Here is a 72089-nt window from a genome sequence, read left to right as displayed (position 1 = left end):
ATTTGGTTCATATATTGGCAGTTAGACATAAAGACAGCTCAGTTCTAGTGTGAGCACGCACATAGCACAGCAGTAGTGTGAGTATAAACACCGCCATAGCCATGGCACCAGTATAGTATTAGTATAAATACTGCACGGGGCTAATGTGAGCATAACCACTGCACTGTGCTAGAGTGCATGTAAAAAAGCACAGGGCTAGTGTGAGCATAAACATACCAAAAGCACTTCACGAGATGTTGTAACAGTCATTCTAGTGATTGTAGATTATGATGTGCAACTAGAAACATAGAAACATAGAAAATAAGAGCAGGAGTAGGCCATTCGGCCCTTCAAGTCTGCTCCACCATTCAATATGATCATGTCTGATCCTTTATCTCAATACCATATTCCCGCTCTCTCCCCATATCCCTTGATGCCTTTTGTGTCTAGAAATCTATCTATCTCCTTCTTAAATATATTCAGTGACTTGGCCTCCACAGCCTTCTGTGGTAGAGAATTCCACAAGTTCACCACCCTCTGAGTGAAGAAATTTCTCCTCATCTCAGTCCTAAATGTCCTACCCCATATCCTGAGACTGTGACCCCTTGTTCTGGACCCCCCCCCCCCCCCCCAGCCAGGGGAAACATCGTCCCTGCATCCAGTCTGTCCAGCCCTGTCAGAATTTTATATGTTTCAATGAGATCCCCTCTCATTCTTCTAAACTCGAGTGAATACAGGCCGAGTCGACCCAATCTCTCCTCATAAGACAGTCCTGCCATCCCAGGAATCAGTCTGATGAACCTTCGCTGCATTCCCTCTATGGCAAGTATATCCTTTCTTAGGTAAGGAGACCAAAACTGCACACAATACTCCAGGTGTGGTCTCACCAAGGCCCTGTATAACTGCAGTAAGACATCCTTGCTCCTGTATTCAAATCCTCTTGTAATGAAGGCCGACATTCCATTTGCCTTCCTTGTGTTACTGTGCATTGCACTCAGCTCAGCATTGAAGGAGTTCTGTGCATGCCCATAAGTGCGCATGAACAGATCAAAGCTTACTGGCTAGTTATATTTTAATGTTAGGAGTGCTAAAATTGGATAGCCATGTAGTGAAGGAAAGAATACTAGAGCCTGGTCTTTAGTTGCTTCCAAGCCTTTATTCACAGAGTTTCCTCTTGCACACCCCACACCCTAGCTAAGCTCGCCTATAAAAAGGATCGAAGAGAGTCCCCAATTGATACCCACCACCTGAATACAATTAACTCCAATTGATACAAATCATACAATTAACAATTATTTTTATGGTGTCAGCCTTGGCTCAGTGGTAGCATCCTTGCCTCTGAGTTAGAAGGTCATTGGATCAAGCCCCACACTAGAGGCTTGAGCACATAATTAATTTAGGCTAACACTTCTCGTAGAGGTGCCGTCTTGTGGATGAAATGTTAAACCAAGGCCCTGTCTTCCCTCTCAGGTGGATGTAAAAGATCCAAAGAGCAGGGGAGTTGTCCTGGATAACATTTATCCCTTAACCAACATCAAAAAAAAACTTTTATCTAATTGCTGTTTGAGGGACCGTACTGGGTGCAAATCGGCTCCGGCATTTTCTAACAGTGACTGCACTTCAAAATTGCTCCATTGGCTATGAGGCATTTGGGACATTTTGAAAGATGCTATATCATAGTAGGTACAGCACAGGAGGAGGCCTTCGGCCCATCGTATCTGCGCCGGCACTTTGAAAGAGCTACCCAATTAGTCCCATTCCCCTGCTCCATACCCTGTTAAATTTTTTCCCTTCAAGTATTTATCCATTTCCTTTTGAAAGCTTCCACCAGGCAGTGCTTTCTAGATCATTACAACTCGCAGCGTTAAAAAAATGTTTCCTCATGTTACCTCTGGCTCTTTTGCCAATCACATAAATCTGTGTCCTCTGGTTACCAACCCTTCTGCCGCTGGAAACAGTTTCTCCTTATTTACTCTATCAAAACCGTTCGTGATTTTGAACACCTCTATCAAATCTCCCCTAACCTTCTTTGTTGTAAGGAGAACAATCCCAGCTTCTCCAGTCTCTCCACATAACTGAAGTCCCTCCTCCCTGATACCATTCTAGTAAATCTCTTCTGCACCCTCTCTAAGGCCTTGACATCCTTCCTAAAGTATGTTGCCCTTAATTGAACACAATATTCCAGCTGAGGCCTAACCAATGTTTAATAAAGGTTTAGCATAACTTCCTTGCTTTTATACTCTATGCCTCTATAATTAAAGCCCAGGATCTGGTGTGCTTTTTTTAAAACAGTCTTCTCAACTTGTCCTGCCACCTTCAAAGATTTGTGTATGTGTACCCTCTGGTCTCTCTGTTCCTGCACCTTCTTTAAAATTGTACCATTTGGTTTATATTGCCTCTCCTCATTCTTCCTACCAAAATGTGTCATTTCACAATTCTCTGCGTTAAATTTCATCTGCCACGTGTCTGCCCATTTCAGTTTGTCTATGTCCCCTGAAGTCTGTTACTATCCTCAACATTGTTTACTACATTTCCGAGTTTCATGACATCTATGAATTTTGAAATGATACCCTCTATACCCAAGTCCAGGTCATTAATATATATCAAAAAGAGTGGTAGTCCTAATACTGACCCCTGGGGAACACCACTGTATACTTCCCTCCAGTCTAAAAAACAACTGTTCACCACTACTCTCTGCTTTCTTAGCCAATTTTGTTTCGACACTACCATTGTCCCTTTAATCCCATGGGCTTTAATTTTGTTAACAAGTCTATTATATGGTATTTTATCAAATGCCTTTTGAAAATCCATGTAAACATCAACCGCACTACCCTCATCAATTCTTTCCGTTACTTCATCAAAGAATTCAATCAAGTTAGTCAAACGCAATTTTCCTTTAACAAATCCATGCTGACTTTCATTTAATAGCCCATACTTTTTCAAGTGCCAATTAATTTTGTCCTGGATTATTGTCTTTAAAAGTTTCCCCACCACCGACGTTAGGTTTATCCCTTTCCCTTTTTTTTGAACATGGGTGTGACATTTACAATCGTCCAGTCCTCTGGCACCATCCCCATATCTAAGGAGGATTGGAAGATTGTGGCCAGAATCTCTGCAAATTCCACCCTTACTTCCCTCAGTAATCTAGGATGCATCCCATCTGGACCGTGTGACTTTTCTACTTTGAGTACTGCCAATCTTTTAAGTACCTCCTCTTTATTTTTATCCTATCCAATATCGCTACTACCTCCTCCTTTACTGCTACAATGGCAGCATCCTCTTCTCTAGTGAAGTCAGACGCAAAATATTCATTTAGTACCTCAGCCATGCCCTCTGCCTCCACAAGAAGATCTCCTTTTTTGTCCCTAATCGGTTTTACCCTTCCTTTGACTACTCTTTTACTATTTATGTATTTATAAAAGACTTTTGGGTTCCCTTTTATGTTAGGCACTAATCTATTCTCATATTCTCTCTTTGTCCCTCTTATTCCTTTTTTTAGATCTCCTCTGTACTTTCCATATTCAGCCTGGTTCTCTACTGTATTATGAACCTTACAATCGACATAAGCCTCCTTTTTCTGTTTCATTTTAATCTCTATCTCTTTAGCCACTCAAGGAGCTCTAACTTTGGATGCCATTCCTTTCCCCCTTGTAGGAATGTGTCTACTCTGTACCCAAATCAACTCTTCCTTGAAGGCCTCCCCATTGTTCAGTTACTGATTTGCTTGCCAATTTTTGATTCCAATCTACCTGGGCAAGATCCCTTTTTAACTCACTGAAATTAGCCCTCCTCCAGTTAAGTATTTTTACATTTGATTGTTCCTTGTCCTTTTCCATAACAATTCTAAACCTAATGATATTATGATCACTGTTCCCCAAATACTCCCCCACTGAAACATGCTCCACCTGCCCCAATTCATTCCCCAGATCCAGATCCTTCCTCGTTGGGCTGGAAACACACAGTTCCAGAAATTTCTCAGGAATTCCACCCCCTTTTTGCCCTTTATACTGTTATTGTCTCAGACTATATTGGTAAATTGAAGTCCCCCATTATCACTACTCTATAGTTCTTGCATCTTTCTGTAATTTGCATATAAATACAAGTTCATTCTGTCTTGTCTCTCGTAACATTAAAATCATTCAAAATTATGTTAAAAATGTTCCCAAACCATCCAATGGACTGCCTGGAAGTTTGTTAAATTTATTTTTGTACCAGGCTGTACATATACTGCTACTGATATGAACCCCAAGCAGTATAAGACTGGATGTGGTATCACACCTCTTGTTTTTATTATGGTGAGGAGTAAGATTGGTGACCTATCAATTTAGGTTACTGCTTTGGTGACGATGCGTGTTTGTTACCACTTTGTGTAATAGTTTGACAATTGGCCAAATAGATTCTTTTTGTTTTTGGGAAAATTGCATTAACATTATCTAATTTTAATTAAATGCTGAATTTTCTTAAGTATTAATGCCAAAGGTTAATTGACTTGATAAAAATACAAACTATTTAAGCAACTATCTCTAGAAGATATAAAATATATATATTTAATATAATTTTAAGTTTAATCTAGAACAGTCAAAAACAAGGCATATATGTGTGAGAGATACAGAAACACAGAGACAGAGAGAAAGGCACAGGGATACAGAGACAAAAAGATACAGAGATAAAAGGAGAGAAAAGCACAGAGACTTCAACAGAGACATTAAGACACAGACAGAGACAGAGATTTACTGTTAAGCTCCATCATGTGACTTAAAATCACCAACCTAAAATGAAAACAAAATATTGTTTGATTTCTCCATGATAATTGTCCAATCTGAAAGATCTGCCATATTACAAGCACATACATTATACCTAGGATTACATTACACTTATTAGATTTGTATATTTGCATTGTTATCTCTGACTTAAACTAATGAGATACACTTCGCATGAAATAGCGAGGGTGATTATAATCTTACCCACCAGGCGGAAATCGGGCGGGTGGGCATTTAAAATCACCCAAGTTACTTACGTGCCCTGGAGCCACTGGTTGCTGACAGGTTTTATTTTAACCTGCTCTCCTAAGCAGATGGCAAGGAGACCCTCCCAAAGATGGTGGGGTCCTGGTGGATCTTTGAGTATCCTCAACTGAGGTATTCTCAGGTATATGAGTAGGGTGAGGAAAATCCTCCGGTGGTCTGAGGGGTAGTTTTGGGTAAATCAATTAAATGAATATTTGGGTGGAATGAGGACTCTGTTCAGCAGACTGGAAGGAATTCTTGAACAGGTGTCCTTAGGTATCCTTGAAGGCTCCAGATACTGTGGAGTTGGGAGGGAGACCGAGGGTCTGGAATCGGGTGGCTCAGGAATCAAGGGGCATGGTAATCGCTGGGGGTGGGGGGGGGCTTGAGAGTAAGGTGGAGGAAGGGAGACTAGGGAATGGGGGTTTGGGGAGAGATGGAGACTGGGGAATGGGGACTCAAGGAGAGTGAAGATTGGGGAATGGGGGCTTAAGGGAGATATGGAGACTGGGGAATGGGGGCTCAGGGGAGAGAGGGAGACTGGAGAATGGGGGCTTGGAGAGTGAGAGAGACTGGGGATGGGGATCGGAGATGAGAGGTCAGGGGAGAGAATGGACTGAGAAATGGGAAACCTATATTTATAAGATAAATGCAATAACAGCTGTAGAAGTCACGTGATCAGGTATCACATAGTCAGATGTCATGTAGTCAGAATATCACGTGATCAAACCTCCAGGAATGCCTCCAACCAGAGTTGGCAACCCTACTAACTAGTAATTTGTTTTTAAAACTTAAGCCTTGATTCTAATACTATGTTTTAATTCAGAAGAAAAATATCTACAGCCTCTGCCTTATTTGATTTCCCTGATTTTGATTGGCTGAATAAACTCTGGAACTGCTTTGGTTGAACATCTTGATCCTGCAGGTATTGTGGGTTTCTGAGTTTAAATGTGATGTATGTTTGCAGCAAATTTCCTGGCAGGTTTACTGCATGTTTCTTAGTGCAGGTTTGCTTTATGTTCTGGAAGATTCTTACAAGTTTAGTGCACACATTTTCTGCAGGAGCACAGAGAGGGGCCTCACAGTCAAATTGAAGCCCTAAACCCTTGACAGAGGTTAGGCCTCAGGGGACAACATTGTATGCATTTCCAAAAGCAGTTGGGCAATTTTATGCGTAAATTGAATTTTTTTTGCAACTTATTTAAGTTTTTCGATATTTGTTATGTTATAAATTGTATTTGTTTGCATTTGTTATCAGTATGTAGCTAGCTAACTGGTGAAACAAGATGGCACCTAAAGGAACTTTCAGATATGTCAGTGATCTCCTTGGTTTACCTCTTCTTCATTGCTAGCTGTTTTATTAGTCATGATGTGGAGATGCCGGTGATGGACTGGGGTTGACAATTGTAAACAATTTTACAACACCAAGTTATAGTCCAGCAATTTTATTTTAAATTCACAAGCTTTCGGAGATTTTCTCCTTCCTCAGGCAAATGTTTCAAGATCTCCTTGAAGCCTACGCATTTATACGCATGTATAAATGCGTAGGCTTCAAGGAGATCTTGAAACATTTGCCTGAGGAAGGAGAAAATCTCCGAAAGCTTGTGAATTTAAAATAAAATTGCTGGACTATAACTTGGTGTTGTAAAATTGTTTACAATTGTTTTATTAGTAGCCATTGTTGATTGCTGATTCTTGATTGGTAGTATTTCTAAATTCTTAATGCTTCATGATTGGTAGTTTTACTTCCAATTTGTTACTTGTTCTTTGATAGGTTCCCTATATGTTCAATTGTGATTTGTTGCTATTTTATAAATATGATACTTGAGCCATTCAGGTTAAAATATGGCAAACACTTTCAAGTGTGACATTTTGAGGTGTGACAGACATACATTAAGCACAAGACTCTCATATATCAATAGAAAGGATTATTTTATTATGCATACTATTGAATGTAAATCAAACAATACATAGTTAACACTATGTGACTCACCTGACGAAGGAGGAAGCCTCCGAAAGCTTGTGATTTCAAATAAAGCTGGTGTTGTAAGACTCCTTACATTTGTCCACCCCAGTCCATCACCGGCATCTCCACATTATAACAAAATTGTACATAATCCCATATATAGAACTATAATTATTTAATATACACAATTATTACATATTATAATTTATTTTATATACGTAAAGTTAAACATACCAAGGAATTGTGAAACAGAATGTTTTCTGATTCTATTATATTTAGAAAAATTGTAACAATGGAGATTTTTTTTTGTAGAGGCGATTATCCCCTATGAAACTAGTCAATAAGAATGAGTTTTTCTGTGAAGTTAATTTTTTTTTCATATGACATTTTGTGCAATTTAACTGTGAAATTTCTCCAACTCCATCATATTTGAAACTGTGCCACTGGCACTTCTCCAAGATTCATTTGTAACTTTGGTGATGGAGTTGGTCAGGTCAGATTCTGAAATGCATCTGGGATCATTTTTGTTCAAATTCAGAATTCAAGTGGTTAACAAAGGCTCATTTGTGCTGAGGGTTTATTCTGAAAATAGCTTTTTAACTATCAGTTCCTCTCATAATAATTCATTCCGTGTTCATATTTATTAATAACAGTAGAGAAACAGAGCTTGAAGTGCAAAAACAAAAGGATAATCTCAAAATAATTCAGAATTAAGTGACTCAAATCTTTCTGGGGAAAAGTGATGCCAAATAAATATTTTATTTGTGATTCCTGGAGTATTTTTAAGACTCAAGTCATTGGTTAAGAACAAATTGGAACATCTTTTTCCATAAATGTACTGCCAAGTGTGGTACTCAGCCATAAGTTCCATCTCTGGCCAGTGCTGAGTTAGTTGACCTTATTTGAGGTGGCATTTAGGGATAGTGCAGTTGGTCTTAGTATCCTGAGTTAGCGAGAGGATAAAAAAAGCAGCAAAGGTGTCCACTTCTCATCGCTATCCAATGATCCCTGATGGAATTGCCCATGTATGAACTCTGGTGAGGATAAAATGAGGCTCGGCCATTATGTTCCTCATAATCAAACAGGTCGCCGACACTCAGGGCCCGATATTAGGAGGGAGGCGGGTTGCCAGCGGGGGGTTGACTGGGCCCGTGAGTAACCCGCCCAGTAAAATCATTGGGTTCCCCACGTGATCGTAAGTAAATTGAAGCCACTTACCTTGGCTTCCGGGTTTCGCACTGGAAAGCTGCGCAGCGGGCAGACAGCGCACCCGCATCATAGGCTGTCAGCTGGAGGACCCCTATTTAAAGGGGCAGTCCTCCACTGACTGATGCTGCAGAAAGGAGCCAAAATTACAGCATGGAGCAGCCCAGGGGGAAGGCTGCTCCCAGGTTTAATGACGCCTCACTCCAGGTCCTACTGGATGGGGTGAGGAGGAGGGGGAGGACAGAGATCTTCTCCCCGGCAGACGGGAGGAAGTGGCCTGCCCCTGCCACCATGAAGGTCTGGCTCAAGGTGGCAGAGGAGGTCACCAGCACCACCAACATATCGCGCACCCCTGCACACAGGTGCTTCAATGACCTAAGTAGGTCAGCCGAAGTGAGTACACTTACCCGTTCCCCTGTCCTCCGTCTGCCACATCACCGCCCCCACCCCACATCTCCTTCTGTACTGCCAACACTACTCTATCACATCACTCCTCACAGCCACTCAAAGCTCATCCTCATCTTACCTGCACTTACTCACCTCGCCAGTACTCATCCCACCACTACCACTCAACCAAATCCTCATACAATCTCATGGCTCTGTCTCATACTCACCCTCTCATGCATCTCTTTCGCGGTCAGCCTCACCCCACCTGCCACTACCAATGCTGCAGCCACAGGGCATGCATCATGTATGTGTAGTAGGAAGCGTAAGGCAAACGTGTCGTGAGCATGAAGGGGATGCACAAGGTGTTTGAGGTTTTGTCATGGTTTTTACTTATGTTTGATTTCTGATCAACTCACATTACATATTATATTGTCACCACTACTGCCACGTCTTGGCCACTCTTGACTGGCTTGTGCAATAATGCCCTTTCATGAGGTTCTCCATGAACATCCTTGATGCCACCCATTGGGTCACCCTACAGTGGGTGTATGTGTAGCTGCACGACTACTTTGTGCAGGTGCCTGTTGCGCAGCACTGTGTTGTGTAGCTCCACGTGGCGGAGGTGGACGGCGTGCCTGGCGAGGCTGGTGATGTTGCTTGTCCTCCAATGGAGTGATGAATGCAGCAATGAACTCCCATCCTGACGGTGTGAGTGTGAGGGAGTCCACAAAGTAGGTAAATGTGTTTGAACAGCAGAGTTTAGGGTATGATTTAATAATTTGGAGTGTGGAAACAACGGTGTGGCAGGCAAAACTTTGTCTGAGGTGACAGAGTGCCCTGCTGAAATGAATGAGGGTTTACCCCGCACCTGTTAAATGGATCTTTGCAGCTGCCACTGGCTGCTGGCTACAACATGTCCGTTTAAACAGGGAGTGTTTCCCCCAGCATGGGAAACACGCTGTGGGTAGTTCAAAATCCGAATCTTCCTAAAATCTCCAACTAATGAGGTCTGTAAACGACCTCAAGTACCCAGATAATGATCTTAAGTGGGATCCCGCCGGCTTTGATTGCCGATGGGAGTCCCGCATGCGGGGGCTGCGCACGCACCGATTCACCGGAGCCGGGCTCCGGACCCCCTCTGGGGATCCCCAATTTTAGGAGCCCCTCCCCCACGAATGCACCCACTCGGCCATCTGAAAATTGACCCCTCAGTGTCTTGACTCACACATGAAGAATGGCTGAGGTACAGAAGGTTCAGTATCTGTGGAACTGGAACCTGGCATGAATTTTTACCTTCAGGAAAGGAGGGCAGAAAATTCAGATTTTTAAAAAAAAGAGTGAAATACATTGACGTGAAAATATAGTGAGATAGTGAATAAGAAATCCCAGTCTCTGAATATTCAGTTATTTTGAGAAGGTGATCATTTCTCATTCCATTAGCTCTCCTTTAGCTGTAGTGTCCTTCACTGCATCTGATACTCTTGAAATAGCATAACATTTCTGTCCTGTCAGGTAAAAATGTGAGAATACTGGTATTTACACTGACTGAGGCCAAGCAATGTCAAGAATAAGGGGGATGCTGACAGGAATGGCATGAAAGATTCTATCTCCATTTTAAAAATAAAGTTCTTACCTCCTGAAGAAACAGAGATTGTTTGGCAGGGTGTTTTTACGGATATTTAAAATAAAAATTTTAAAGCCAAGGAAAGTAATGTTTTCGGATTTTGTTTTAACATATGACTTATGAGGTCCTGAGAAAGAATGAGTTAGAGTAGGAAACCGTGTGATGAGTCTTGATTTCAACACAATGAGGATTCAGCTGGGAGGTAGAACATGAAGGATTGCACGTTTGGAGCTTTAAAATGAACGAGAGGAAAATTCAACGGCAATGACTGTAATAGTACCAATAAATTGGAGGGAGACAAGAAACACTGTATCAGAGAGAGATTGATTGAAGGGCAGAGATGAGAAAGAGATTGTCAATCGAGCAACAAGCTTTTTCTTGTAACCTGGAGAGGAGTGAAAGAGAGATTTTAGAAGTGTCTCCCAAGATATGGAAGCAGGATTCAATTCTTGGATGGATTTGGATCTTATGGAACCTTAACTATTGTTGTAGAAAATAAGTGTTTGTCATAATAGAGGAAAGTAGGCTTCTTGGAGCCCGCTTTAACAATAAGAAAGAGAAATTTGCATTTATATAGCGCCTTTCACGACCTCAGGACGTCCCAAAGCGCTTTACAGCCAATTAAATACTTTTGAAGTGTCGTCACTGTTGTAATGTAGGAAATGCAGCAGCCAATTTTTGCACCGCAATGTCCCACAAACAGCAATGTGTTAATGACCAGATAATCTGATTTTTTTTATGTTGGTTGAGGGATAAATATTGGCCAGGACATTAGGGATAACTCCCCTGCTCCTCTTCGAAATAGTGGCTTAGGATCTTTTACATCCAGCTGAGAAGGCAGACAGGGCCTCAGTTTAAGGTCTCATCCAAAAGATAGCACCTCTGACAGTGCAGCAGTCCCTCAGTACTGCACTGGAGTGTCAGCCTAGATTTTGCACTCAAGTCTCTGGTGTGGGACTTGAACCCACAACCTTCTGATTTAAAAGTAATGTAAGAAGCCATTCTAATTTTAGGAAGTGCTAAAAGGAGTATGTGCCTGTCATCAAATGATACAGCAGTTTGGATACAGTTTTATTTTAGCCACTTCCATCCACATAACCAGCAGCATGTCACTAGGTTTTAAGGTTTTTTATCAGTTCAGTGCGTAACATCTGCTGCTTTACAAGTTTTTCTCTATTTAATGAAAACCTACTAGACAGCTTATTCCCTTTAATATAAAATGAAGTTAAATAGAATAGAATTAAATAGAATTAATGCTTAGTTGTTCAAGGATTGCAGCAATTGAATCATTTAGGAAAAATCTAGTAACTTTTAATGCCTTTTTTTCTGTCCATCCACAGTTGATGTGTACATGTGTATCTAAGTCTTGCAGTGTTGCCTCCTCAAGAGAATTCACTAGCCCCTGGATCAGGTACATTTTAACTCCCAGGCTGCCAGCAGCATTCTATACTTTCTGAACTGGATTTTTTTTAGATTTTAACTCAAGCACTGTCATATAAAAAGCCTCCATTATTATTGTAATTACGCTACTCAAATGCCAGGAGTAGCTTTATTGCTCAAATATTACCTCCTCACAACCTTCCTGTTTTCTATCATTTGTCTTATATTATATATTTTTTAAGTATCCTAGTTTTACTGAAGTTTCCCCATTTATCTCGTGCCTCTTCTGACATACAGTCCATTTTCAGAGCCTGGGCCACCTTCGGAGAAATCCATGTCTTATTGGCCAACAATGGCTTTCAAAGACCCTTTTCTCAATCAATGAGAAAAGTTGTTAGTAAAGTTTGACTTGAATGCATAATTAGAGTGACAGGTCAAACTTTTCATATGGTTTTCAGACCACTCTGGTCAGTGAATCTACAGGTGGATGAGAGAGTAGATGAGAGAACATTAAACTGACATCACATTGGTTGTTCACAGAGGAATAAATGCCAAGTGCTGTGAAGACAGTGAAGTTACTCAGCCTGGCTATAGAGCTAGCATCATAGAGATGCAGTCATTAATTACACTAATTATACTGCACCAACCAATGCACCATCGACATGCAATGTGACTAAGGAGTTATGTTTATACTCTCTGCTTGCATCACCATTGAGCAGCAGAATACACAACACCATGAATAGATATTAAAATACATACAAAAATCACTAATTGCCAGCCTCTGACTGCCAATGAGATTTCCAATAATCAAATCATTAGAAATTAAATGTTGGTACAGGTAGCCAGCTGAGGTTTTCTTTTTAACTTTAGTAAGTAACGTTTAAAAAGCAGGCCGCAAAACTCTGGTGGTGTGGGAGCATCTCTTCCAAATCAAACTTTCCATTTCGGCAAAATCATTGCATTATACAGCACATGTGGTACTGGCATGGTGCAAAACATGATGCTGTAATGACACCAAATGTGCAGTACAAATGGAGTATAACACAAGATACTGCTGAGGGACTGACAGCGTAAGGTAGCTAAATTAATATCAGTAGAGGTACAGTGATCAACACAGGTAGCCAGCTGGGAGGAGTTAAGGAACACTGACAGTGCAAGAGAACTGGATTAAAATCTAAGGAACCTTACAACACCAGGTTATAGTCCAACAGTTTTATTTTAAAATTACAAGCTTTAGGAGATTATCTCCTTCGTCAGGTGAGTGAGTGAAAGGTTCTCAAATCGCATAAGTAACCTTTCACTCACTCACCTGACGAAGGAGATAATCTCCAAAAGCTTGTGATTTTAAAATAAAACTGTTGGACTATAACCTGGTGTTGTAAGATTCCTTACATTTGTCCACCCCAGTCCATCACCGGCATCTCCACATCATGGATTAAAATCAGTAGAGTCAGCAACACAGGGGACTGGTGGAATGAGTTACTGAGTCTTACGGCATGAGGAAGCTAGATTAACTATAATTGAGATAGTCATTAACACAGGATGTTGGCTGGGAGGAGTTACTAAGGCATAAATCTTGGAGAGGCTTATTATCATTGTGAAGGAACTGAATTAACACAGGATGCTGGTTGGAGCGATTAATGAGCCCAACAGCGTAGACTAGGAGTATCATCAATTATATTACAATCATTGCCACTAGGTATTTCCACATTGAGGTAATTGGAATATTGTGTTACTTCACTTCAGCCCAAAAAGTAAGCATCAAGAAGCTAGTCCACTATAGAGGCATCGCAGCCAAGGCCAGTCTTTATGCCACCCGATGAACACATTCATGCAATAGGGGTTACTGGATAGTAATCAGGAGTGGAAATCCTGGCTGATTTTTCTTCTCCTACCTAAGGGCACTGAGGCTAACTTTACCACCTATATTGTCAACCCAACTGAGTCAAAGGAATACAGACCAAGGGTCCAACCAGGGACCTTCCTGATTAGTAGCAATATATTTACCCATTCAGCCTTGGGGCAGTTGATTTCTAAAAGTAGTATGAATGCGGGGATTCCCTCTTGAACATTACCATTTGTTCTGAATATGTCATGTAACATGTTTTAAAATTAAAATGAAAATAAAGCAGTGCTGCCAGAGTTACAGTTGATATTTTCTCAGACAGTGATTCCTTACTCTCTCCATTGAAGTCACTGAAACTAAGGGGATAAAGGTATAATTTTTACACCCGGTGTCTCTCTTAGTCATGTATTTGATTACTATTATTTGGTTAGGAAGCACACAAGGGTTTTATAGCACTTCTTTTCAAATATAATTTAACACCTCAGTTGAACAAAACATACTAGTTAGGTATAGGGAAAATATGTTGAATTTAAAGGGAAATAAAGGACCTCTTTAATCAATGGTCAACAGACAAGAATCTCAAGACCACTTTATTATTAATAGCAATTAAACAGATAAGAAAAAAAATTACAAACTGTTGCATTTTAAATGTGAACAGGATATTAGAGACAATTTTTAAAATATATCTGCAATAGGCAGTAGGATCTTGTTCCAGGAAAAAGGAAAGTCTAATTAGAAATGGATCTTCTAAACTGGAATGAAACTTGTCTTTTAATTTATGTTTTCAAAAGAGATTCCACAGAAAATGGTAGCAGCTGTTTAGTTATTTTTACTTGACTGCGAGAACAATGTTCCTGTGTTTTCTTTGTAAACTGTCTTAAAGTTTCTCTTGCGATAAAGCTGTCTGGAGCAGATTTACTCCTTGGCTCAGGAGCTACATGTGAATCTGAGGGTAAGTAATTTCTGAATGAAATAAGCTCTTCAGACAGACCTGTGTGTTGTGCAGCTTGTTTCTGAGAGGGACAGAGAGCTGTACTTTCATAAACAGAGTCAAAACATTTTGTAACTCTTGCCTGGGTGCAGTAATCTCTGTGACTGGAACACAGTTCCTTTGAGGTTAACTTTCCATATGCAAGAATTGTCCGTGTAGGATCCAAACATTCAGGTAAGCTACTATGATTTTGCGCACTATGTGGATAGAATGAATTGTTGACTGCAGTAGACTTTTGCCCCCATATTGAAGTATAGCTTGCTGCTTGTTCAGAAATGCAGCCTGCCATGTCTGCTGGACAGGAACCCCTGGTCTGTTCAATATTTCCTTGGTAACACTGAGATCCAAAGTCCCAGAGGGCAGGGTTGGTGTGCACAAGAGGAATGTAAAAATTTAGTAGCTCCCTAGATGCTGAAGGGTTAAAATGTGATGGGTCGCAGAACTGGTTGTAGCTGAGTCTAAGAAGGTTGTACTCGGGGACAGTTTCCACACTGGGTCTCATGAATGCTTGAACTGCAGTAAGTTCCTGTAACTCTCTCTCTCTGAACTCTCTCTCCAGCATCACACTCTCCAGCTCCTTGTCTGCAAACGCTCTCCTTTTCCTCATTCTGTCACTCAAAGGTGGTAGAAAGAAGCGGTTTGGACAGGAGAAACTGTCATCCTGCAGAGGCCGATAACCTGCAGAGAAAACACAACTCTATATACGGCGTGGAAATATTATCCAATAACAGCATAAACACTCCCCTTCTATACAGTATACAATAACCAGTGATAAATCCCAAAACTACATCCACAAAATAATATTTTAAATTATCTAACAGAAACAATATAAAAATATTGCCTCCATAAGTAATGTAAAGAAATCTAACCTAATGTCAAACATCTCAATGTATACTGAGAAACTCAAATAAAAGTAAAAGTTGAAATTAACTAATTCAGAAACTGTCATCAGCAAGAGTTTTAAAATAGTCCTGCTCATCTCTGAGGTGGTACGTAAATTACCACGCACACAACACATATTGTTGCACTCACACACAGATAGATTACACATACACACAGTCAAACACACATGCATTCAAGCACACACATACTTGGGTACGGTCACACTACTACTTTTGTGCCAATGGCAGCAGTTTTGGAGATGCATTGACACAAAAATGGCAGTATAACTCAGGTCAGGTTTCTCCCTGACTCGCCAACACACTGGGAGCTGGAGATGTAAAAACAGCTTGAGTAGTAATCTCATATACCTGGACTACACTCCAGCCCAGGAAAAGCCATATTATAGAAATGCTCAAGAAGCCAACATATTTATTTCACAAGATCAAAAGATCACAAGCTACTTGGATGATGAAAGACATTCAGTCCACCTTGATACACCTATCCAGAACAACCTGCTACTCCTGCCATTGTTGCATCTATTTGTTTCTTAAATGGTTCCAGGGTTTCCATCTCCATCATTCTGTCTGGAAGTCCATTCCAAGTGCTGAACTCTCCCTGCATGAACAAGATATCAGTCTAAAAGTTACCTTTTACTAGTTTGAAGCTGTGTACCCCTGTCCTACCCTCATTATTTAATTTAAAGTAGTATTCTGGATTAACCTTTTCCGTGCCATTTACTATCTTGTATCCCTCTATAAGATCACCTGTCAGAGACCTTCTTTCCAGGCTGAACAATCCAAGTTTCTCCAAACTTTCCTCATAACGCAGACCCATGACATTATGGATCAGCCTTGTGGCATTTCTTTGCACTGTCTCGTGTGCCTCAATGTCTCCCTTGTTTCTCAGCGATGAGAACTGGACACAGCACTCAAGGTGCAGTCCGACCAGAAGTTTGTACAGTTTGATCACAATTTCCCCTGACTTGTATTCTACTGTTACATCGAGTTACATCAAAACTACAGCACAGAAACCGGTCATTCGGCCCATCTGGTCTATGCCAGTGTTTATGCTCCACATGAGCCTCCTCCCTCCCTGCTTCATCTAACCCTATCAGGATACCCTTCTATTTCTTTCTCCCTCATGTGCTTATCTAGCTTCTCCTTAAATGCATCTATGCTATTTGCCTCAACTACTCCTTGTGGTAGCTCGTTCCACATTTTTACCACTCTTTGGAGTAAAGGTGTTTCTCCTGAATTCCCTATTGGATTTATTTGTGACTATGACCTCTAGTTTTGGACTCCCCCACAAGTGGAAACATTTTCTCTATGTCTACCCTATCAAACCCTATCATTATCTTAAAGACCTCTATCAGGTCACCCGTCAGCCTTCTCTTTTCTAGAGAAAAGAGCCTCAGCCTGTTTAGCCTTTCCTGATAAGGATATCCTCTCAGTTCCGGTATCATCCTTGTGAATCTTTTTTGCACCCTCTCCAATGCCTCTATATCCTTTCCATAATATGGAGACCAGAACTGTGCACAATACTCCAAGTGTGGTCTAACCAAGGTTCTATACAAGTTTAACATAACTTCTTTGCTTTTCAATTCTATCCCTCTAGAAATGAACCCTAGTGCTTGATTTGCCTTTTTTATGGCCTTATTAAGCTGCATCACTACTTTTAGTGATTTGTGTATCTGTACCCCTAGATCCCTTTGCTCCTCTATCCCATTTAGACTCTTATTATCTAAGCAGTATGTGGCCTCCTTATTCTTCCTACCAAACCTATGTTTTGGCTACGTAGTTCAACATTCTGTTGGCTTTGTTGATTGCTGCTCTGCATTGGCTGGACATGTTGAGCATTGAGTCCATTAAGACTTCTAGGTCTATTTCAACTTTTCCATAGCTATTACAACACCATTCATGAAGAATGCATGTTGCCCATTTTTCTTTCCTATATGCAATACTTTACAATTGCCTGCATTAAATTTCATCTACCATTGTTTGGCGCACTCACATATTTTGTTTAGCTCATTCTGTAGTTTCTGGGCTGCCTCTTTCAATTCCATTGTCCTTCCTAATTTGGGATAATCTTCAAATTTAACAAATTTGCATTAAGTTTCTGAATCTTAGTCATTGATAGAAATTTGAAACAGTGTTGATCCCAACACTGAGCCCTGGGGCACCCCACTCAGTACTTCCCCCTTCCATCCTGACATCACCCCTCTAACCAGTATCCATTGCTTACTTATTTTCAACCAGTTTCTTATCCATACCCAAGTTTTGCTCTGAATTCCTACTGCTTTGAGCTTAAAAAATAGTATTTTGTATTTTATGAAATGCTTTTTGGAAGTCTAAGTGCACGTTGTAGTAGAGAGTACCACAGCTGACTTGAGTTGTCACTTCATTAAAGAAATCAAGGAGGTTGGTCAGGCAAGAAATTCCATGTTTAAAGCTGTGTTGACTACTATTTACTATGTTGATGTTGTATAGATAAATCCTAATAATAAATGCCATTATTTTACATGGAAGTAAGACTAATGGGTCTTACCTTTTTTGAATATAGATACCACATTAACCTGATTCTAATCTACTGTCACCTCCCCAGTGTTCATTGATTGCCAGTGCCACATAAATCTCCTCTTTAGTCTCTCTCAATACTCTGGGATAAATACAATCTATCCCTGGGGTATATTTGCTTTAAGCCCTTTCAGGTTGTCTGGGACTTCAATCTCATTTATATCAAAGTTTTGAATTTTACCTTGGTACTTTAGTACATTGTTCATGTCTGTCCTTGGAGGATGTAATCATTAAGAATATTTACTATCATACTCATCATAAGTTGATTCATTTGAGCTAAGAGTATATAAGCTATTTCAGTGGAGATTATTAGTCCATTCTAGGCAAAGAGATTTCACCAAGGAATGCTTAACTTTTGAAGGACAGTGGTTAACTTAAAAAAACAAAAGGGAAAGGTTGAAGCAAAGTGAATTACTGTGTATAAGCATCCACAACTAGCTCAGATATAGTTTTGTGGAACAGCACTCTCTGTGTGCAAGCTGAGCAATTATAGCATTGCTATTGTGAAGGCCTGGGGTTGAAGAGAATGAGTTATTGTACATTTATTCTGGAGCTACCAGTCTGATGCCAGTAGTTGCAGGCAGGCAGTACCTTGCTTGGTTCAAACTGCAATCCTTGTGCCCAGGAGACAGCTCTGTGCATGCGTATAAGCACACATTCACAGAACTTCTCTAATGGTTGTTAAAATGTAATTGTTTAGAGAATGTGGGTGGGAGTGTTCACACTCTCTAAACATTTAAATTAACTCTAGGTAGGTTTGAAAAGCACCAGAAAGGTCCAGTTGACACCCCAGTGCTTTTTAAACCAGGTTTGGCACCAGAATTCAGTTCTACTCCATGCAGTGTCAAACCCAAGTGGTATGACACTATCTTCATCCAGGGTTCATACATTGCTTCCCATCAGAATCAAGTCAGTCCCAACTCTAGAGCTATTCTGAAACTTTTGCATTACTGCAAAATAGAAAATGCTTTGCATTAGCCCTAATAAAAGCACTCTTAGACCACAGTAATGTTGGAAATAAAGCAATCTAGTTTTGAATGTGTAGCCTGACTTTTCCATTTCAATGATGTAAAAAACCAGAGAAGCAAAACATGGATGTTTTTCCGCACATCCAGAGCTCTCTCCTTGCTTGGCAGTGCGCAAGATGCAGCAAGATGGAGCTGGCAGTGTAACTCAGGTCTACGGTCTGCATATCACCTTTTACAGATACCTATTTGAGACTGGTATCTGTAGTATAATGGCACCCTAACTCTAGCAACAACAACATGCACCTTTAGTGTAGAACAATGTCCCAAGGTGCTTCACAGAGAGGTGCTTCACTTGATTGAGTTCTTTGATGAAATAACGGAGAGAATTGATGAGAGTAGTCCGGTTGATGTGTAGATGGACTTTCAAAAGGCATTTGATAAAGTACCACATAATAGACTTGTAAGCAAAATTAATGCCCATGGGATTAAAGGGACAGTAGCAGCGTGGATACAAAATTGGCTAGGGGACAGAAAGTAGAAAGTAGTGGTGAACGGTTGTTTTTCAGAGTGGAGGGAAGTATACAGTGATGTTCCCCAGGGGTCAGTATTAGGACCACTGCTCTTTTTGATATATATTAATGACCTGGACTTGGGTATAGAGGGTATAATTTCAAAGTTTGTAGAAGACTCAAACTCGGAAATGTAGTAAAATAGGATAGTAACAGACTTCATGAGGACATAGACAGACTGATGAAATGGGCAGACACGGCAGATGAAATTTAACACAGAGAAGTGTGGAGTGATGCATTTTGGTAGGAAGAATGAGGAAAGGCAATATAAACTAAATGGTACAATTTTAAAGGGGGTGCAGGAACATGGAGACCTGGGAGTGCGCATGCACAAATCTTTGAAGGTGGCAGGACAAGTTAAAAAGGCTGTTAAAAAAAGCATTTGGGATCCTGGGCTTTATTAAAAGAGGGATAGAGTACAAAAGCAAGGAAGTTATGCTAAACCTTTATAAAACACTGGTTATGCTTCATCTGGAGTATTGTGTTCAATTCTGGGCTTTAGGAAGGATGTCAGAGAGGGTGCTGAAGAGATTTACTAGAGGGACTTAAGTTATGTGGAGAGATTGGAGAAGCTGGGATTGTTTTCCTGAGAACAGAAAAGATTAAGGGGAGATTTGATAGAGGTGCTCAAAATCATGAACAGATTTAATAGAGCAAATAAGGAGAAACTGTTTCCAGTGGCAGAAAGGTCGGTAACCAGAGGACACAGATTTAAGGTGATTGGCAAAAGAGTCAGAGGCGTCATGAGGAAACATTTTTTTATGCAGCGAGCTGTAATGATCTGGAATGCATTGCCTGAAAGGGTGGTGGAAGCAGATTCAACAGTAACTTACAAAAGGGAATTAGATAAATACTTGAAGGGAAAAATTTTACAGGGCTATGGGGATAGAGCAGGGAAATGGGATTAATTGGATAGCTTTCAAAGAGCCAGCACGGGCATGATGGGCTGAATGGCCTCCTCCTGTGCTCTACCTACTATGACACTATGACACTATGAAGGAAAAAAATAGGCTCCTGTACATATTAATACACATTCCAACAGACGCATAAATACACACAGGCACATAAATATATACTAGTATTTAAAGAGATTTAAGTTGCTGTTACACTGTTCTTTTGTTTCAGATTCCAGGTGTCAGTGAGCCAGTTCCTGCCATTTATGCTGTTAAATCCATTTTCCATAGCCTGGCAGAAGACTGGTACTACCCAGTAAAACTGAGACGACTAGCCTACGGAAAACAAATTCAACAGTATCACCACAGGGAGCTGGCTCACACACCTGGGGCTCCTGGAATCCCAACCTAATGAACAGTATAAAACTCACAGAAACAGACACACACAAAGGTACACTCGCACACAGAGAGACTAACATATACACACACTGATATCTAGATATACAAAGTACATAAAGACTTGCACACAAAAAAATGTCATTCAGATAAATACAAACGTTTGTCTTTTACAAACTGCTAAAATCTAGCATCAATGGCCGAAATGCCACGGGACTGACCTCTAAAGAGACAAGTTGTAACAGACTGTCACACCGCCAATCTGCAAAATCAGTGCATGTAATATGATTTTCACACAAAATAGCAACTATTAAAAGGCGGATGAAAAAGCACTAAAAACCTCGCCAAGTATGTGTGAGAAAGTGTTTGTATAATAAAGCTGTTAGAAAATCAGGATTCCGGAGAGCGATGTATGTTGGGTTAAATTGAGGGATAGCATAAAATTCATGGGCGTGGAATAATATCATTTTCGGCCGTGGAACACTATACAAATTCTATGTAATGTATATAAAGCATTCGTGTCCTGAAGCAAAGTGAAGTCAGTTCTGACCCGTTGGTTTTATATTTAGCCGAGATGTCAGTCAGTGCTGGAGTAGAAGGCGCGGCGACCTGGCAGCTCGCTGTATCACACAGATACATCTCACTTACTATAAACCACCTGAATGGAGAAAAAGAGAACTTTAACAAAGAAATGGGGAGAACTGAGAAAGAGATGGGCCAAATCGTTCTAATCATCTTAATTTATTCTTAAATTCTGATTATTGTATTGTAAATCTGTGATGTAACTGCTATTTAATATAATTTCATATCGTGTTTCTGATGCTTTGATCTGGACCACCTTTAACTTATTTCTGTATTTCACTTAAATTCGTAATTAGCCGAAATTATGCAGTTTTAATTGAAATGCGGAAAGACCTACAATTGTATATTGTTCTTGAAAGAAGACATTAATCCAGGCCAACACTCGTCGAAGGACCGAGCCCCGCAGCATAAGGGACCTACAAGTTTGAAAGAAGAATAGGGCAAAAGACAAATTGGTGCAGCGGTTTAAGAAGGCGGCTCACCACCACCTTCTGGGGAGCAATTAGGGATGGGCAATAAATGGCCAGCGACGCCCACATCCCATGAACGAATAAAACAAAATTAGGGTTGTGTATCGATTGTGCGGATGCCAATCGGTTTTTAGTGGGATAATTCCATCGCAATATATACGCTACATATAAATTAAACATTAAAAAATAAGATTAAAGGAGAGACAGAATTAATAGGGGCTGCCTCCGTGTAAATGTGCTTTAGTGATTTGCCAGTTGTACAGTCAACCCCTTGCTGTGAATAAGAGTCTAATAATGTTACCTTCCAGAATGCTTTTTGCCAGGAGGCTGGGAGTCCGAGGGTAACGTTGGTAAGATGCTCTGCGGAATGAGGCAGTGGATTCCTTGCCATTCACACCTTTCTTCACCTTTTGAGACCAGGAATGATATATTTAATCCCTCCTGTAAATCATCTCATAAAACTCTAATGTTATAGAAAACAGTCCAAGCACCACCGTCAAAAAATCAACATGCACTGGTTATCAATTTGGCCTCTCTGACTCAGACCTTGTACTGTGAAATAAACGAATAGCTTCCTATTAATTTGCTAAAAGCCTGGTTAATCATCTATAGTGGAATGTCTCCTGAATCCTTCGTGATTTGATGAAATTGGCTTTAAATTGCCACCACTGTAAAGGGGGCTGCCGGTTTAATGGTTTGTTTTCCACAATGCTTTGTACATATTCGAATTTGTCCGCGCTTTAAACTGAGGTCAGGGTGGATTTATAGAGTTTGTTTTTCAGAAATCGATACCTATACTGTTTCTGGAACTAAGTATAATTGGAAATATAAATGGATTTGTTCTGTGAGTGGAGTGAGGTAATTGCGCCAGAAGTTTACATTAGTTAAATGAAAGTGCATTTATTTAATCTATTATCACCAAAGTACAAAACATTTTAAAGGCATTAAGCCTTTCACTTCATCTTATTTCCTGAAGTAGTTAGTATTAATTATAAATACAATAACCATAGAAAATGTAATTGTGCGTAATAGGAAATGATTTATTATGTTGACACTACCTACATCACGCCACGTGTACAACAGGGTGAATAAAACACACAGGTGTAATTTGTAAGGTAACCCGTTTATTACAGAGCAGGCTTCGGAACCAAAGGTTATTAAATCGGCGCAGTAACGAGAGTTTTAAACCCTATCTCTGCCGATCACAGTATGCCAGTGTTTAAACCGTCCTTGTGCATTTTGACAAAATGTTTCCCATGATGAAATCAAAAATGTTCAGAAAAATTGAGTTTGTTCTCAGAGATCTGTTTTGCTCGACCTCCTCACAACTTGTCCCGACTCCATTAAACTCATTCCAAAGTTGCTAACATCACCTGTAAATTCATGTTAAGTTACTTTATTTAAAAAGCCAAATTATCAACTTGCTGACTTGAGTCTATGTTTCAATCTGTCTTTATAATTTACTTGACTCGGGCTATTTTATGATGCATTAAATTTAGAATTCGCATTTGAAAAAATCCTACATATATAATTATTCATGGGTCAACACAAATACATATTACTATTGCTGATGATTGACTACTCTTCGACTCCTGAATTAAAACGTGGAAGTACTTTTAGATGAAAAAGCGCGCTCTTCGGATTTTTAAAAAAGTCTCACCTCGGTGGCTTGCTGCCTCCTCAGAGCGACCTGGGCTGCCATCACCCTCTGCCTCTCCACCACTAGCAGACAGTTGGTGCACTGACAGTCTCTCCAGCGACAGAACCTCTTGTGCCCTTTCAGACAGGAGACAACGCCGTGGTTCCTGCAGCGAGCGCACTTGGGGCTCCTGGCCAGCCTCCGTTGCTCCGGGGCCGGTTTCTTTGCCTTCTTGTCCCCATTAATCACCCTCTCCTCTTCCTCCTCCCCTTCGTCCTCCTCCTGCAGACACCCCGGGCCATCGCCTTGGGAAAGGCAGTTCTCCAAACTTTCTACATCGATTTCCTCCTCGTACATCCCATCAGATTGTTCAAACAGTGAGTCCGCCTCAGAAGATTGAACAGACATTTGGAGCACGCCGGGTGCTGACTCTGGAAATAAGAATTGCCGACACTTTCGCGAGGTATGAGAACTGCCGGTTTCTGTGGCGATCAGTGCTGTGCTATACTTGGCCCCAGATGGTAGCTGGACGTTGAGTGGCAAGGAGAATCTACTTCTAAACTCAGACCTCGCTGGGAATTCCTCTCCTCCACCTCTTACTTCTGGGGTAAAGAGGCACAACACTAAATACTGAGCGACCTCCTTGCCCGCACGTATACCTGTCTCTCCAGACTTATCTTTTACGTCTATCGCTGCATTTAACGAACTTTCCTTGCATTTACCACCCTGAGCAACTTAACCACTCGCGACGTCACCAAGAACCTTGCCTGAAGCAGACTTAACCCCTAGGGTGCTGGAGTTCATTTTGCACCTTAAAACAATCCGATTGCCATACAAAGCTCACAGATTAGAAGCTACGATTTTCCCAAGTGAGCTCTTAGAATCATTTTGAGTTTAGTTCATTCGGGTCTGCTGCAGCCCAGATTGCCCTCAGAAAAAAATGAATAAAGTGCTGAAAAAATATAAAGATATTGGAGCATAAAACATTCCAAAACATTGTTACAGCACTTTCTGAAATTAAATTTACACAGCTTACGTTGTGTGGTTCCACAGTGGTTAACTAAGATGTATATTACATTTTAAATGAGATATGTAATTGTGTGATTGATTAAATCAGGCCCTGAAATTAGAACACTCAATGTATCCCCCGTAAGGTTGGGATTGGGAAGCCACGAAGAGATCCAAATCACAGGACAAGACATTCAACCACAACCAACACTCTCAGGCTCCACTTGGACTCAGGAAAGCTTCACTGAAATTGTTTAATCATTTCTGTCTCCTTTTTAAGTATTCAATTAGCTCGTGTCCCTTCACTTTGATCCTCGCGCGGCGTTAAATAAATCCTGCTCTTTGTTTGTGAATTCAATTTTAAATCGAGAAAGTTCTGAATAATTTAAGGACAAAATATTGCGGTCTGGGTCGCTGTAAATAAACTCTTCGCTAACCACTATAGCAGTTAGCAATAGTTTAAAAATAACAGCAGCACTGTCCGGGCTGAAAGGGTTCCTGAATATTACTGCAGTCAGTGCAAGCTCACTTCATCACAATTCTTCATCCTCTCTCTACACACAAATACTGAATTGGTAAATTTACCATTGTCATGATTTAATAAGCCGGTGTCCCGTTCATCTTTTTTAAAGGGTTTGATAAACAACACGCACTGAAATTGTGTTTCATTGTATTTTTGTCCATTTTAAATTTTGTCTCCATATTAATTACGAAAGAGAAACAATCTTTAATCAATATTCATGTATTGAAGGGACAGTGGCAGCGTGGATACAATATTGGCTAGGGGACAGAAAGTAGAGAGTATTGGTGAAGGGTTGTTTTTCGGGGGGGGGGGGGGGGGAGTGTACAGTGGTGTTCCCCAGGGGTCAGTATTAGGACCACTGCTCTTTTTGATATATATTAATAACCTGGACTTGGAAATAGAGGGTATAATTTTAAAGTTTGCAGATGACAGGAAACTCAGAAATGTAGTAAACAACATCGAGGATAGTAACAGACTTCAGCAGGACACAGACAGATTGCTGAAGTGGGCAGACACATGGCAGATGAAATTTAACGCAGAGAAGTGTGAAGTGATGCATATTGGTAGGAAGAATGAGGAAGGCAATATAAACTAAATGGTACAATTTTAAAGGGGGTGCTGGAACTGAGAGACCTGAGGATGCACATAGACAAATCTTTGAAGGTGGTAGGACAAGTTGAGAAGGCTGTTAAAAAAAGCAAATGGGATCCTGGGCTTTATTAATAGAGGCATAGAATACAAAAGCAAGGAAGTTATGCTAAACATTTATAAAACGCTGGTTAGGCCTCAACTGGAGTATTGTTTTCAATTCTTCAGTGCACCACACTTTAGGAAGTTTGTCAAGGCCTTAGAGAAGGTGCAGAAGAGATTTACTAGAATGGTGCCAGGGATGAGGGACTTCAGTTATGTGGAAAGACTGGAGAAGCTGGGGTTGATCTCCTTAGAACTTAGAAGGCTAAGGGGAGATTTTATGGAGGTGTTCAAAATCAGGAATGGTTTTGATAGAGTAAATAAGGAGAAACTGTTTCCAGTGGCAGAAGGGTCAGTGACCAGAGGACACAGATTTAAGGTGATTGGCAAAAGAGTCAGAGGCGATATGAGGAAACATTTTTTTACGCAGCGAGTTGTTATGATCTGGAATGCACTGCCTGAAAGGGTGGTGGAAGCAGATTCAATAGTAATTTTCAAACTGGATAAATACTTGAAGGAAAAATATTTACAGGGCTATGGGGAAAGAGCAGGGGAATGAGATTAATTGGTTAGTTCTTTCAAAGTGCCGGCACAGGCACGATGGCCCGAATAGCCTCCTCCTGTACTGTAACTACTATGATACTATGAATATAGTGGCAATTAAATTTTGCAGGTTATAATGTATTTAGAATGGATAAGAAAGGAAGGAGGGGTGAGGTGGGAAGCTGATTAGAGACACCATAATGGAATAGAAAAAAGGAACATAAGTAACATTAAGATAGATACAGAATCCACATGGTTTGCGACCCAGGATAAGAAGGAATTGATCACGTTAATAGGTACATAGACAATAAAGGAGAGGGTGGCAAAAGGGAATACGAAGCGGTTAGGAAAGTAGCCAAAAAAACAATTAGGAAAGCAAAGAGGAACTACGAGATGAAATTATCAAGGAATATAAAAAGAAATAGTAAAGAATTCTACATACACCATAAATAACAAAAGAAAATGAATAGGGATAGGGCCACTAAGGAATGCAAAGATAAACTCACAGGTAACAACAGCAAAATAGCAGAAATATTGGGCCTGATTTTAGCAGGCCTGCGGGTTTCCGGCGGGTTGGGTTTCGGGAGCGTGGCCTCCGCGCCGGTGAAATTAGTGGGTTGCCCGCGCGATCGTAGCAGGCAATGGACTAATTGGAATCACTTACCTGCTCCTCAGGGCTCCGCGCTGCTGGTCTGCGCATCGGGCGGGCTGCGCATGCGCAGTACGATCTGTCAGCTGGAGGCTCTCTACTTAAAGGGGCAATCCTCCACTGACAGATGCTGCAACCAATGGAACAAATTACAGCATGGAGCAGCTCAGGGGGAAGGCTGCTCCCAGTTTATTGATGCCTCACCCCAGGTATCATCAGATGGGGTGAGGAGGAGGGGGAGGACAGAGATCTTCCACCCGGCGGGCGGGAGGAAGCGGCCTGCCTCTGCCACCAAGAAGGCCTGGCTCGAGGTGGCAGAGGGGGTCACCCGCACCACCAACATATCGCCCACCTGCATACAGTGCAGGAGGCGCTCCAATGACCTCAGTAGGTCAGCCACAATGAGAACACGTAGTCTTTCCCCTACACTCCGTCTGCCACAACACTGCCCCCACCCCACATCTCCTTCAGCACCGCCAACACTACTCTGTCACATCACCCCTCATACCCACTCAAACCCCATCCTCATCTTACCTGCACCTACTCACCTCGCCAGTACTCACCCGCCACTAACACGCAACCCAATCCTCATACAATCTCATGGCTCTATCCCATACTCACCCTCTTGTGCATCTCTCTCACGGCCAGCCTCACTCAACCTGCCACCACCTGTGCTGCAGCCACAGGGCATGCATCACATATGTGCAGTAGGCAGCGTAAGGCAAACGTGTCGTGAGCATGAAGGGGATGCACAAGGGTGTCTGAGGGTTTGCCATGGGTGTTACCTATATTGAATTTCAGAGCAACAAACATCACACATTATATTGGCACCACCACTGCCATGTCTCCGCGAATCCTGTCTGTTGTGTCCAATAATGCCCGCTCATGGGTATCACTATGAGGACCCACCACTGATGCCACCCATTGTATTACTGCAGAGTAGGTGCAGGTGTATTTGCAGGGCTCTTCCGCGCAGACGACTGAGAGACATCGGCGGTGTACCCGGCTGCACCCTGGAAGGATGCGGAGGAGAAGTTGTGGAGGGCAGTGGTGACTTTGGCAGCGACAGGTAAGCAGATGGTGCTGGGGCCAGCCAGGAGCAGCTCGGCATGAAAGAGCCTGCAGATCTCCACGACTACATGTCGAGTGAATCTGCGCCTCCGTGTGCACTGCTGCTCAGAGAGGTCCGGGGAGCTGCGCCTCGGTCTGTGGACCCTGTGCGGAGGGTAGTGCCCTCTGCGACGTGTCTCTCTCTGCGGTAGCCCTCCCTCCTGCTGTACAGGTGGATGTGTCACAGCACTCTGTTGTGGAGCTCCACGTGTCAGAGGTGGACGGCGTGGACTGCGAGGCTGCTGGGGCTGGTCATGCTGTTCGTCCTCCAAGGATGTCAACGCACCACCCATCTGGCAGGTGTTGGTCTGAGGGGTTGTGCAAGGTAGGTAGGTGGTTCCTCGCACTGGGGCTGCGGCTTCGCGTCGGTCTGTCCTCTGGCTTGGCGGGGGGTGGTGGAGGGCAGGGGTTGCCCTACGTGACGCGGTGGCCTCCTGCGTGGGTGAGGGCTCTCCCACCCGCTGTGGAGTGCACCTTGGCAGCTGCCACAGGCTGCTGGCTGGAACACGACCGGTTGAAGGGAGACTGTTTCCCCCAGTGTGTGAAACTCACTGCGTTGAAGCTAAAATCCCACACTTCCTGTTTTGACAGCTGATTCAGCTCAGTTAATGACCTCAACAAGCAAGGAAAGTACACTCAAGTGGAACCTCGCTGGCTTTAATTGCCTGCGGGATTCCCACCAGCGGGGCCTGCGCACGCAGCCCCGCACGTCAGCGCGGCACCCGGAAGTGGCCGGGATCTCGGCACGATCCGGTCACGTGACTGGATATCGGGATTTTCGGGGCCCCCCCCGCTGGAAACCCGCAGGAAACCCGACGCTAAAATCGAGCCCATTGAATAGTTACTTTGCCTCCATATTTATCAGGGAGACTAATAAGGTGGGCAGGACATTAGAAGAAGAGGTCGAAAAAGATATTAAAATATTTACGATAGAAAGGGGGGAGATAATTGATGAACTAATCAAACTTAGGGAGGATAAGATCCCTGGTCTGGATGGATTGCATCTGCGAATATTGAAAGAAGTAAGGGAGGAGATAGCAGAGGCCCTATAACATATATGTAAAAATTCACTAGAAAAGGGAATGGTGCCAGAGGACTGGCAGACAGCTAATGTTATTTCTATATTTAAAAAGGGAGATAGAACAAGTTCAGGGAATTATAAACCAGTTAGCTTAATGTCGGTGATAAGAAATATAATAGACTCTTTACTCAAAGATGTAATAGGAAGACATCTAGAAAACAAAAATATAATAAAGAATAGTCAGGACGGATTTCAGACGGGAAAGTTATGCTTGACCAACCTTATTGAATTCTTTGAAGAAATAACAGAATGAATAGACAAGGGTAATCCAGTAGATGTAATATATTTGGACTTTCAAAAGACCTTCGATATGGTACTGCATTGTAGACTCATGGCTAAGGTAAGAGCATGTGGAGTCAGGGGACAGGTAGCAGAATGGATAGCAAGTTGGCTACAAAACAGAAAACAGAGAGTAAGGTTAGCTACTCAGACTGCCAAAAGGTGGGAAGTGTTGTTCCACAGGGATCAGTGCTGGGACCATTGTGGTTCAGAATTTACATTAACGATTTGGATTTGGGAATACAAAGGAAGAATGCGTCAAAATGCAAGAGGACATTAATAAACTTGCAGAATGGGTGTCTAATTCGCAAATGAATTTTGATATAGATAAATGTGAGGTGATGCATTTTGGTAGAAAGAATAAGGAGGCCACTTATTGTTTGGATAATAAGAATCTAAACGGGATAGAGGAACAAAGGGGTCTAGGGGTACAGATACACAAATCATTAAAAGTAGCAACGCAAGTTAATAAGGTCACAAAAAAAGCAAATCAAACACTAGGGTTTTTAGAGGGGTGGAATTGAAAAGCAAAGAAATTATGTTAAACGTGTATAGAACCTTGGTTCGACCACACTTGGAGTATTGCTCCCTATTATAAAAAGGATATAGAGGCATTGGAGAGGGTGCAAAAAAGATTCACAAGGATGATGCCAAAACTGAGAGGATATCCTTTATCAGGAAAGGCTGAACAGGCTGGGGCTCTTTTCTCTAGAAAAGAGAAGGCTGAGGGGTGACCTGACAGAGGTCTTTAAGATAATGATAGGGTTTGATAGGGTAGACGTAGAGAAAACGTTTCCACTTGTGGGGGAGTCCAAAACTAGAGGTCATAAATGTAAAGTAGTCACTAATAAATCCAATAGGGAATTCAGGAGCAATGTCTTTATCCAAAAAATGGTTAGAATGCGCTACCATGAGGAGTAGTTGAGGCAAATAGCATGGATGCATTTAAGGGGAAGCTAGATTATCACATAAGGGAGAAAGGAATAGAAGGGTCTACTGAGAGGGTTAGATGAAGTGGGGGGGGAGGAGGCTCATGTGGAGCATAAACGCCGGCACAGACCAGTTGGGCCGAATGGTCTGGTTCTGTGCTGTACTTTCAATGTAACTCGATGTAAATCAATGACACTTTAATTCTCTTGATACAAACGCATGCATACCTACACAAAAGACTCTTATAAAGAAGCATGCACATACATTCCATTCATACACATGGACACACAGGCAGAGAAACACCCACACATACACAGATACGCACACAGACACTCAGACACACACTCAGACACACATATACATACAGATACACATATACATAGATAAAGATATACACACACACAATGCATACAGATATACAAATATACACATAGACACACATCCTCAGACATAGCTGTACATCCTTACACACAGACTGACACACACACACAAACAAACACACTCATACACACAGATGCACACACACACGTGGGACTGCAGGGTGCTTTTACATGAATGAACTAATATGGGCCAAATGGTCTTCCTCATCCATAATTATCTTGTGATAGACAAACACACTCACACATAGACAAACACACTCACACATAGACAAACACACTCACACATAGACAAACACACACACATAGACAAACACATTCATTTACAAGATACATACACTCATTTACACAAAAAACACTCAGATACAAAGGTATATATACTCATACACACAAACACAAACACAACCATACACACAGACAAACACATACACACACATACACACTCTCACACATAGATAAACACACTTACAAATATACACATCCCCATATACATAGATAATCACACTAATACACGTAGATATATATACACAAGCATATGCACATATACATACATTGACATGCAAATATAGGCAAACACAATCATACACAGGTATATACACACTCATGCATACACACGCACTCATACCCACACAGATAGACACCCTGGTACACAGACAAACACATTCATACATAACTGGATTATTTGTATTCATTCACCATGTTCTGGTATAGTTAGTTTCATTTCCCACATGCTCAAGTAACTACTTCAGTGTGACTTTACTGGATAATTTGGATGTGTTAGTGTGTGTGTTTTGGTGTGAGACTGAACCAATGTGCATATGAGTGTATGTGTGTATATAGCGTGTGTACATGTGCATAGACAAACACATTCATTCAGGCATATACACAGATAAACATACTCATACATACAGATACACATGTACATACACATACATACATATACATATACACATATAGACAAACACATTCGTATATACATACAGGCCTGATCATATACGCATGAGTATGTACTCATATACACTCATTCATACAAATATGTACTCATACACCCATACATTAACACATTCTTACACACACACAATCATATAGATATATATACTCATACCCAAACATACACACACGTATATGAACACACTCCTATAGGCGCACACTCCTACGCGTATATACACACATACATACACTCATTAACGCACATGCACATTGATACATTTTCGTGCCAATACACACATCCACAATATCCGGTAAAGTCACGACTGAAGGGTTATAGGTAGTTACATGAACATGTGTAAAATGATACGGATTGTACCAGAGCACGCGGAATGAATACAAATAACTCAATGAGTGTTGAAGTGAAAAATGTATGCTAATAAATATCCTTAGAAAAGGTGCCGGTCCGATGCAAGATGTACGGCCGGAATTGTTCACACCCGACACCAGGAAATATCAACTTTACATTAATTTAGTTTAAACTTTCTAAGTATTACACGATTCCACTGATTTGTGGAGGAAGATGTGTATATAATCGGTTCCCTTTGCAGAGATGAAAAAGAATTGTGTTTTACACATCAGTTAAAGATATGAGTCTAATCTAAATTCGGAGGTTAATTCAAATAATGGTGCAAGTGAGGAAGGATTGCAAAGATAAATCCTGTAGCAAAGGAAAGATCAAATAAAAACCACTCCCAGTTGATGCACATTGCGTTGGGGAGAAAACACCTACCCTTTTGCAGTGCTGAACTTTAAGGTGTTAAGAGTCTGAAATACTGAGAGTAGAGAGTCAATTAGGGCACTTCCTAGTCTCTTGTTTTGGGTCAGACCGTCTCGTTTTAAAATTGTAATACTTTCAATTCTGAAGGTTTTCCTTTTACAGGACCAGACCCGACATTTGTATTTTCCCACTGTTACGGTAGAACAAATTGAGAATGGTATTTCATACTGTTTTATGTTAATATAAAAGTACTTTTTTGAGATGGAATTGATTATTCTGAATCCAAGCTGGGCAGTGCATAGATTGGTACAGAAGGAGGTCATTCAGCCCGTGCCGGCTCTTTGAAAGAGCTATCCAATTAGTCCCACTCCTCTGCTCTTTTCCCATAGCCCTGCAAATGTCTCCTTTTCAAGTATATCATGCATATCAGAACTGAACAAGTGGTACTTTTAATCACAGCGTTTTGGCACTATTCTGACAGCTGCGCTGTGTTAATCTGAAAGCAAGTTTCAAAAACCTGATCTGATGTATCTACCCAGAATACAATCTGTAAGTAACCGGTGGTGCGTGTTCCTGCTTTTATTTTTTTTAAACTAAATACAAACGGGGAGTATTTCAGGTGCAGCGGGAACCGCATTTTATCCGTACTGCAACTTTATCCCCACATTAACAGACCAAAATACTGGTTCAAAGCTAAAATCATCTATAGAAAAGCGGCGAGACTGTTCGGGAGCAGTAACAGATGTTCGCAGTTACTATGTCTGGACAGGTACTCGAGGGAGGAACGGGAGAACCTGATAAACCCGTTCACAAGTGCAGAAGGTGTTGTGAGATCTTTGTAAAATCAATCTTTCTTCAGATTGTATGAGTCTAGGATTCAAATTAAGACAATCCTTTGACAATTAGAGTCATTCTTATCAAATATTAGATCGTTTAGATACATATTTCTTGGTGACGGTCTTTAAGTAATGGGTTCAAACTGTGTGTATGTATGTTTAAACTAGGGAACTGTTAATTAATAGAAGATTGTAAAATCAAAGCGGCTTCGACAAAACAGTGGAGCAGATCGAGAAATGACATTGTGCCATGGCGCCACCTGCTGTAAGAATGAGACGGAAAACACCTGCAACTTCGTTTCTTGAAAGGGAATATTGTCACTAGTAAAATCAGGTTTTGAAATTGAATTTATACGTTACATGAGATTTGTTCAACGTGATTAAATACGTGTTTCTGCATGTATGTTGACGTCGTCTACTTTCAAAAATAATAAACTCCCAAAATGTGAATTAACCAATTTGTAGAATTATATTTTATGTTTATGCCTGTAATGAACTGTTCAGCTAATTTAACTGGTCCCAGCTCCCTCTATCATACATTTACGTCAGCTGGAGTGACAGATGGACAACGAACATATGGACCATTTTACATTTCTGTTTTACAAAGAGGGACGTAAAGTACAAGAATAAATAAGTAATGATGAATTTGTACGAACAATGGTTAGGCCATACTTAGAGTACAATGTGCAGTTTTTGGTGCTCTATTATAGAAATGACATTCAAGTCATAGGGACTGTACAGCTTAGATTCACCAGGATGATGCCAGGTATAGGAAACTATAGTTATGAGGAGAGATTTGAGATACTGGAACTATTTACATTGGATCAGGGAAGACTATGAGGAGATTTAATTGAGGCTTTTTAAATTGTGAAGGGTTTTGAACGGGTGACTATGGAAAGACCATTCCTCTGGTTAGCGAGTCAGTGACAAGGCGTCAACAATTTAAAATTATTAGAGAGTGAAGAAAGCGGCTAGGAGAAATATATTTACTCAGAGGGTACTTTTTTTTTATTCGTTCATGGGATGTGGGCGTTGATGGCAAGGCCAGCATTTATTGCCCCTCCCTAATTGCCCTTGAGAAGGTGGTGGTGAGCCGCCTTCTTGAACCGCTGCAGTTCATGTGTTGAAGGTTCTCCCACAGTGCTATTAGGAAGGGAGTTCCAGGATTTTGACCCAGCGACAATGAAGGAATGGCGATATACTTCTAAGTCGGCATGGTGTGTGACTTGGAGGGGAACATGCAGGTGGTGTTGTTCCCATGTGCCTGCTGCCCTAGGTGGTAGAGGTCGCAGGTTTGGGAGGTGATGTCGAAGAAGCCTTGGCGAGTTGCTGCATTGCATCCTGTAGATGGTACACACTGCAGCCACTGTGCGCCGGTGGTGAAGGAAGCGAATGTTTAGGGTGGTAGATGGGGTGCCAATCAAGCGGGCTGCTTTGTCCTGGATGGTGTCAAGCTTCTTGAGTGTTGTTGGAGCTGCACTCATCCAGGCAAGTGGAGAGTATTCAATCACACTCCTGACTTGTGTTTTGTAGATGGTGGAAAGGCTTTGGGGAGTCAGGAGGTGAGTCACTCCCTGCAGAATTCCCAGCCTCTGACCTGCTTTTGAAGCCGCAGTATTTATGTGGCTGGTCCAGTTAAGTTTCTGGTTAATGGTGATCCCAAGGATGTTGATGGTGGGAGATTCAGTGATGGTAATGCCGTTGAATATTAAGGGGAGGTGGTTAGACTCTCATGTTGGAGATGGTCATTGCCTGGCATTGTCTGGCACGAATGTTACTTGCCACTTATCAAGTTAAGGCTGGATGTTGTCCAGGTCTTGCTGCATGTGGGCATGGACTGCTCAATTATCTGAGGGGTTGTGAATGGAACTGATCACTGTGCAATCAACAGCAAACATCCCCATTTCTGACCTTATGATGAAGGGAAGGTCATTGATGAAGCAGCTGAAGATGGTTGGGCCTAGGACACTGCCCTGAGGAACTCCTGCAGCAATGTCCTGGGGCTGAGATGATTGGCCTCCAACAACCACTAACATCTTCCTTTGTGCTAGGTATGACTCCAGCCAATGGAGAGTTTTCCCCCTGATTCCCATTGACTTCAATTTTACTAGGGCTCCTTGATGCCACAGTCGGTCAAATGCTGCCTTGATGTCAAGGGCAGTCGCTCTCACCTCACCTCTTTTGTCTATGTTTGGACCAAGGCTGTAATAAGGTCTGGAGCCGAGTGGTCCTGGCGGTCCTTGGAGCATGGGAATCTTTGCCACAGTGGGTAGTTGAGTCAGAGACCATTGCATCTTATAATGGAATTTGGATAAATATTTGATGCAGAGGAAGGTACAGGTTTACGGGGAGAGAACAGGGCAGTGGGATTAGTTTTGGATTGCTCTACCTCCTCTGCTCTGTAAACATATTTATTATGCTGTGATTCTATGGGAAATGGGCCCAGGCTGTAGGTGGACAGGTACGCAACCTTAGTGAACAGCTCCACCCACATTCAAAGCAGCTACCTGGCAGGGGAACGCAATGTTGATTAATTAAAAGCTGTGTTTTGTTTTTATTATTTAACTTGGTGGATTATTAGCCCATTACTAAAATCTTAGCAATTTTATTGTCAACAATAATGACATCCTCCCTCTGTCTATTTAATTCCTCACTGTCAACAAAATCCTCATCCACGCCAATGTCACCTCCAGGCAGGTTTTATTTCTCCAATGCTATCCTCCCCAAACTCCACCCTTCACACACTCCACAAACTCAGAACTCTGTCCTCAAAACCTCTACTGACTCCCTTTTCCCCAGTGTACTGAATTAAAAATCCTAGTCCTTCTCTACAAATCCCTCGATGTATGAAACCATGTCCCTCCTACCTCTGCAACCTCCTTCAGCTCTATATCTCAGCTCACACCCTCCACTCTTCTGAGTACAGTTTATTGCACATTCCCCCTTCCTCTGTTCCCCAACTGTGGCAGAACTTTCAGTCATTAGGCCCCATCTGGAATTTCCTTCCTGAACCTAAAACTTTTGCAACATCTCTCTCAACTTCAATAGCCTCATCAAAACCTTCTTTAATCACACCTTAATCATCCTCCCAAATTCTTCGCCCAACTCCTGTTTGGTGTCTCACTCTTTCCCTCTTTGTGAAGTTCAGTGGGATATTTTGCTACATTGAAGGTGCTGTATAAATGCAAGTTGTTGTTGATCAATGCCAAGTTCAGATATGCAGTATGTTTAAATTATACATGTTATGAATAACTTGATGGAAGTTGTGTTTGTGTTTGTGGATTAGAAAAGGTTAGAATAAAAAAGATTTAGTCATTCTCAGTCAACGTTACCATCTGCTTGTTTATGACTATTCTTTGAGAGTCTGTCTCACCGTCTGTTTCTCCTGAACTGTTAATTTCCCTCTTACTCTCCATCATGTTGTATTGCCTCAACCTTTATTCCTTGCTCTTTGACTGTTACTTACCTCTAATCATAACAATGACGTATCCATGGTCTTCCTGCATGAGCTTGAATTGTGAGTATTGGCAGACTATTCGACCATGAAGGACGTCACAGTTCAACCCAATCTTCTTGTAACCTGATATACGTGTGCGCGCGTGTGCACACACACACACACACACACACACACACTCTTCCAGCATGGGTCATTGGATAGTGATCAGGAATGGGAATCCTGCCCGATTTTTTCCACTCCCTATTGCCAAGATACTGAGACCAACTCTAACACGAACCGTTGCACTGGCTAAGATCAGTTAACTCAGCATAGAGTAGGGATCAAATGTGAGACCTTTCATTTGTATGGCTCAGTACCACACCAGGTGCTGCCTTTTCCCTTTATGCCATGAGGGAAGCTTTCCCTGCTTAAAAATCGAGCAGAGATATGCTAGAGAAACTAATTTTCTATATTGAGTGTGCTGCTTGAAATGTTTTCATAGCAACATGCTGATCATAACTCAATGCTTTGCACTGTCGCATACTATTACATAGAGAACATGTATGCTTCACCACAGAGGCATGTAGGAAATTTGGTAATTAAAATAAATTCTCAATTTAGTGAGAAACAGTTAGTGATGGCTTAGAGGGATAACACTGACTGCTATTACTGCAGAATAAACTGGAACACAAGCACAGGGCAGTGACAGGAAAGTCAATTGACTTCTTTAAAACCATCTTTGATTGAAGGGTGCAAACTAGTGTAAACAAAAGGGGTTGACTGTGCAGGTAATGAGTGCTCCACAGCACAAAACCCAACACTACAAGACTAAAGATCATATTGTAAAGATATAAGAGCTTTACAAATATTTTCTGTGAGTTTTTAGCATTCATGGAAATACATCTGAACTAAATATCTTACTGCCTTTTCACAACCAGGTGTGTACATGCCTGATATATTTCATGGGTTTTTTAAAAGTTTTTTTGTTATCTCGCACCTAGTCAGGAAAGGTATTTGCTTTCAATTAAGGAATATTTACTGGATTCATTAATCAAGAATTAGATTTTATGGCATCCGATATGGTTCAGTGGGTATATGTACCACCTGGTGTGCTACTGAGCCATCCAGGCCTGGAAGGTTACAAGTTCCACCCCTGAGGACCTGCCAGCATCTGTGGAACTACATGAGTCAGCACCTTCAGGAGTGGAAACTGGAAAAAAAAAGACTCTAACAAAACTCATTTCATACACAGCAGTGATTATTCACAGATTGGTGACGTCATCAATTCTGAAAGCTTAGTTTACTTGAACAACAAATCTTTTTCTGTTTTAAGAAATCTTCCTCTTCCTCAATCCGTGTGGTGGCTTTCGTTCTTCCCTGTTACTTGGGCTGTTTCCATGAGCTAAAGATCAGTGTTCTGGATTGCGTCAATTTCTGCCAAGCCCTGGGATATCATAATGTCTTCCTTGTCTAATTCATCTCTGGCCGTCAGTCTGAGTAAAGTTGCAGAGTTGTGTGTGAGCCTATATGAAGCTGTATTAACCTCAAGTTAAATATTGCAGTGACCACTATACAATATTGTGACAACAATAGTTCAAAAACACACCATACAGCTTAAAAAAAACTTATTTCCCACAAAAAGTAGAACGTGTCGCTAAATTTATGCATTTAGAAGCCCTGTGTAACATGATGGGGTCTACTTAAGATTAATTTTAGTTTCTCAAATAAATGATTGCTCTGAAATATACTGGTTTAGCTTTTAAAAGGAAATTATCTCAATGAAATGGTTTGTAAAACCTTACACTCCTCCCCCCCCCCACAATTTTCACCTTGTATCTCCTGGAGGTGCTGGCTTTTGTTGGGGTACAGTTCTATGGGAACCAGTAGCCCTCTGACATCTTGTTTATATGGACATTTTCCATGTGCATGTCATTCGGCTGTTCAACTAATGTGGGCATTGCAGTACTTGCTCAATATTGATTAACATGCATTTTCCAGCAGGGGTCGCTAGATAGTGATCAGGAGCAGGAATCTCAGTTGATTTTTCTGCTCTTTAGAGCAGTGGTACTACAGCCAATTGTAATGCCCAACTACTGTTTCCCTTGCACATAGCACAGACCAGGAATTGAACCTTGCACCTCTCTGATCTGTATGATTTAATGCCACATGATGCCTTTATTCATTATGGCATGCTTTCAAACACATGATAGGAAAAAGTAACTTAAGTTGAAAGGCAACATGGCATATACAATATTATCATGATGAACATGACATATGACTTTTTGATCTTGTCCCTTCCTAATCAACAAAACATGGTTTGCCAAACATTTTTTCATTAAGACGTCTCTTTAATAGACTGTACATAACAAAATGGAATGAATATATTTGCAATGGATTATTCAGTTCTATGAAACACAACCTCTCTACTTTGGAAATACAACACTATTTGTTTGAATTGCGATCTCGCCATATTCTTGCCAACAGCAAAAATATGAAGACTATCATTCTAGGTGGATATTTTAAATCTTAATCTCGAGTTCAGTTATCCCCCAATGTTTAGAAAATGTGACCCACCAATCTTTTTGAAAAGGCATTTGATAAGGTACTTCTTCTCGATAAAATTAAAGCACACAGTGTTAAAGGCAATGTGGCAGCATGGATAGGAAGTTGGTTAATGGGCAGAAAACAGAGCGTAGTGCTTAATGGATTTTTTTGGACTGGAAAGATGTAAATAGTGTTGTCCCCCAGGGGTCAGTTTTGGGACTATTGCTTGACTCAATATATGTAAGTGATCTGAACTTGTGTATAGGGGACACATTATCAAAATTTGCAGAAGACACAAAATAGGGAGCATGATTAACTGTGAGGGGGACTGTAAACAACTTGAGGAGGATATGGACAAGTTAGTAGATTGGGCAGACAATTATCAGATGAAATTAAATGCTGAAAAATGTGAGGATATATTTTTCGAGGAAGAATAAGGAAAGGACGTATACACCAAACAGTTAAAGTTTACAAAAGGAGTAGAGGAGTAGACACCCAGAGATTCAAATATACAAACCTTTAAAAGTGGGAGGACAACTTGATGAAGCTGTAGTTAAAGCACATGGGGATCCTAGGTTTTACAAATAGGGGCATAGAGTTCAATATCAAAGAGGTAATGCTAACCTATACAAAACATTGGCTGAACATGGTGTCCAGTTTTGGGTACCTTACTTTATGAAAGATGTCAAAGCCATGGAGAGTGTGCAGAAGACATTCACTAAAATGATTCCAGGAATGAGAGGCTTCAATTATTTGGAGACTAGAGAAACTAGGGGATTTTTTCATGAGAACAAAGAAGGTTAAGAGGAAATCTAGTAGAAGTATTCAAAATTATGAAGGATTTTGATACGGTAAATAGGGGAAAACTATTTTCATCGGTTGGTGCATTGATAACTAGAGAGCATAAATTTTAGATCATCACCAAAAGAAGGAAATGGAATGCCCTATTGGAATCATAGAATTTCACTGCATACAAGAAATGAAAAACTTTTACACTTAGTCCCATTCCCCTATCCTTTCCCTACACCCTTTAAAATGTTTTGTTTTCAAATATTTATCCAATTCTTTTTTAAAAACAAATATGGATTCTATAAGTGACCAGCCCAAGTTACCATTAACATCACATAGTTGATGAAAATGTCTCTCCTACCATTGTTATGTTGTGCTTGTCAATACATTGCCCGCTCCGTTTGTATAGTGGTTCATGGGGGAATATTGAGTTATATTAACCATTTGTTTTTGACCAAAAGGTTGCACTAGAACCAGCATGTTTTATGTTGCCAAATGACTTAGCATCACTCTGCAAATGTATAGTATAACAAGCCAATAAAACAGCATCTGATTTTACCCAGATTAGTCCTCAAATCTCTGGGCTTGTTCTGTGAGTCACTGTTCTGCTCAGAGGTGGAAAGTGAGTGTGTTACCAAGGGGCTTTATACTGTTTCTTGTTTCTGATGTCATGTAGCAAGAGACTAAATCCATAGTAGCTATAGGAACACTAAAAATGATTCTGCATATGATTGAAATTAGGTTTAAAAAATAATTATTGGAACATAATTTTAGTCCAGTTGAAATAAATAAGAGACAGTGATGAATCTACGCAACAAATGTTGCATTTTGCACTTACTAGAGTTAGAGAACAAGGAGACTTACTCAATAACTAGACTTGACTATTCCACTGCTCTCCTGGCGAGCCTCCCTTCTTGCACCCTCCATAAATTTGAGCTCATCCAAAACTCTGCTACCCATATCCTAACCCGCACCAAGTCCCGTTCACCCATCAATCCTGTGCTCACCTACATTGGCTCCCAGGCTGGCAATGCCTCAATTTTAAAATTCTTATCCTTGTTTTCCAATCCCTCCATGGCCTCGCCCCTCCATATCTCTGTTACCTCCTCCAGCCCTACAACCTTCTGAGGTCTCTGCACTCCTCCAATTCTGGCCTCTTGCGCATCCCAATTTTAATCGCTCCACCATTGACGGCCGTGCCTTCAGCTGCCTATGCCCTAAGCTCTGGAATTCCCTCTCTAAACTTCTCCACCTCTCTAACTCTCCTCCTTTAAGACACTCCTTAAAACCTACCTCTTTGACCAAGCTTTTGGTCACCTGTCCTAATATGTGGCTCGGTGTCAAATTTTGTTTGATAACGCTCCTGCGAAGCGCCTTGGGACATTTTACTTCGTTAAATGTGCTATATAAATGCAAGTTGTTGTTGTTATAAGTCCCCCGACACCCAAATCATTTCTCAGGATGAGACAACAAACCAACACAATAAAGCAAATACGTCAAACACAACCCCATATCTGAATCCACATCAGGACAGTGACCCTCACTAATAGGACCTGTAAGTAACATAGCCAAGGCCTCTTGCTTTTCTTTAGTTTAACCAAAGCGCAGGGATCAAGGCCAAATTGCTCCAACCTTTAAACACAAAGGGCTCAATTTTTAAACTGAGCCGGGAAGGGGGTGAGGGGTCAAATTGAGAATGGGAAACTCATTGGTGTGGGTTTCTCGGACGTCATTACGATTTTGACATAAGGACGTCTTTTTTTTTTGTCGGTTTCCGATCCAACTGAGTGACAGGCTGGTCTCAGTCGGACAGGAGACCAGCCAGGGAGAGGATGTGTTTAGGTAATTCAACAGGTAAGTCTTTGTTTGTATGGTTGGGGGTTGGGCACGGAGGGCATAGTTGGGCACAGGGGCATAGTTGGGCATGGGTTGGCATGAGTGGGCATGGATGGGCATAGGTTGGCACCAGGGTCGTGAGTCATAAGGGGAAGGAACAGGGGTCAGTCACGGGAGGGGGGGTGTTAGGATCGGGGTTCATCGTGGGGGTCTGTGATTGTTGAGAGGGAGGGTCGGGGGTGGGAGGATCGGGATCAGGGGTCGGAGGATCGGAGTAAGGGGGGAGAATCGGGGTCGGGGGCAGTATCGGGGTCGGGGCTCGGGTGTCCGCGATTGGTGGAAAGTCGGTGCAGGTAGGCTTGTTGGGCCTGGGGGAAGCACTCCTGCTCTTCCGGGCCCACAAGCTGTGCCTTTCTAGGCACCTACCTGTTAGTCTCGGGCCTTCTCGCCTCCTTTCAGGAGGCGTAAAACAGAAGGCCCGGGAATCCCAACCCCCTGGGGTTGAAATTGGGAAGTCCAGAAAAGTGGAGGCCCGAAACTTCCTTGAAAGGTTTTAAGGCCCGACCCACCTCCTGGGAGCGGGTTGGTTGCCCGCCCCGGTGAAAACTGAAAGTGGGCGGGTTGGAGGCAGGTTGGGGTGGGTCTGAAATGGTGCCAATTTTCAATGCCTCCCCTCCCCAACCCACCCGTTTTCATTTTGAAAATTGAGCCCATACAGTTCCCAGTGTAAACACAGCTACGTCAACAAAACCAGTATACCAATATACTCTTCCACAAGCAGGTGCCATCAAAATATACAATGGCTCCAAATATATGTATCCTTATGTAAACTCTTGAAATTTTAATTTTTTAAACAAATTTCCTCAGCAACCATTTTTCCGTTCCAAAAATAGGAGCTCAGCATGTGAAACATTCTCACGTTACGATGGGAGCTGGGTATTTTCAGCACTGAACGTGAAAGCTTTTGAACTTGACGAAAGTTAATTTTTTTCTGCTTTTACCAGGGATTGAAATGTAATGCCATTATGCCTGCTTTGTTTTAGAATATGTGTAGCTCCTTTTTTTAAAAAAAGAGAAGAAATTATTTTGAAAATGTGCTCAGTTCATAAGATTTTCAAATTAATTTTACTATTGCTCCAGAAACTAAAGCTGTCCCATGTGATTAACTATTTAAACAAAGTCAAAGATATCAAGGTCAGATGCACCTGTTTCTCTTTTAGCATTTACCAGACACCAGAACAAGCAAAGGACATGTAACAGAGACTAAATGCAGATTGGGTGATTGTCATCCCTGTGCTCACTGACCTACATTGGCTTCCGGTCTGGCATTGCCTCGATTTAAAAATTCTCATCCTTGTTTTCAAATGTCTCCATGACCTCACCGCCCCCCATCCCCCCATCTCTGTAACCTCATCCAGCACTACAACCTTCCGAGATCTCTGTGCTCCTCCAATTCAGAGTTCCTGCTCATCCACGATTTTCACCGCTCTGCCATTTGTGACCGTGCCTTCAGCTGCCCAGGCCCTAAGCTCTCAAATTCCCTCCCTAACCCTCTCCGCCTGTGTATTTCTCTCTCCTCCTTAAAAACACTCTTTAAAACCTACTTCTTTGACTAAGCTTTTCGTCACCTGTCCTAATATCTCCTTATATGACTTGGTGTCAAATTTGGTTTGATTACGCTCCTGTGAAGCGCCTTGGGACGTTTTACTATGTTAAAGGTGCTATATAAATGCAAGTTGTTGTTGTCTTGTTATGTTATGTTGTGTACCTAGGATAAGAAATGGCCATCAGGGCCATATGCGTTTCCCCCAGTTTTATGTTCAATCTGATCCCCATGTATTATCTGTCTATCTCTTCTCCCCTATCCCACTTCCACACACACACACCGCACCTCCTGGGAGAGAAGAAAACAGAAACCTGTAGCCAATTCAGGAGTCCAGGTCAAAAATTCTTCTCTGACCCCCTCATGGGTGATCAGGTAAACCCCAAGGGGCACCGAAATCCATTTAGTTGTTTTCCAGAATAATTCGGCTTATGTCATAGAATCATAGAATCATAGAAAATAGGAGCAAGAGTAGGCCATTCGGCCCTTCGGACCTGCTCCGCCATTCAAAATGATCATGGCTGATCGTCTAACTCAGTACCCTGTCCCCGCTTTTTCCCCATATCCCTTGATCCCTTTAGCATTAAGAAATATATCTATCTCCTTCTTGAATACATCTAATGACTTGGCCTCCACTGCCTTCTGTGGTAGAGAATTCCACAGGTTCACCACCCTCTGAGTGAAGAAATTTCTCCTCATCTCAATACTAAATAGCATACCCTGTATCCTGAGACTGTGACCCCTGGTTATGGATTCCCCATCCATTGGGAACATCCTCCCTGCATCTAGTCTGTCTAGTCCTGTTAGAATTTTATATGATTCGATGAGATCACCTCTCATTCTTCTAAACTCTAGTGAATATAGGCCTAATCGACCAAATCTCTCCTCATATGTCAGTCCTGCCATCCCAGGAATCAGTCTGGTAAACCTTCGTTGCAGTCCCTCCATGGCAAGGAGATTCTTCCTCAGATAAGGAGACCAAAACTGCACACAATACTCCAGATGTGGTCTCACCAAGGCCCTGTTCCTGTACTCAAATCTTCTTGCAATGAAGGCCAACATACCATTCGCCTGCTTGCTGCACCTGAATGCTCGCTTTCAGCGACTGGTGTACAAGGACGCCCAGGTCTCGTTGTACCTCCCTTTTTCCCAATCTATCACCATTCAGAAAATAATCTGCCTTTCTGTTTTTACAACCAAAGTAGATAACCTCACATTTATCCACGTTATACTGCATCTGCCATGTTCTTGCCCACTCACCCAACTTGTCTAATTCACACTGGAGCCTCTTTGTATCCTCCTCACAGCTCACATTCCACCCCAGCTTTGTGTCATCTGCAAACTTGGAAATGTTACATTCAGTTCCCTCATCCAAATCATTGATATATATTGTGACTAGCTGGGGCCCAAGCACTGATCCCTGCGGTACCCCACTAGTCACTGTCTGCCACCCGGAAAAAGACTCGTTTATTCCTACTCTCTGTTTCCTGTCTGTCAACCAATTTTCAATCCATGCCAGTATATTCCCCCCAATCCCATGTGCTTTAATTTTGCACACTAACCTCTTGTGTGGGACCTTATCAAAAGCTTTCTGAAAATCCAAGTACACCACATCCACTGGTTCTCCCCTATCTATCCTACTAGCTACCTCCTCAAAAAACTCCAGTAGATTTGTTAAGCATGATTTCCCTTTCATAAACCCATGCTGACTTTGTCCAATCCCGTTAATGCCTTCCAAGTGTTCTGTTATCACATCATTTATAATAGACTCCAGCATTTTCCCCACTACTGATGTTAGGCTAACTGGTCTGTAATTCCCTGTTTTTTCTCTCCCTCCTTTTTTAAATAGTGGGGTTACATTTGCCACCCTCCAATCTGTTGGAACTGTTCCAGAGTCTATAGAATTTTGGAAGATGACCACCAATGCATCCATTATTTCCAGGACCACTTCCTTTCGTATCTGGGTTGTAGATTATCAAGCCCTGGGGATTTGTCAGCCTTTAGCCCCATTAATTTTCCTAGCACTATTTTTTTACTAATACTGATTTCCTTCAATTTCTCCCTTTCACTAGACCCTTGGTTCCCTAAGATTTCTGTAAGGTTATTTGTGTCCTCCTTTGTGAAGACAGAACCAAAGTATGTGTTTAATTGTTCTGCCATTTCTTTGTTCCCCATTATAATTTCCCCCATTTCTGACTGTAAGGGACCTACATTTGTTTTCACTAATCTTTTTCTCTTGACATATTTATAGAAGCTTTTACAGTCAGTTTTTATGTTCCCTGCTAGTTTACTCTCATACTCTATTTTTCCCCTCTTAATCAATTTCCTTGTTCTCCTTTGCTGAATTCTGAACTGCTCCCAATCCTCAGGCTTGCCGCTTTTTCTGGCAATTTTATAAGTCTCCTCTTTGGATCTAAAGCTATCCCTAATTTCTTTTGTAAACCACGGTTGAGCCACCTTTCCTGTTTTATTTTTGCGCCAGACAGGAATGAATAATTGTTGTAATTCCTGCACACGTTCTTTAAATATTAGCCATTGCCTATCCACCGTCATCCCTTTTAGTAAAGTTCCCCAATCTATCCTAGCCAACTCACACCTCATACTTTCGTAATTTCCTTTATTTAGATTTAGGACCCTAGTTTCGGATTCGACTACTTCACTCTCCATCTTAATGAGGAATTCTATCATGTTATGGTTGCTCTTCCCTAAGGGACCCCGCACAACAAGATTGTTAATTAATCTTTTCTCATTGCACAATACCTAGTCTAGGATCGCCTGTTCTCTAGTTGGTTCCTCAACGCATTGGTCTAGAAAACCATCACGTACACACTCCAGGAATTCCTCCCCCACAGTATTATTGCTTATTTGGTTTGACCAATCCACATGTAGATTAAAGTCACCCATGATTATAGTTGTACCCTTCTTGCATGCATCTCTAATTTACTGTTTAATGCCCTCCCCTACATCTCCACTACTGTTTGGGGGCCTATAGACAACCCCCACCAACGTTTTCTGCCCCTTGGTGTTTCTTAGCTCCACCCATACAGACTCATGATCACTTTACTTTTCAAAAATCCATCTAACACCTTCTTGGACTATAAAGCGTTGGACTTCACTACAGCACCCCAGGATCCTGTTCACAGGTTGAACACCCTTTAAGGAAAGTATAACTTCCAGATATCCAGCCTCACTCTTTATTTTTTTCAGTTTAAAGAATCATAGAATGGTTAAAGCACAGAAGGAGGCCATTTGGCCCATCGAGTCCTTGCCGGCTCTTTGCAAGAGCAATCCAGCTAGTCCCACTCCCCTACCCTATCCCTGTAGCCCTGCAAAATGTTTTCCCTTCAAGTACTTATCCAATTCCCTTTTGAAAGCCACGATTAAATCTGACTCCCCCACCTCCTCAGGCAGTGCATCCCAGATCACAACCACTTGCTGTGTAAAAAAGTTTTTTCTTGTCGCCTTTGGTTCTTTTGCCAATCACCTTAAATCTATGTCCTCTGGTTCTTGACCTCTCCGCCAATGGGAACAGTTTCTCTCTATCTACTCTGTCCAGACTCTTCATGATTTTGAATATCTCTATCAAATCTCCTCTCAACCTTCTCAGTCTATGCACGTAACTGAAGTCCCTCATCCCTGGAATCATTCTAGTAAATCTCTTCTGAACCCTCTCTAAAGCCTTCACATCTTTCCTGAAGTGTGGTGCCCAGAACTGGACACAATACTCTATCGCTATCCTCCTCACTGTTCACTATCCTTCCAAGTTTCATGTCAACTGCAAATTTTGAAATTGTGCCCTGTACACCCAAGTCCAAGTCATTAATATATATCAAAAAAAGCAATGGTCCTAGTACCGAGCCCTGGGGAACACCACAGTGTACCTCCCTCCAGTCTGAAAAACAACCGTTCACCACTACTCTCTGTTTCCTATTACTTAGCCAATTTCGTATCCATGCTGCCACTGCCCCCTTTATTCCATGGGCTTCAACTTTGATCACAAGCCTATTATGCGGCACTTTATCAAATGCCTTTTGCAAGTCCATATACACCACATCAACTACATGGCCCTCATCGACCCTCTCTGTTACCTCATCAAAAATTAAGTTCGTTAAACATGATTTGCCTTTAACAAATCTGTGCTGGCTTTCCTTTATTAATCCACACTTGTCCAAGTAGCTGTTAATTTTGTCCCGGATTATCGTTTCTAAAAGTTTCCCTACTACGGAGGTTAAACTACTGGCCTGTAGTCGCTGGGTTTATCCTTACATCCTTTTTTGAACAAGGGTGTAACATTTGCAATTATATGTGTGCTCCTTAATTCTACCTGACCCCATTACCTCAAACACTTTATGTACTTGCTTATTGTCGATGCCTATATAAGTGCATGAATTGGATGCCCTCTAAGTCTAAGCCTCTCCAGCAAATACAAACCCAATGCATCAAGGCTATCTTCACAACTCAGTGATCCTAGGTTGAGATAATTCTTGTTGCCCTTCCCTGTATTTTCCCTATTGCCACAATGACTTGTTCTATCCACAAGTGTGATCTTACCTCCTAGTGGCTTGCCATTTATCTCCTCCTCCCATTTACACTTTGACCTCTCCATCTTTGACCTTCTATACCATTTCAACCAAGTTCAAAGCAAGCTTCAGGAACATTCTTCTGGTCTGAATATTGACTTTCGTAACTTCAGACTTTAATTATATCCTCCATTTTCTTTATAGCAGAGTGCTGAGGATGTGTGGTCTTTAAGCTTCCAGAGGGAAGGGAGGTGGGTTAACATTTCAAGTGCAGGCTCTTTGTCAGAACACAGTTTTGTCGTCTTTCAGGGCTGGTGTGCCTTCTGTGTGTTTCCAGCATTTTGCCGTAGTCATAGTCATAGTAGGTACAGCACAGGAGGAGGCCATTCTGCCCAACCTGCCTGTGCCGACTCTTTGAAAGAGCTATCCAATTAGTCCCATTCCCCAGCTTTTTCCCCATAGCCCTGTAAATTTTTCCCTTCAAGTATTTATCCAATTCCCTTTTGAAAGTAACTATTGAATCTGCTTCCACCCTTTCAGGCAGTGCATTTCAGATCATTACAACTTGCTCCATAAAAAAATGTTTCCTCATGTCGCCTCTGGCTTTTTTGCCAGTCACCTTAAATCTGTGACCTCTGGTTACCGACCCTTCTGCCACTGGAAAAAGTTTCTCCTTATTTACTCTATCAAAACCATACATGATTTTGAACACCTCTATCAAACCTCCCCTTAATCTTTTCTGTTCTAAGGAGAACAATCCCAGCTTCTCCAATCTCTCCACATAACTGAAGTCCCTCCTCCCTGGCACCCATTCTAATAAATCTCTTCTGCACCCTCTCTAAGGCCTTGACATTCTTCCTAAAGTGTGGTGCACCAGAAATGAACACAATACTCCAGCTGAGGCCTAATCAGTATTTTATAAAAGTTTAGCTTAACTTCCTTGCTTTTGTACTCTATGCCTCTATTAATAAAGCCCAGGATCCCATTTGCTTTTTTAACAGCCTTCTCAACTTGTCCTGCCACCTTCAAGGATTTGTGTATGTGCATCCCTAGATCTCTCTGTTCTTGCACCCCCTTTAAAATTGTACCATTTAGTTTATATTGCCTCTCCTCATTCTTCCTACAAAAATGCATCACTTCACAATTCTCTGTTTTAAATTTCATCTGCAATGTGTCTGCCCATTTCACCAATCTGTCTATGTCCTGCTGAAGTCTGTTACTATCCTCCACATTGTTTACTACATTTCTGAGTTTTGTGTCATCTTCAAACTTTAAAATTATACCCTCTATACCCAAGTCCAGGTTATTAATATATGTCGAAAAGAGCAGTGGTCCTAATACTGACCCCTGGGGAACAGCACTGTATACTTCCCTCCAGTCTGAAAAACAACCGTTCACCACTACTCTCTGCTTTCTGTCACCTGGCCAATTTTGTATCCATGCTGCCACTGTCCCTTTAATTCCATGAGCTTCAATTTTGCTAACAAGTCTATTATGTGGTACTCTAGCAAATGCCTTTTGAAAGTCCATATACACAACATCAACCGCACTATCCTCATCCACCCTCTTCATTACTTCATCAAAGAACTCAATCAAGTTGTGTTTTCATTTCAGACCTCTTGCATCTGCTGGTTTCTTTATTTTTTTTTATTTCTCCCATTTTCTTGCTATTTCCTTGTGTGGACCTTTTCACTGTTTTAGTTATTTGCATGTTCTTTTAATGGCTTTTCATTGCCTTACCGAGATGAGTTTTTATGTCATCTAATGGTCCCCTGCTTTTCTATTGAGGAGTTTGTAGGTCATTAACTTTCTCTCTTTGATTGGAGTATCTGATGTTTCTCTCCCCATTTTTCTTTTTTTTCCAATCCTACTAAAATGTTTTCAGTTTTTAGTTCTGACAAACGGTTACCCCCAAAACATTATCTTGTCCTTTCTCTTGAGATGCTGGCTTTCCTGTGTACTTCCAACATTTTCTGTTTTTATTCTATTTATTTGTTCTCTCATGCAATAGTCTAGCCCAGGAAAAAAATACAGGTTTTAAGGCTATATTTAAGCTTTTAACTGTAAGAATTTGGTAACGATTGTGAGTTTGATAGTAGATTCATGGGTAGAATGTTGATTGAATCCTGAACTGTGTTAACAAACACTGGAATTTCTTTTCCAAAATCCACTCTGCATTGTGCAGTTGGTTTCTTTGCAGTAAATCATAATTTGTCAGTGAGCAATAATCAGAAGACTGTAATATGCACACTAACCATGGGAGGGAGCACCATTCTCATGAAATAATTGTAAACAATTTTACAACACCAAGTTATAGTCCAGCAATTTTATTTTAAATTCACAAGCTTTCGGAGGCTACCTCCTTCCTCAGGTGAACGATGCGGAAAGAGCAGTGGTTCACCTGAGGAAGGAGGTAGCCTCCGAAAGCTTGTGAATTTAAAATAAAATTGCTGGACTATAACTTGGTGTTGTAAAATTGTTTACAATTGTCAACCCCAGTCCATCACCGGCATCTCCACATCATGAAATAATTGCCATTTTTTCAGGGAAGGGAGAGGCGAAGAGCCAGAAGAGGTGAGTGGCATTAATGATCTATCACATGCATATGGCACAATGCATGTAAGTATTTTAAAATGACATAACATTGTGTCAGCCAAACTTTTTGTGCTGATAATATCTAGCACCTTTTTTTTACCAAAAAAGTACTATTTTTCTTCCTTCCACTGTTGTCCCCATCTCTCCTGAAGAAGCTCACCCGTGAGATACAGTTATATGGGCTCTAGTCATCTTTTAACCCTGATAGCTATTCACTATATGTCAGCTCAAATAGTAAAATACAGCAGACTATTGCACTGAGACCTTAGCCTCACCTGATACCCACACGTGCACTCTCCAGCAGGAATCACCAGCTAATAATCAGGAGTGGGAAGCCTGGCTGACATTGAGGCCAACTGTAGTGCTGCCACCACTGCTGTGGCGGATATCAGTTAACTCAGTCCAGACTGGAAATAAAACCTAGGACTTTACTGGTCTACCACATGAAATCATTGAAGGAGTCCTTTAATACAGAAATGTATTAGTATATCTTAGCAGTAGCTGTAGATGTTATTACATGCGTATAAAGAAATTATACGCTGCCTAAAACACACTGGCCTATAAATTCAGCCACACAGCACCCGTTCTTCAGGTGCTGAGCCCCCAGTATGGTGGGCAGGAGGTGCGCGCACATTTCCGACCAGAAGTGTGCTCCCCGCCATATTGGTAGAGGAGGTCGCGCTGGCGGCAGGAGTGCACTCCGGCAACATTCGAAGTCAAGAATAATGTATGTAAATGAGGATCCTGCAGTTCTTGCAGGACCCGTTGTAGATTTGCGATCGCCCAGCACGTCACTTGCAACGTGCTGAGCTCGCGTATCACAATGTGATGCTAGCCGGCAGGAAGGCCCCCCTCACCAGTGATATTTAAAGGGATCATGCAGTGCTTACAGATTAGTTGCTGGTTTATCATTTTGGCTGTTGCTTGACTTCTGGATATTGTTTGATGTGTTGTATCATTCTGGAAAGCTCACTTTGTCTACACAGAGGGATTTTGCAGGACGTCCACTGTTCTTGTTCCTTGTCTCACAAATAGTTTGGCTGCAGACATGGGTGGTCTCATAGGACTGCCTTCAGGGCTGGAGGACGAGGGAAAGAAGGAAGGAATACACCACAGAGAAGGACAAGCTACCAGAGAGGGAGTAGAAGGAGGGGGGCACTGCGCAGAAGGCCATATCCACAGAGGGACTTCAAGGATCATCTCTTCCACATCAACTTTATTCAGCAGCAATGTATGAGGCGCCTTCGTTTCACCAAGGAGGCTGTCACTGAGCTGCGTGACCTGCTGCAGCCACAACGCGAGCCATGGAAGCTTGCAGAACTGTCATAACAGGCTCCAGCATAGTGGATTCCACTGTGGTGTTGACAGAGCGGATCACGGTCCATGTTGGACAGAATGGGGGGAATTTTAACCCTGAAGAACGGATGGGTTGTGGTCAGGTGGGAGGTTAAAATAATAGATATTGGAAGAGGGACCGCATCCCGGCTTCAACACGCCCACTCCGGGTTTAACACAGGTGTGTTTGGATGCGCGCGCGCAACTGAAACCCAGAAGTCCCGTCCCCAATAAATGCTGGCGGCCAGATTGTTAAAGGGGCAATTTAGGTCATTTAAACAGTTGAGGTACTTAATTTTTTGTGGATTCTGTAACAGTAATGGATGTAGCTACTTGTGAACGTGTCTCCTGTGGCTTCTGAAACATGCTATTGAAATGGAGGCGGGATGCAGCCAAAATTCATTTGGCTCTTTAAACCTGTGATTGATACATCTCAATAAAAGGTCAGGTATTGCAGCTAGTCACTCAGTTCTCTCAGGCAATCATTTGGCTGGAAGTTCTTTGTTGAGACTGAGAATTCAGACAAATTTGTGCTCAGGCAAATTTACCAACATTTTGGAGCCTCTCAAACTGACAAGATCAGGATGGGGGTACAATGGATCTATTCCAGAGGACATCTGAGGAGGAGGAAAATCACCATCTGCGGCAGGCATGCCGTGCAACTCTGCGATCTGCAGGTGTACAAGACAGAGGTGCACAAAGAGGATCTGAACAACAGCAGAGAGGGGACCAACAGTGGGGCCGAGATCGCAGGAGGCACTACCCACGTGAGAAGGTATACAAGCAGAGGCTGAGCTTCCTGGAACTTTCCAAGGAGTAGTGCCTATGCAGGCTCAGGTTGAGTCATCAGGTGGTCGCAGACATCTGCAGCTTCCTTCAGGAAGAGCTGCTCCCTGCTGGACCTGGTGGCCACGTGTTGCCCGTCGCAGTAAAAGTCACCACTGCCCTCAATTTCTTGGCCTCTAGAGCCTTTCAGGGCACCGCCCGTGACACCTCCAGGGTGTCTCAATCGTCTGCACATAAGTGTATAAGGTAGGTGACGGATGGGTTGTTTGCCAGGGCATCCGATTACGTGAACTTTACCCACGACGACAACAGCCAGAAGGAGCGGGCACTGGGTTTTGATTCTCTGGCTGGCTTCCCATGGGTGCAGGGCGCAATCAATTGCACACACATGGCTATCCGAGGACCACCACATGAACCAGGAGTATTCATTAACTGAAAGGGCTATCACTCTATCAATGTGTAGCTGGCGTGCGACCACAACAAGAGATTTCTGCAGGTGTGCACCAGATTACCTGGCATCTGCCATGATGCCTTCATTTTGCGACAGTCAAACATTCCAGACCTCTTCCAGACAAGATACAGACTTAAGGGCTGGTTCCCTGGATTAGAGGGGAACTGAGGAAAATTTTACTCACCCCGAGGGTGGTGGGGGTCTGGAACTCACTGCCTGAGAGGGTGGTAGAGACAGAAACCCTCAGCTCATTTAAAATGTTCCTGGATGTGCACCTGAAGTGCCGTGACATACAAGGCTATGGACCAAGTGCTGGAAAGTGGGATTAGGCTGGGTGGCTCATTTTCAGCCAGCGTGGACACTATGGGCCGAATGGCCTCCTTCTGTGCTGTAAATTTTCTATGATTCTATCTTGAAATGCCATAGCATACAAGGCTACGGACCAAATGCTGGAATATGGGATTAGAGTAGACAGGGCTGATGGCCGGCGCGGACACGATGGGTCGAAGGGCCTCTCTCCGTGCTGTATAACTCTATGACTCTATGACAAGGGATATCCCCTGCAAATGTGGATTATGACAACTGTGAGGAATCCCACCAACGAGGCACAAGAACAATACAACCAGTGCCACATGACCACCGGGTGTGTCATTGAGCAAGCCTTAAGCATGTTAAAGATGCTCTTTGGGTGCCTCGACAGGTCTAGGGGAGCCCTTCAGTACTCGCCAGCGAGGGTCTCCAGCATAATTATGGTGTGCTGCATCCTGCACAACATAACACTGCAGAGAGGTTTAGAGGTGGTCGAGGATGAGGACTAAGGCGCTCGTCAATCATCCTCTGTCGGTGGCAACAATGAGGAAGAGGATGAGGAGGAATATGACAATGGTTGCCTGACCACCAAACCCCCTTTAATGACGCATACACCGTTTGCACAGCTGCCCAATGGGTGTCGTCAAGTATTGGCATTAATCATGAAGCAAATGAAGGGTACACTTGAAAGTCTGGAAGCAATAATGGCCAAGATTTTTAAGTGTTTATAATGAATAAATTTTATGTGCCAACCTACGCTTTCTACCGCTCCTACATGGTGCATCCCTTGTGGCTTCAGCAGAAGTAGAGGCTGGCTGCTCAGATCCCTGCCCTAATTGCTGAGATGCATTTGGCATACAACCTCTGGGTTTTGGAGCCCATGAGGGCCCCGCCAAAGACTGCTCCATCTGCACCTGTGCAGGGGCAGACTTGGCCAACGGGAGAGGAGGCACTACTTCGGGTACTGGTTGAGGTGGGGGGGTGGCCATGGGTGAGACATGGGAGTGCTCTGAGTGGAGTCCCCACTTCCATGTCCCCTTTCACCATCATCCCTCTCCTTGGCCAGCGCCACATCTCTCCTACCACTCTGCTGGAGAGCAGCTTGGGAAAGAGCAGTGACACGTTAAAAGGCCACTAATAAGGTATCTGTCATCCTGTTTAAGGCTGGTTTCCAAAGTCTGCACAGCCATGCTACTGATGAGCATAGACTCATTTGTGGGCCGTGCTTGAAGCTCAATGGAGGTGGTCACTCTCCATTGCAGACATTCTTGCACTTACCTGCGACATCATTCCACCAATGCTGGAGTTGGACTCCTCCAACCTCTCAGCTATTGTGGAGAGTGTGTATGGCACAGTTTCCAGTACCTTGCAAAGATCACCTGTTCCTCAGTGATTCTCCTTCTCAACAATTGCTCCCAGGGTTCAGCATCTGTGTCCAGCTGAGCAGAGCTTGGAGAGGAGTGTGTCCTCTGATGTGGACTCTCCACAGCTGCGCTTGCCACTAGTGTCTACTTGTGCTCACTTATGACTTGTGAATCACCAGGTGATAACCCAACTATCTGTATAAGAGGACCCCCTGAAGTGCCAGTATCTGTGCTGGTGCATGGCTGCATATCCTGTGACGGTGCACCCTCAGAAGGAATGAGGTCTATATTGTCTATATCCACAGACTGTTCCTGTAGGTGTGAAAGCCCTGGAGGAAAAAGAAAGCGGAACGACTTAGTCTTGACACAATAACTATCTTGCCAATCTCTATACCCAGGCTTCTCATATAAAGTCAGCATCTTTGTGAAAGATGTTTTAAATTGTGTCACCAGCCATCTCTGAGCTCCCAGTCTCTCCATCTCTGATTGAGAGGACCGCAGATGTCCCACTTATCTCCATTGAGTCCTCCTCCGCATCAGTTAGTTCCACAATTTGTGGAGGTCCACCGCCAGCCCTCGCCCTCTCTCTTGCGTTTTGCGCTTTTCTCCTACAAGCAGCAACAGAACAGACCTGTGAGTGACTGAGGGTGCCATATTCACCCAATGGATGCAGTGCATTGGATGAGGGTGACTATCATACAAATGCATCAGAGGGTCACTGTCACACAGATGCATCAGATTGCATCAGGATTGGGGTGAGTGACAGTGTTGGTTGCATAAATGGGGAGGTGAGTAAAAGTGGATGGAAAGTGAAGAAAGGTTGCTGGTGATACTTAAGTGGGTGTGAGAAATATTGTGATGGAGTAGACTTGCCCAAGATATAGTGATGAAGGGGGGGACACAACAGGATGTGGGTGAATCAGCAAATGTATTCAATGACCTGACCAGGTCTGGCAAAGTGAAGTGCTTCCTGCACTGTAGCCAAGACCTGGTCACCATGCTTTTGCTTGTCACCTCTTGTGCTACCTCCAGCCAAGCCTTTTTGGTGACAGTGCCAGGTTTCTTCCTGCCATCCCTTGGATAAAGAACCTCCCTCCTGGCTCTCATTGCATCCCCACTTTCTAGGGAGGCTTCAGTAAATCTAGGCGTTGCCTTTGCTCTTCTGGACTCCATTTCTCATTTCTCATTTCTCCTCCAAAATTCATTTTTGAACTGGCCCTTTAAATACTGCAGTTCCGATCGTGTCATTCGGGTGCATAGTATACCCGCTGCGCAGCTTAGAAATGCAAAACCCGGAAGCAAGGATAATTGCCTGCAATCGAGTTGTGATCACAGATTTAAACATGCACACTTGATTACCAGGTTCCCCACGTGCAAATCCACCCGAGTTCCCAGCTCCAAGTTAAAATCCAAGCCAGTGTCTCTGCGCAAAGCCTTGAGACATTTTGGAGCCTAGGCTCTCGAAGTCAGCATCTGAGTCCTCAGCAGCAGAAATAGTATGCAATCTCACCCTCCGGTGAGCAGGCACCTGTGGCATCCTAGTCCCCTGCCCTAGCCCCTGCGCACTTGGGCTCAGTGAGTCACCACGTGCAGATACCTCCTCTAACCTAGCCTCTAGAGTCCACGTGATGCCATTATCTGAGTTTGAGCTTGCAAGAGTCAGTTCAAGTGACGGTGCATCTTCTGGAAGGCTGGGCTTCTCTTCCTCTTCCCCTCCTGTAAACAATTTTACAACACCAAGTTATAGTCCAACGATTTTTATTTGAAATCTACAAGCTTTCGGAGGCTTCCTCCTTCCTCAAGTAAATTTACCTGAGGAAGGAGGAAGCCTCCGAAAGCTTGTAGATTTCAAATAAAAATCGTTGGACTATAACTTGGTGTTGTAAAATTGTTTACAATTGTCAACCCCAGTCCATCACCGGCATCTCCACATCTTCCCCTCCTGGTTGAGGGGTGTCGATATTCTCAGCAGCTGAAATGAAAGAGAGGGACAAGGATTAGCTAGTGGTGTGAGGGAGAGCAGAGAGAAAGAAGTGGGTGTTGAAAGCATCTGCAGCTTGTCATGCAGAGTGCATGGAGTGAGGGAAAAGTCAGAAGAGACAAAGAGGATTAGGTATGAAGAAACCCTGTGTGACGTCTCCTCCAGCTTTGCCAGCCGCTGAGACCTCAACTCTGATGGCCAGCACGCGCTCTTCAAGAGATGCTGCTGCCTTTAAGTAGCGTCATGGATGCCCAACACCTGCTATCCACTCACTGATAGGCATGCAGCCAATTAGTAGCACTGGCTGCAAGACTGGAAGATTGAAATCAGCAGGCAGCACAAATGTTGCATATTATTGTAGTCACCTTAAGTGCATGCCCTGCCCCCTGCGTGTCCATTTTCGGGCACGATTGGATTTCTAGACCAATATACCTTTAGAAAATCAGACTACAGAATTGGATTGGTCAGTAGCCTGCTTAATTTCATGTCCAGTTGAAATATGGCATTTTTCTTCAGTTTCAGATTACTTGCTCGTGGGAGAAAGTGCATCTGAGCTGAAGGATGTTCTTAAGAGGTGAGAGATATTCTTGGGTTGTCAATACCACAGCCACCTCTCACCCTCCAGATGCTGCTGAGACTTACAAGAATGTTTGAGTGCCTTGCAGTGGTTGCCAGACCTTTTGTTATTCTTTCCCATTCCACTTATCTAGTTCTTGATTTATTATCTCATCTTCCCTCCTACTCTTTCCAACCTTGGGGGTATGTGTTTTGGCTCTTCACATAGGTTTCTGAATTTTAAAAAAGACTGCTATTGGAGTATTGTAAAGAAAGACTGAGATTTGTCTACTTATTGTCATTAAAATATCAAGCCATTAATACAGCATCTACTTTATTTGGTTGTTATTCAAAACAATTAATCCAATTTTAAAAGAACTAAATTTTGCAGTTTAACCCATAAGAATTAATTATTTCAATATATTAGGAAGCTTTCCCTAAGAACTTGGATTAACTCCAGATAAATATATCCAACTCCCTCTACATTTTTAATCAGAATCATTCTTCAGGTGTGACTTGCTTGTAATATTCTGTAATATTGAAAACATGAAAACCTCTCTCTGCTGTGAAACATTTTTCTATGTTAAAGGCACTATATATCTCATCTGTCTTTTGGACGACATATTAAACTAAGGCCCTCTCTACCCGCTCAGATGGACATAGACGATACCATAGCACTATTCAAGGAGAGCAGGCAGTTCTCCTGGTGTCCTAGCCAATATTTATCCGTCAATTAACACCTCTTTAAAAAAAACAGATTGCCTGGCCATTTATCTCATAGCTGTTTGTGAGACCTTACTATGTGTATATTAATTGCTGCGTTTGTACAAGAATGTCTGAATGTCTTGAAGTGGTTGCCAGACTCTCTTTCACTAATGTGACATTCATTTCTTTTTCAAAATAAAAAGTTTTAGAAACTTGACTTCAGCTCTCACCTTTCCCTTATTCTTGCTACCTTCCATATACTTGCTTTCTTGTATTTTCAATATTTTAATTTTTATTTCACATTATTTCTTGCTGATACTGTTTATTTTAAAACTGTAAAATACAAACCAACCACCGAAGAGAGCACCATTTCGAAAGAAGTAGTAGCATTCTGGTGAAAACATGCTAGCAAAGAAATGTTTGGCAGACACATGACACAGTGATGTAAATCATTTTAAAATGCATTTTTGCGTCATATTTAATTTTACCTATTTCTTTTATATTTAATGCTAAACTTACTCAGACCAAGAAGATACTTTGTTTGTGCTAAGTTATCAGACTTCAAATGAATGAACCTGTGGCTTAATGGTAGCATTGCTGCCTCTGAGTCAGAAAGTGAAGGGTTTGAGCCCCATTCCAGACAACCCCAATGAATGGAGACTAGAATATGGTCTCTAAATATTGGGTTGACATCCATTGGGGTACTCGTGTCCAGACAAAGTGACCACTGGCTCAGTGGTGGAATTCCCACCTCTGAACCAGAAGGGTTGGGGTTGGGCCCCATTCTAGGTAACCCCGGCAAGCACTGGCTCTAAATAGTGTGTTGACATCCAGGGGGCTACTTGCCTCCAATGGATGCAGTTGGCCCCAACTCCCATTGTAAAGGGTAGGTGGGGCTCTTTAGCCTTGGTTGCAATCCTCCTCGGAGAAGGTACTCCAAAGATAAAATCCGTGAGGAAGCCAATGGGAAACCACCTCAGCTACTCTTCCCAATACGTGGCTCTAGAATCTCATGTGTAAGATTTGAGTTAGGACCTGCCTGAGGGAAGAATACAATGCATGGGACCTGGCCTCAACCAGGGTGATAATATGGGAACTACAATTAGCCAGTGTGCTTCTGGGTTGGAAAGACATATGTAAACAACAGCCAAGGTTCCCATCCTTGCTTGAAGTGCACGTGTGTGGATACTGAATGAGGATAGAATCAGGCTCACTGTCAAGGCTGACACATGAGCAATGGCCTATTGGATGAGGTACCCGAAGAATCATATTCCAGCAAGGAGTCAACACCTTCAGGGGAAAAGAAAATTGGTGTGGAAAGAAAAGTGTAATTTTTTTGCAAAATAAAACAAACCTAAACTTACCTTTCTTCTGTCCCTCCAACTTCTTTCAGTTCCAGAACCAAAGCTCACATCTCTAAATTTGTTACTCAATTGGCTGAAAACTATTTCTAAAAAGATGATTTAGGAGACAAAACGTTAAAGTTGATAGCAACCAAGTGTGGGAACCCAGTGCAGTGACCAGATCAAACTTTAGCTTCTTTTTCTGGCTGCTCTTTACAACTGTGAAGTGCCTCGTGAGAGAATCTGTCAGCAGCCCAAGGGGGTGGGCTCACCAAAATAACTTACCTAGTTAGTGGCAGCCCATGGGTTAAAGGTTGAGTGTGGAGCGTAATATAACATGACTAAAATGTACAGTGCACATTTTCATGATTTTAAGGTATGCAGATGAAAGCATCATTGTTCTTGCTAGATTTGGTTGCCAAAAGACAACTAAAAGGTCATCTTTATTTTTTGAAAAATAAACTGATCAGGAACTAACTCAAATCATTTTGGAGAAAAAAATCTTTGTCTGATGGAGGCAATGTGGAACATTCAGCAGCAGCATGCAGTGAGGGTAAAGGAACAAAGCAAGATGTTCACCTGTTTTATGGAGCACTGCATCAAATAGGCAACACATGAGAGGTTATAATGGAGTAACTTGGAAATAGACTGGAAATTAAGACATGAAAAGAAAATTTCTAGCTCTCAATTTTCCTATGCTATGGCTATACAGTGGATCAATAACTCTCATTAAAATAATATGAATATCACTCTTAACATCAAGCTTAGGTATCATTAATGGTGATTATACAAAAATCTTATATTTAAATTCTGATATATTTTAGTGTTGTTTCAAACCCATTAAGCACATTGAGGATGACATCTAGCATAAATGAATGGAATTCTGTGTTCCAAATACCAAACTGTTGATTATAGTAAAAAAGGTGCAATTTATTTCCCTTTTACTTGATTTAGTTTGAAACAAATTTTAGTGAAATTGACTACGATAATTAAGTTCAAGAATCAGTTCTGAGCTAATATAATCTAGTTTTGTTTTTAATGGGATCAAATTCCAAATATAATGAACACTTCTCACATTGACTATTACAAGGAGAAAGAGATCGTTACAGGTACTTAGGATGGAAATCCACATACATAGTCCATTTCAGGATTTATTTTGTCAGTATGTGTGCTTTAGATTTTTTTTACATGTCCCATCATTAAATTTGAATGTTTACTGGAGCAGGCCCAGCGAGTCTGCTTCAAGTCCATGTTACTAGTTTTTACCTTCTTGCCTTTCTTCAAGAGTTTTCAAAGACTTTTCTGCCAGTTTTCCATCACACACAGCTGATTTTTGGGAACTCTCCTTTGGGACGGGTAGGACCATTGTGGTGCTCCCCAACAGGGCACTAGTGGAGTGAGCCAGGGAGGTAAACTGTTGCCTTAGACTAGGGTGCTGGAAGGTCATTGTGCTCCACAGGGCAAACTCACTGGAAACAAAGGGGTGAGATCCAGACAAAGTTGGTCTGAAAAGGGTTGGCACTGGGTAGTGACTGGGTTGTGTAACTGTCTGATTGACATTGGGCAAGCTTGCCATAACACTATTGCTGCTGGGGGATACCTGGAATGGATCAGATGGGGATCTAAAGGCAGAACTCAGAGACCAGGCTGTAGAGGATAAAGGATAGTGACCAGAATTGTAGTCAGCTATGTCCTTGGAGGTCTGTGGTTTGTTAGAACACTTCGGACCTCCAGATCTCCTAGTGGTACTGGACAGTAAGGTTTCAATAGCTGAAACCAAATCATTGTTGCAACCTTTCAGCACCAACTCCAACACAGACTGTTTCTGGTTCGGAAATACCTTGGTCAGAACCTCTATGGGAGGCCTTTTGGATTTCCCTGCAGGAGCAGCGTCCTTCAGCACATCTTCGGACTTCAAGAACTTCCTGATGTCATTGAATTTGTATCTGGTGGCACCCTTAATCTGTTCTTTGTTTTCCTTTTTCCGCTCTATGTCATTGCTCGGCTCCGGGAGGGGCGATGGTGCATTGCTATTTTGGGTATCTGTGGATGAAACGGGCTCTTCCACGTCACTTTCCGTAATCTTCATTTGGTTCTTCTCATTAGTCTTTCCCTCGACGTCTTCATATTCATCTGACAACAAATAGGTGTAATATTTTAATTAGAACTTCGTAGTGAATGAGTGACTTAAATTACTGTATACATACGGGAATACATTTCTCAGCATATTGTTTTTTGGAGACTACCTTTTCAAAGCACTATCTTGCACCGAGCGTTGTCCTAGTTTAACTTTAAACTTGGGTACTGGACTCTTTGAATCGTCACGTTCACACCTGCTCATATCAGTACAGAACATGAAATGGAGGAAGCAGAATATGGAGAGGTTGGTGGGTCCAGTGAATTACTGCTTCAAACAGTGCTCCGGTTCAATTAACACAATTTGTGCTGCACGCATTAGTTTTTAGTAACCGAGCAAAATTATTTTAAAATACTCACGAAACCATCTGTACTTTCGAATCTACATAAACTTTCCAAGACATCTGAATTTTACAGCACACAATGAGATTAGTCAGCGCACGGCATCTGTGCCAGCTTTCTGAAACGATTTGTATAAGTTTAACATTACTTTGCTTTTGTACTATATGCCCCTGTATAAAACTTAAGATTCCATTATACATTTTCACAGCATTATCAAGTTGTCCTGCCGCTTTTAAAGATGTGTGTACTTGAGCCTCTAAGTCTCTCTGCACCTGTATTTCTTTTAAAGCTTTACTATTTCGTGCATACGCCGTTTCTACCGCCCCCCCCCCTCCATGTAACAACTCCAATTTCTCCGTATTCAATTTCATCCGCTATCTATCTGCCCAATCTACCATTTATGTATGTTCATGTAAACACACAATACTTTTCGTGACCTTAAGGATTTTAATAGATTGTCAAATTCCAGTACATTTTAATTTTCAACCATTTAAAGCTCACACAAAAAGTAAAACAACATAGAGATAAATATTTCACAACCTATTGTCACAGAAGCAGCCCCCATCGCCCCTCCAAGAAATAGACTAGGTTTTTGCAGGTCGAATGCAAGGTCACATTTAAAATATGGATAATATCTTGTATGTTTGAATCAAGGGGGATGAGGTTTGGTTAAGGAAAATCCACCTTCCCCAATAAGATTTTTTAAAAGTCTGTTGCAGGTGTAAGACAGGACACTAACAAGGAACTTATTTTGCGTTTAAACTTGGAAGGTGACCTGGCTCCGAAGCTCACCGTCAGACTACCCGGGAAGTCTAGAATCTAACAAAAGAGCGTCCAGCAGTTTATTTGACGCTTAGGGGTATAATAACTCGATATAATAATTCGATGTTTACATGAAGGAGCCACGCCATTTTTTTCGATTGTTACTCAGATCCCAATTAAGTTTAACTTTACTTGTTTTCAAAGTTTAATGTTTTATGAATTATGACATTTGTGTAACTAACAACATTCAAATATAAATCGTATTGACGGGAACAATAAGCCAAACTATAAATAAATCGCCAATATCCTAAAACAGGTTACAACTTGATGGATCTTACAAAGGACCCTTTTTCCGTTAGTTAATGCCATTTACTGTATCATAACTTATTCTGAGGGCTTCATTTTAAGCCCTTTAGTGCGACTGCAACTCCTTCTCAGTAAAATTAGCAATGCATAAATGATTGATTCATAATGTAAAAACTAAATCAATCAGCTCCCAAATATGGAACAGTAATTTTCTGAATATAGATCCAACACATTTTAAATATAATTATGCAGTCATTGTTAGGAAATAATTACAGAATTTCAATCGGGATCATTTTTTCTTATATATTTCAATTCTATAGATGGCACGTTACGTTAAAGTGTCACTGAAGTGATGTCATGTACGGTTTTATTGGAATAATACAAGTCCATAAAAGTGCGGGTTTTTTTTCTTTTTAATACCTAGAAATTATCCCAGCAGCAGGTCTCTCTTTGTTTCACTTGTAACCAGGCAATTTGATCCCTTAATCCCTGCGCTGTGCAGTGATTAATCACGTCCCTGGGGCTGAAACGATAAACGCGGGTCATCCAAACAGATCAATCCCCCTTTTCACCCCAGCGCAATTATCATAACCAGAGCCTCATGCCTTTGAACTAGCCGGCTCTTTGATTTGTTATGTTGAGAATTAAGGTGGAAAAACAAGCAGGAAGCCAATTTGTAGTAAGAATAATCAGACGGTTAAGTGTTCACAGAAAAGGGGATAACAAGTGTGGCTTGTTTTACTGGTGATTGTTCAGTTAAAATAGCATCCAGATTGTTGCATTCGATGCATATCCTCATTAAACTGAAATGTATGTTCCTAGCGCGTTCGACACAGGTGATTCATGCTCACGGAGCCAAGAAATCATTTTCAAGTATTTTTTTTGAAAAATATTGCATCTATGTTAACGTTCCTAAAGGGGGCAAAGTAAGGCTTCTGTCAGATCACCTTAGACTTGGTGATGGTGAGGAGACATAACGGGTTGCGTCTAACCTGAATGTAATTGATTATCCATTAAATTGTGCATTTGACTGTAACAAAGCATTTACAAAGCATTTGTTAAAGAAACAAGCATTTTAAATGCTTAGCATGCGCCGTTGCAACAGTTTGCTGAACAAATCAAGGTGATTTTCCTGAGTCTGTGCTCAGGCGAACCGGATTGCCTGGGCACCGTGAATACCGGAAAGTCGGTCGGTGAAAGTTGTAAATTAACCCGTCCGATTTTCTGATCCAATGTAACCGGGCGCAGATCTTGGAAAAATCTCCCTTATAATGTCCCTGCAGGGAAACAAAACTAGCCCGATTTGTAGTCTCCCACTTTAATAATTCTTCCACTATGGGAATGGATGCAAGTCGCAGGATAACATAGAATATAGCAACCTTCCCATTGTTAGAACAAATGCAACAGGCAGGGATATAGACTACAGCAATCTACCCATTGCTAGAACAGATGCAACAGGCAGGAGACATAGAACATAACCCCACGATTGTTAGACTGGATGCAACAAGCAGAAGAACATAGAACATGTAGATTGTTTAAGTATTTCCTTTTTCTGACAAGTTTGCCCACATGACAGTGACCGCATTTCAAAAAATAGCTCATTGGATGTGAGACCTTTGGAACGTCCGAAGATACGTGATAATGTGCTGTATAAATGCTAGCTTCTGTGTTTTTATTAGGGAAGGTGATAGTGGAAAATACTTCAATTAAAGAATATCTTACCCCCTTTGCCAACGAACGCAGCAAGAAAATATCAACGTTTGTTTAAATTCAGTGAGGGGCCACGAATATTGTGAATAATAATCTGAAGCGGCGCAGCGTCTCACACGAGGAGTTAAAGCAAAAGACTACTGCCTCCTGATATTGGGCCACTACGGTATTATAATAGTTCATATATGAAATATTATTGTATTGCGAAAGTGCAAAGACTCCTCAGTTGTCAAAGGCCTTTTGCCTTGTATTGTAGGCTGTTTGAATACAGAGAGTTATGAAAAGCTCTGAAGCAGTTCTGACCTGTGCTGAAATCCAGTATTTCCTTACCCGGTTGCTGATGGAGTAGAGAGTCCGCAGGCGCCATCTCCTCCGGTCTGTTGATGCCTCTACCTGCTGGGTACAAGCTATCCAGGGGGGCTGAGTCCTCGAGTCTCTCTGGGGCTGCATACATGGCTCTGTAATCCTCGGGAAGGACCAGATTACAAGGGCCCTCGTTGCTTTGCTGCCTCCTGAGGGCTACCTGCGCGGCCATGACCCGCTGTCTCTCTAGGATGAGAATGCATTTGTCGCAAGTGCAATCCTTGAAGCGGCAGTACCGTTTGTGCCCTTTCAGCCAGGACAGTACCCCATGGTTCCGACACCGAGCGCACTTGGGAGTTCTCTGAGACGGTGCTCGGGAAGACGCGGTAGGTACGTACAGGTACGGAGGACCATAGCTATTCATGGTAATAATGCACTTTACAATTGGGAGTTTTGTATTCTTGCAACACAAGGCTCGATTCTTCGCCAACAGCTTGTTGCAAAAGGAAAATTGTATTCAAGCAAATAGTAAAGCAATGGAGCAAGCGCAAGGCTGATTCCAGGAGCAAGAGTGCGGTTCATGCATATCCCGGCTGCACGGTCTCGATGTTTATAAGCAGTTATTTCAAGTCACTCAAGTGAAACGATTTCTATGAAAGGATCGAAAATCATTTTTTTTCACAAACCTCTCCCCCTCCATTCTTTCTGAGAAGAGTTGAAAGCAACTCCACAATAAAACAATTCTCAATGGGTTCGAGTGGTTGGAGGAGGAGATATAGGTGCAGGGAAAGGGCGGGGCTCATTCCATTCAAAAGGGATTAAAAGCAAACCGAGAGAGCTGGAAGCGAGGTAATAGAGCTAATGGATCACTTCATACAGATCCCCTTTCACAATTAGATTTCTTCCCAGTTTCTATAAAACGGAAATGTCCCGCTTTTTAAGAACACAGTGTGTTAAGTTTTCAAAATACATTGTTTTAATTGCCTATTTTCACTTTATATTTCCATATAAAACTGGCAATAACGGTATGAGGAATTACACTCCCATTCTACACTAAATAACATTTATATTCCGCACAGTAATTTAATTTTCTTTGAATATTGTAAATCTGGAAATGTATTTTAAAACTTTATAGGGAACAAGGGCCTGGTTATTTATTTCCCATTCAGATGACGCTGAGAGCTAACCACGCATTGTTTAAACGTATGTGTGCATTGTATACATTTTTTTGGTTTTGTCCCACAATAATTCACCTTACATCAGTACTCTCTGGGCAGTCGGTGCACTGGGCATTGCGTACAATCACCTCCTTCTGCAACATTTAGTTAATACATAGGAAACAACGCTGATTCGAAGTGGCAGAATTTATGCCGCATGATTTCACATTCATGGAAACAACACACCTGAAACCCGTGAGAAAGTGCTCCCCTGGGAACCAAGCCATCGTCTGTGATTTGAGACAATCCAAACAAAATGAAATTTTATTCTATCCGGGGGCATATGGATGAGGTTTGAAAGCATTAATGATAAAAGTGTATTAAGCACTCATACATTGGAGACGTAGGGAGGAAAAAGCTTGTCTGATAGGCCTCAAACCTCTCTCCTTGGCAACCTTTCTTGTCTTATTACTTTGGTCTTTGCTCCCTTGTTCCTACTAAGCTCTGACAATGTCCTCTGACACCTTTTACCTCCTCCCTCACTGTTGAAATCAAGGTTCATTACACTATAACTCATTCCACCTCAGGACTGTGGAACTGTGGAACTCCTCGCACCGCTCAGTCTTTCCTTCCTCCTGCAATCTTCAGGTTTTTAAAAATCAAACTTGGTGTCACCTAACCAATTATTCCTTTCAACCTTGGTTGTGTCTTACATGTGGAGCTTGGATTTCTTCATTTAATACTTTGGTTTCTTAATTTTTAAAAAGTATTAGTTTTAATAATTGGAGGCAAGAATTTTACTTCAATTTGGACTGCTGCAGGTTCCATGGTCCATACTGGAGGTTTTCCCAGAATATAATCACTTGTACTGCCTCTAACTATTCTCTCTAGCCGTCAGCCACAGCCTTTGCTGCAGTCACAAGCTGTTACTAATGTGACATTTTCACTGGGCTTTACTAGAGAGAAAAACGTTATAAATGTATTTTTAAATACTCACAACGGGACAGATAACTCTAATTCAGAATTTCGACCTGGAATTTTGGGTGAAATTGTCAGTAATAAAGGCAATTATTCCATTTTACCAGCAAGATTTTTTTAAGCTTTCATATGGCTACAGATATTTGGCTTCAAATTAAGGAAGTGCAAAAGTGAGTGTGCATTAGATCGGACTGGTTGCTCATAATCATGATACACGTGCGGGTCACCGGGATCGCTGCAGGGGTGATATATTTGGCCAGGTACCCGAGAGCTGTAACAGCTGCTAAGGTTTGTCTTCTGGTATACAGGCTAGATAGAGTCCAGTTATACTTGCAGACTTTCAGAACAGAAAGCACGTTTAATATCCGTTATTTTATTCCCAGTTGAATTAACACATACTACATATGATTAAAACTGTTAAGCAGCAAACCGGTTAAGCTGCTCTCCTTGCGTGTTGAAATGGAGATTGCAAATCAAGAGTCTAAACTTTGCCCTAAATTTCCCATGACAGTAAAGTGGTTAGTTCCACGGACAGTTGACCCACGATGTCTGTCAGTTCACTTGCAGTATTTTCCGACAGCTGTGTATAAATCCCCACTGCGAACTTTATAGCCATTAATGAATACAGAAAACATACCAGCAGCAGACACTAAGGGAGTCAACTAAGGGAGACAGCTGCCCTGGAGAGATCAGAGACCCGAGAGTGGACACAGCCCTCAGCGATCTGGTCCAAACTGCGAAGGACAGGGTAGCCAACTAATTGCGAAAGGTAACCGTTTATTGTTATTTTTTAAAAAGCAGTCCTGGACCCTGCCATCATTCATTAAAATGTCTGAAGAGATAAAGATTTGCAAATCTTACCTCTAGAATTCTACAGAATTCTGCAGTTCTATTTAAAGCGGTCTTTTTTTTATCATAAATTTTAGCCCTTTTCACTTACCTGAAAAATTCCAGTTTTGTAGCTTTGACATGCTTTTTAAACTCTCTGCAGTAATTTAAGTGCCTTTCTTGACCCAGTATTGGTTATTATGTAAAGGAGTTAAGGAACCAGCTTTAAATCCCGTTCCATAATCTTGCCTAACATTTTACAGACCACAACCCCATTTAGTCTGGCCCAGGTATCATTCAAGGTTAGTATTAACCGGGTTAGATTAGTAACAGAACTTAATGTTGGATAATTTGGACATGATATATGCCACCAGCTGCTTACTTCGTTGCATCAGTCGAACAAATAATTTATTTAATTCAAAGTATTTATTATGTTATCTCTACAGAAATAAATCTCTAATCACGAGTTTGACATACAGTGTAAAACTTTGCTCACATCAGATTTTTGGGGACCAAGATTTACTAGGTTCGTGAGATATTTCGAAACTATGCAGTTTTTTTAATTTCAAATTGGAAAAATACCATTCCAAAAGGTCATCAACCTGAAACGTTAACTGTTTCTCTCTCCACAGATGCTGCCTGACCTGCTGAGTATTTCCAGCATTTTCTGTTTTTATTCCAAAATTTAAATTTGATATCTCCCTAAATCTGAAAGCAGTGCAACTTTGATATATATACACAATACATTTTTAGTGTACAAGTCTTATTTACAGGAGACATCTGTTAATTCTGCTGCACTAAGTTTTTCTTTCTTTTGGTGATTTTTAATGACCAAAGGTGAGGGATGTTAGAACTGGGGAATGGAGCACCTTTTTTATTCCTTAGACTTGAGAATTCTGTATTTGTGGGGCTGGCCACTTTATGAAAATATTATTAGTGAGGCTCAAGAATCCATAATACAATAATATTGCTACATGTCAGTAGTTTTGTTACAGTAATAAAATATACATTTTTAGAAATCCAAAATGAACACTTAATACCGTTATTTCTGTCTCTCATTAGGTATACAGTATTTTCTTCCTTCCCTATTTTATTTTATCTTTTATTCACCCCTCCCTGCCAATTTGCTACCCTCCTCTGCCAAAGGAAGGGATTTCTTTTCAGGCCATCTAGTGCCTTGTCAAAGATGTAATTCTTCATGTATAAACCCATGCAGTGGGTGTTAACAATTGTGGGGGTGTCAAATCTAAACCCAATCTTGTCCTCACACACTTGCATTTTACAGCAGGGATTACTAGATAGTGATCAAAAGTATGAACTGTCTCTGATTTGCTCCTCTTTGTAATCCGTTAGCACCAAGGCCAACTGCAGTGCCTCCAAGGAGATCAGTTAATTCTGCATAGATTGGAGTTAAAACCTGGAACCTCTGGTCTGCGTGGCTCAGTACCACACCAGTCATTGAATTTACCCACAGAACCATTAAGAAAACTCCTTTTCTATTTCAGCTACATATCATCGCTTCTATCTTTTATTTTCTCATTCTTTAGCAAAGTTGGTGAGCAAGCACAGGTCTTAAATTGCTATCTGCTGTATAGCAGCATGATTACAGAAAGGAAAAATCCCTAAAAACTTACACAAAACTTTAAATTCAAATATTTTTATGGTTGTTTTTCATAGCCTGACAAACAACTTCTAAACATTAAAAACCAAAAATAGTATACTGAATCTGAAGATCTATTCCCCTTAAAAATACACAAATAAAGTACACTACCTGATCTACTGTCTCTATGCCAAAAAAAGTTTCCACTTCAAATTCTAAGCTGCTGTTCTTCCTCCACATGTATGGGAAAGAAAGAAATTGGATTTATATAGTGCCTTTCATGACCTCAGGACATCCCAAAGTGCTTTACACCCATGAACTGCTGACTCAGGTGCAAGAGGGCTATGACTGAGACAAGGCTGATACCTTAGTACGCTGCTATTCTCTCCGCTAACATGCTGCAATGGTGGCTGGCAATCAATATACAGGTAGCTACAAAGGCGAGGAGATAGGTGCACTTGTAGCAATTTCCAAATGCATAAGGGAATTTAACTGAGTAGCTGAAGATCCAGACTCCAGCAATCCGAACAAAGCAATGCCAATTTGCTTTCTTTGTGCCACGTTTGAGTGACTGACAGGCAGAATGTAGCATGAAAAGTCAACATGCATGAAATTCAGACAAACATCTGACACAATCAGGACAGTGGGACATGGGGACTTTTGTGTGATCCATGAAGGCCAGGGAGGAGGAAAAAAATCAATCATGTATCCCATAGGTAATCACTATCCAGTGACTCCTGCTGAAACGTGATCATGTAAACTTTGGGTAAGGATAGGATGGGGCTTGGCTGCTATGCCCCCATGATTGAATAGACTACCTATCTAGGCTCACACTTGGGCAAAGTTACAGAGGGCATTTGACACCTGTAGAACCATACAACATCAATAGCCAGTGTCTTCAAGAGAAAAGAATAACATTTTTAAAATTATTAGATTTGTAGAATTAATTGCCAAAGAGAAACCTATTGAAGTTGAAAGTATAAAGAAATAATTTGATGTGTTTTTGGAGAAAGAACTAGGAACTGAGGGATAGAAAGAAAAGGTGAGGTTGGGATCTATCAGAAAGCATTAGGCTCGATGAGCATAATGCTTTTTTCCTGTTCCTAAAAATTCTTATGTGCTAAAACCATGGTAAGTCTGGTGCAATTAATATGGAACAATACATTTTTCAACGCATTTTAATTGCATTTTAAATTTTGCAGTGTGGTAGCATACCCGGGACAGTGTTAGGGTAGAAATTCAGGTTCATTGTGGAATCTAGTTCTTTGAAGGAGAGTGATTATACCATACCTCAATACATTTTTCGTAGTGAGGTATGGTATATGTAAAGCTGCGGCCCAGTTTACACATGCCTCAAGGGAGGGATGTCAGGTACTGTATGAGGTGCATAGCTGCTGCATATGCATGACAGTTGTACAAGGCTACCAAATACAGAAAGGCAGAATGCACTGCTGAATATCTACTTCTGTCTGCTAGCATAATCCTGACCTCGGTTCGCTACTTCAACCCTCTTTCCCCTTCTTAACCTGATTTTTCTATCTTTTTTTCCTCCTACATTGTTCCAACCAAGCCCAATACTAAATTCATGAACAGTCTGGCCAATTACCAACTCTCAATCATCAGCAAAGTGATGGAAAGTGTCGTCGACAGTGCTATCCAGCGGCACTTACTCACCAATGCGCAATTTGGGTCCTGCCAGGACCACTTGGCTCCAGACCTCATTACAGCCTGGGTCCAAACATGGACAAAAGAGCTGAATTCCAAGGTGAGGTGAGAGTGACTGCCCTTGACATCAAGGCAGCACTTGACCGTATGTGGCACCAAGGAGCCCTAGTAAAATTGAAGCCAATGGAATCAGGGGGAAAACTCTCTAGTGGCTGGAGTCATACGTAGCACAAAGGAAGATGGTAGTGGTTGTTGAAGGCCAATCATCTCAGCCCCAGGACATTGCTGCAGGAGGTCCTCAGGGCAGTGTCCTGGGCCCAACCATCTTCAGCTGCTTCATCAATGACCTTCCCTCCATCACAAGATCAGAAATGGGGATGTTCGCTGATGATTGCAGTGTTCAATTCCATTCGCAACCCCTCAGATAATGAAGCAGTCCGTGCCTGCATGCAGCAAGACCTGGACAACATCCAGGCTTGGGCTAACAAGTGGCAAGTAACATTCGTGCCAGACAAGTGCCAGGCAATAACCATCTCCAACAAGAGAGAGTCTAACCACTTCCCCATGACATTCAATGGCATTACCATCGCCAAATCCCCCACCATCAACATCCTGGGGGTCACCATTGACCAGAAACTTAACTGGACCAGCCATATAAATACTGTGGCTACAAGAGCAGGTCAGAGGCTGGGTATTCTGCAGCAAGTGACTCACCTCCTGACTCCCCAAAGCCTTTCCACCATCGACAATGCACAAGTCAGGAGTGTGATGGAATACTTTCTACTTGCCTGGATGAGCGCAGCTCCAACAACACTCAAGAAGCTCGACACCATCCAGGACAAAGCAGCCCACTTGTTTGGCATCCCATCCACCACCCTAAACGTTTATTCCCTTCACCACCTGCGCACTGTGGCTGCAGTGTGTACCATCTACAGAATGCACTGTAGCAACTCTCAAAGGCTTCTTCGACAGCACCTCCCAAACCCGCGACCTCTACCACCTAGAAGGACAAGGGCAGTAGGCACATGGGAAAAACACCACCTACACATTCCCAAGTCA

The 72089-nt window shown here is 41.9% G+C and overlaps 2 protein-coding genes across 3 annotated transcripts; both read right to left on the bottom strand.

Moving 5' to 3' along the window:
- Positions 1 to 14066: 14066 nt before the first annotated feature.
- On the bottom strand, positions 14067 to 24067 carry LOC137325033 (doublesex- and mab-3-related transcription factor 2-like). Of its 2 annotated transcripts, XM_067989735.1 has the most exons (4): positions 23379 to 24067; positions 22020 to 22125; positions 21586 to 21664; positions 14945 to 15063 (listed from the first exon to the last, which is right to left on the bottom strand). In XM_067989735.1, exons 1-4 carry the CDS (start codon positions 23763 to 23765, stop codon positions 15042 to 15044), a joined length of 594 nt encoding a protein of 197 aa, XP_067845836.1. In that variant the 5' UTR covers positions 23766 to 24067; the 3' UTR covers positions 14945 to 15041. The 2 variants fall into 2 exon arrangements, with proteins under 2 accessions (XP_067845835.1, XP_067845836.1); XM_067989734.1 differs by lacking the exon at positions 21586 to 21664 and having other exon boundaries at positions 14067 to 15063.
- A 36280-nt stretch (positions 24068 to 60347) lies between these two features.
- Positions 60348 to 65226, bottom strand: LOC137325031 (doublesex and mab-3 related transcription factor 3, truncated-like). The gene is made up of 2 exons (XM_067989732.1): positions 64830 to 65226; positions 60348 to 61376 (listed from the first exon to the last, which is right to left on the bottom strand). Exons 1-2 carry the CDS (start codon positions 65224 to 65226, stop codon positions 60499 to 60501), a joined length of 1275 nt encoding a protein of 424 aa, XP_067845833.1. The 3' UTR covers positions 60348 to 60498.
- Between the last annotated feature and the right edge of the window lie 6863 nt (positions 65227 to 72089).

The sequence above is a fragment of the Heptranchias perlo genome, chromosome 9 (genome assembly GCF_035084215.1).
Source record: "Heptranchias perlo isolate sHepPer1 chromosome 9, sHepPer1.hap1, whole genome shotgun sequence".
Taxonomy (NCBI): Eukaryota; Metazoa; Chordata; class Chondrichthyes; order Hexanchiformes; family Hexanchidae; genus Heptranchias; species Heptranchias perlo.
Note: the sequence above shows the minus strand (reverse complement) of the source record. Positions and strands in the feature narration are given on the sequence as shown.

What these genes read in the sequence shown, in the direction of transcription:
- LOC137325033 (XM_067989734.1), bottom strand. Translation starts at nt 23,765, where the DNA reads ATGTCTGTTCAATCTTCTGAGGCGGACTCACTGTTTGAACAATCTGAT. An exon ending in GGAGGCAGCAAGCCACCGAG is followed by an intron (nt 22,126 to 23,378) that starts GTGAGACTTTTT and finishes TGGTCTCAAAAG; the next exon opens with GTGAAGAAAGGTGTGAATGG. An exon ending in GGCAAAAAGCATTCTGGAAG is followed by an intron (nt 15,064 to 22,019) that starts GTAACATTATTA and finishes TTTTCTCTGCAG; the next exon opens with GTTATCGGCCTCTGCAGGAT.
- LOC137325031 (XM_067989732.1), bottom strand. Translation starts at nt 65,226, where the DNA reads ATGAATAGCTATGGTCCTCCGTACCTGTACGTACCTACCGCGTCTTCC. An exon ending in TCTACTCCATCAGCAACCGG is followed by an intron (nt 61,377 to 64,829) that starts GTAAGGAAATAC and finishes ATTTGTTGTCAG; the next exon opens with ATGAATATGAAGACGTCGAG.